Source organism: Stegostoma tigrinum, chromosome 42, assembly GCF_030684315.1.
Source record: "Stegostoma tigrinum isolate sSteTig4 chromosome 42, sSteTig4.hap1, whole genome shotgun sequence".
Lineage (NCBI taxonomy): Eukaryota > Metazoa > Chordata > Chondrichthyes > Orectolobiformes > Stegostomatidae > Stegostoma > Stegostoma tigrinum.
In genome coordinates, this window is record NC_081395.1 from 1521282 (window position 1) to 1585944 (window position 64663).

Here is a 64663-nt window from a genome sequence, read left to right on the forward strand (position 1 = left end):
CCCTCTGTTTCTCGCTCTCTGTTTCTCACCCTCTGTTTCTCGCCCTCTGTTTCAGCCCCTCTGTTTCAGCCCCTCTGTTTCAGCCCCGCTGTTTCTCGCCCTCTGTTTCTCGCCCACTGTTTCTCGCCCTCTGTTTCAGCCCCTCTGTTCAGCCCCTCTGTTTCAGCCCCTCTGTTTCAGCCCCTCTGTTTCAGCCCCTCTGTTTCTCGCCCTCTGTTTCTCGCCCTCTGTTTCTCGCTCTCTGTTTCTCGCCCACTGTTTCTCGCCCTCTGTTTCAGCCCCTCTGTTACAGCCCCTCTGTTTCAGCCCCTCTCTTCCTCGCCCTCTGTTTCTCGCCCTCTGTTTCTCGCTCTCTGTTTCTCGCACTCTGTTTCTCGCCCTCTGTTTCAGCCCCTCTGTTTCAGCCCCTCTGTTTCAGCCCCTCTGTTTCTCGCCCTCTGTTTCCCGCCACTGTTTCTCGCCCTCTCTTTCAGCCCCTCTGTTTCAGGCCATCTGTTTCAGCCCCTCTGTTTCAGCCCGTCTGTTTCTCGCACCCTGTTTCTCGCCCTCTGTTTCTCGCTCTCTGTTTCTCGCCCTCTGTTTCTCGCCCTCTGTTTCAGCCCCTCTGTTTCAGCCCCTCTGTTTCAGCCCCTCTGCTTCTCGCCCTCTGTTTCTCGCCCTCTGTTTCTCGCCCTCTGCTTCAGCCCCTCTGTTTCAGCCCCTTTGTTTCAGCCCCTCTGTTTCAGACCCTCTGTTTCTCGCCCTCAGTTTCAGCCCCTCTGTTACAGCCCCTCTGTTTCAGCCCCTCTGTTTCAGCCCCTCTGTTTCTCGCCCTCTGTTTCTCGCCCTCTGTTTCTCGCCCTCTGTTTCTCGCTCTCTGTTTCAGCCCCTCTGTTTCAGCCCCTCTGTTTCAGCCCCTCTGTTTCTCGCCCACTGTTTCTCGCCCTCTGTTTCAGCCCCTCTGTTTCAGCCCCTCTGTTTCTCGCCCTCTGTTTCAGCCCCTCTGTTTCAGCCCCTCTGTTTCTCGCCCTCTGTTTCAGCCCCTCTGTTTCAGCCCCTCTGTATCAGCCCCTCTGTTTCAGCCCCTCTGTTTTTCGCTCTCTGTTTCTCGCCCTCTGTTTCAGCCCCTCTGTTTCAGCCCCTCTGTTTCAGCCCCTCTGTTTCAGCCCCTCTGTTTCAGCCCCTCTGTTTCTCGCCCTCTGTTTCTCGCCCTCTGTTACTCGCCCTCTGTTCCTCGCTCTCTGTTTCTCGCCCTCTGTTTCAGCCCCTCTGTTTCAGCCCCTCTGTTTCTCGCCCTCTGTTTCTCGCCATCTGTTTCAGCCCCTCTGTTTCAGCCCCTCTGTTTCTCGCCCTCTGTTTCAGCCCCTCTGTTTCAGCCCCTCTGTTTCAGCCCCTCTCTTTCAGCCCCTCTGTTTCAGCACCTCTGTTTCTCGCCCTTTGTTTCCCGCCCTCTGTTTCAGCCCCTCTGTTTCAGCCCCTCTGTTTATCGCCCTCTGTTTCTCGCCCTCGGTTTCAGCCCCTCTGTTTCTCGCCCTCTGTTTCAGCCCCTCTGTTTCACGCCCACTGTTTCAGCCACTCTGTTTCAGCCCCTCTGTTTCAGCCCCTCTGTTTCAGCCCTTCTGTTTCAGCCCCTCTGTTTCAGCCCCTCTGTTTCTCGCCCTCCGTTTCAGCCCCTCTGTTTCTCGCCCTCTGTTTCAGACCCTCTGTTTCAGCCCCTCAGTATCAGCCCCTCTGTTTCATCCCCTCTGTTTCAGCCCCTCTGTTTCTCGCCCTCTGTTTCTCGCCCTATGTTTCTCTTTCTCTGTTTCTCGCCCTCTGTTTCAGCCCGTCTGTTTCTCGCCCACTGTTTCAGCCCCTCTGTTTCTCGCCATCTGTTTCAGCCCCTCTGTTTCAGCCCCTCTGTATCAGCCCCTCTGTTTCAGCCACTCTGTTTATCGCCCTCTGTTTCTCGCCCTCTGTTTCAGCCCCTCTGTTTCAGCCCCTCTGTTTCAGCCCCTCTGTTTCTCGCCCTCTGTTTCTCGCCCTCTGTTTCTCGCCCTCTGTTTCTCGCTCTCTGTTTCTCGCTCTCTGTTTCAGCCCCTCTGTTTCTCGCCCACTGTTTCAGCCCCTCTGTTTCAGCCCCTCTGTTTCAGCCCCTCTGTTTCAGCCCTTCGGTTTCAGCCCCTCTGTTTCAGCCCCTCTGTTTCAGCTCCTCTGTTTCAGCCCCTCTGTTTCAGCCCCTCTGTTTCTCGCCCTCTGTTTCTCGCCCTCTGTTTCTCGCTCTCTGTTTCTCGCCCTCTGTTTCTCGCCCTCTGTTTCAGCCCCTCTGTTTCAGCCCCTCTGTTTCAGCCCCCCTGTTTCAGCCCCTCTGTTTCTCGCCCTCTGTTTCAGCCCCTCTGTTTCTCGCCCTCTCTTTCAGCCCCTCTATTTCAGCCCCTCTGTATCAGCCCCTCTGTTTCAGCCCCTCTGTTTCTCGCCCTCTGTTTCCCGCCCTCTGTTTCTCGCTCTCTGTTTCTCGCCCTCTGTTTCTCACCCTCTGTTTCAGCCCCTCTGTTTCAGCCCCTCTGTTTCAGCCCCGCTGTTTCTCGCCCTCTGTTTTCGCCCACTGTTTCTCGCCCTCTGTTTCAGCCCCTCTGTTTCAGCCCCTCTGTTTCAGCCCCTCTGTTTCAGCCCCTCTGTTTCTCGCCCTCTGTTTCTCGCCCTGTGTTTCTCGCTCTCTGTTTCTCGCCCTCTGTTTCTCGCCCTCTGTTTCAGCCCCTCTGTTACAGCCCCTCTGTTTCAGCCCCTCTGTTTCAGCCCCTCTGTTTCAGCCCCTGTGTTTCTCGCCCTCTGTTTCAGCCCCTCTGTTTCTCGCCCTCTCTTTCAGCCCCTCTGTTTCAGCCCCTCTGTATCAGCCCCTCTGTTTCAGCCCCTCTGTTTCTCGCCCTCTGTTTCCCGCCCTCTGTTTCTCGCTCTCTGTTTCTCGCCCTCTGTTTCTCACCCTCTGTTTCAGCCCCTCTGTTTCAGCCCCTCTGTTTCAGCCCCGCTGTTTCTCGCCCTCTGTTTCTCGCCCACTGTTTCTCGCCCTCTGTTTCAGCCCCTCTGTTTCAGCCCCTCTGTTTCAGCCCCTCTGTTTCAGCCCCTCTGTTTCAGCCCCTCTGTTTCAGCCCCTCTGTTTCTCGCCCTCTGTTTCAGCCCCTCTGTTTCAGCCCCTCTGTTTCAGCTCCTCTGTTTCAGCCCCTCTGTTTCAACCCCTCTGTTTATCGCCCTCTGTTTCTCGCCCTCGGTTTCAGCCCCTCTGTTTCTCGCCCTCTGTTTCAGCACCTCTGTTTCACGCCCTCTGTTTCAGCCCCTCTGTTTCAGCCCCTCTGCTTCAGCCCCTCTGTTTCAGCCCTTCTGTTTCAGCCCCTCTGTTTCAGCCCCTCTGTTTCTCGCCCTCTGTTTCAGCCCCTCTGTTTCTCGCCCTCTGTTTCAGACCCTCTGTTACAGCCCCTCAGTATCAGCCCCTCTGTTTCAGCCCCTCTGTTTCAGCCCCTCTGTTTCAGCTCCTCTGTTTCAGCCCCTCTGTTTCAGCCCCTCAGTTTCTCGCCCTCTGTTTCAGCCCCTCTGTTTCTCGCTCTCTGTTTCTCGCCCTCTGTTTCTCGCCCTCTGTTTCAGCCCCTCTGTTTCAGCCCCTCTGTTTCAGCCCCTCTGTTTCAGCCCCTCTGTTCCTCGCCCTCTGTTTCAGCCCCTCTGTTTCTCGCCCTCTCTTTCAGCCCCTCTGTTTCAGCCCCTCTGTATCAGGCCTCTGTTTCAGCCCCTCTGTTTCTCGCCCTCTGTTTCTCGCCCTCTGTTTCTCGCCCTCTGTTTCTCGCTCTCTGTTTCAGCCCCTCTGTTTCAGCCCCTCTGTTTCAGCCCCTCTGTTTCTCGCCCACTGTTTCTCGCCCTCTGTTTCAGCCCCTCTGTTTCAGCCCCTCTGTTTCTCGCCCTCTGTTTCAGCCCCTCTGTTTCAGCCCCTCTGTTTCTCGCCCTCTGTTTCAGCCCCTCTGTTTCAGCCCCTCTGTATCAGCCCCTCTGTTTCAGCCCCTCTGTTTTTCGCTCTCTGTTTCTCGCCCTCTGTTTCAGCCCCTCTGTTTCAGCCCCTCTGTTTCAGCCCCTCTGTTTCAGCCCCTCTGTTTCAGCCCCTCTGTTTCTCGCCCTCTGTTTCTCGCCCTCTGTTACTCGCCCTCTGTTCCTCGCTCTCTGTTTCTCGCCCTCTGTTTCAGCCCCTCTGTTTCAGCCCCTCTGTTTCTCGCCCTCTGTTTCTCGCCATCTGTTTCAGCCCCTCTGTTTCAGCCCCTCTGTTTCTCGCCCTCTGTTTCAGCCCCTCTGTTTCAGCCCCTCTGTTTCAGCCCCTCTGTTTCAGCCCCTCTGTTTCAGCACCTCTGTTTCTCGCCCTTTGTTTCCCGCCCTCTGTTTCAGCCCCTCTGTTTCAGCCCCTCTGTTTATCGCCCTCTGTTTCTCGCCCACGGTTTCAGCCCCTCTGTTTCTCGCCCTCTGTTTCAGCCCCTCTGTTTCACGCCCACTGTTTCAGCCACTCTGTTTCAGCCCCTCTGTTTCAGCCCCTCTGTTTCAGCCCTTCTGTTTCAGCCCCTCTGTTTCAGCCCCTCTGTTGCTCGCCCTCCGTTTCAGCCCCTCTGTTTCTCGCCCTCTGTTTCAGACCCTCTGTTTCAGCCCCTCAGTATCAGCCCCTCTGTTTCATCCCCTCTGTTTCAGCCCCTCTGTTTCTCGCCCTCTGTTTCTCGCCCTATGTTTCTCTTTCTCTGTTTCTCGCCCTCTGTTTCAGCCCGTCTGTTTCTCGCCCACTGTTTCAGCCCCTCTGTTTCTCGCCATCTGTTTCAGCTCCTCTGTTTCAGCCCCTCTGTATCAGCCCCTCTGTTTCAGCCACTCTGTTTATCGCCCTCTGTTTCTCGCCCTCTGTTTCAGCCCCTCTGTTTCAGCCCCTCTGTTTCAGCCCCTCTGTTTCTCGCCCTCTGTTTCTCGCCCTCTGTTTCTCGCCCTCTGTTTCTCGCTCTCTGTTTCTCGCTCTCTGTTTCTGCCCCTCTGTTTCTCGCCCACTGTTTCAGCCCCTCTGTTTCAGCCCCTCTGTTTCAGCCCCTCTGTTTCAGCCCTTCGGTTTCAGCCCCTCTGTTTCAGCCCCTCTGTTTCAGCTCCTCTGTTTCAGCCCCTCTGTTTCAGCCCCTCTGTTTCTCGCCCTCTGTTTCTCGCCCTCTGTTTCTCGCTCTCTGTTTCTCGCCCTCTGTTTCTCGCCCTCTGTTTCAGCCCCTCTGTTTCAGCCCCTCTGTTTCAGCCCCCCTGTTTCAGCCCCTCTGTTTCTCGCCCTCTGTTTCAGCCCCTCTGTTTCTCGCCCTCTCTTTCAGCCCCTCTATTTCAGCCCCTCTGTATCAGCCCCTCTGTTTCAGCCCCTCTGTTTCTCGCCCTCTGTTTCCCGCCCTCTGTTTCTCGCTCTCTGTTTCTCGCCCTCTGTTTCTCACCCTCTGTTTCAGCCCCTCTGTTTCAGCCCCTCTGTTTCAGCCCCGCTGTTTCTCGCCCTCTGTTTTCGCCCACTGTTTCTCGCCCTCTGTTTCAGCCCCTCTGTTTCAGCCCCTCTGTTTCAGCCCCTCTGTTTCAGCCCCTCTGTTTCTCGCCCTCTGTTTCTCGCCCTGTGTTTCTCGCTCTCTGTTTCTCGCCCTCTGTTTCTCGCCCTCTGTTTCAGCCCCTCTGTTACAGCCCCTCTGTTTCAGCCCCTCTGTTTCAGCCCCTCTGTTTCAGCCCCTGTGTTTCTCGCCCTCTGTTTCAGCCCCTCTGTTTCTCGCCCTCTCTTTCAGCCCCTCTGTTTCAGCCCCTCTGTATCAGCCCCTCTGTTTCAGCCCCTCTGTTTCTCGCCCTCTGTTTCCCGCCCTCTGTTTCTCGCTCTCTGTTTCTCGCCCTCTGTTTCTCACCCTCTGTTTCAGCCCCTCTGTTTCAGCCCCTCTGTTTCAGCCCCGCTGTTTCTCGCCCTCTGTTTCTCGCCCACTGTTTCTCGCCCTCTGTTTCAGCCCCTCTGTTTCAGCCCCTCTGTTTCAGCCCCTCTGTTTCAGCCCCTCTGTTTCAGCCCCTCTGTTTCTCGCCCTCTGTTTCAGCCCCTCTGTTTCAGCCCCTCTGTTTCAGCTCCTCTGTTTCAGCCCCTCTGTTTCAGCCCCTCTGTTTATCGCCCTCTGTTTCTCGCCCTCGGTTTCAGCCCCTCTGTTTCTCGCCCTCTGTTTCAGCACCTCTGTTTCACGCCCTCTGTTTCAGCCCCTCTGTTTCAGCCCCTCTGCTTCAGCCCCTCTGTTTCAGCCCTTCTGTTTCAGCCCCTCTGTTTCAGCCCCTCTGTTTCTCGCCCTCTGTTTCAGCCCCTCTGTTTCTCGCCCTCTGTTTCAGACCCTCTGTTACAGCCCCTCAGTATCAGCCCCTCTGTTTCAGCCCCTCTGTTTCAGCCCCTCTGTTTCAGCTCCTCTGTTTCAGCCCCTCTGTTTCAGCCCCTCTGTTTCTCGCCCTCTGTTTCAGCCCCTCTGTTTCTCGCTCTCTGTTTCTCGCCCTCTGTTTCTCGCCCTCTGTTTCAGCCCCTCTGTTTCAGCCCCTCTGTTTCAGCCCCTCTGTTTCAGCCCCTCTGTTCCTCGCCCTCTGTTTCAGCCCCTCTGTTTCTCGCCCTCTCTTTCAGCCCCTCTGTTTCAGCCCCTCTGTATCAGGCCTCTGTTTCAGCCCCTCTGTTTTCGCCCTCTGTTTCCCGCCCTCTGTTTCTCGCTCTCTGTTTCTCGCCCTCTGTTTCTCACCCTCTGTTTCAGCCCCTCTGTTTCAGCCCCTCTGTTTCAGCCCCGCTGTTTCTCACCCTCTGTTTCTCGCCCACTGTTTCTCGCCCTCTGTTTCTGTCCCTCTGTTTCAGCCCCTCTGTTTCACCCCCTCTGTTTCAGCCCCTCTGTATCAGCCCCTCTGTTTCTCGCCCTGTGTTTCTCGCCCTCAGTTTCTCGCTCTCTGTTTCTCGCCATCTGTTTCTCGCCCTCTGTTTCAGCCCCTCTGTTACAGCCCCTCTGTTTCAGCCCCTCTGTTTCTCGCCCTCTGTTTCTCGCCCACTGTTTCTCGCCCTCTGTTTCAGCCCATCAGTTTCAGCCCCTTTGTTTCAGCCCCTCTGTTTCAGCCCCTCTGTTTCTCGCCCTCTGTTTCAGCCCCTCTGTTTCAGCCCCTCTGTTTCAGCCCCTCTGTTTCAGCCCCTCTGTTTCTCGCCCTCTGTTTCTCGCCCTCTGTTTCAGCCCCTCTGTTTCAGTCCCTCTGTTTCAGCCCCTCTGTTTCTCGCCCTCTGTTTCTCGCCCTCTGTTTCAGCCCCTCTGTTTCAGCCCCTCTGTTTCAGCCCCTCTGTTTCTCGCCCTCTGTTTCAGCACCTCTGTTTCAGCCCCTCTGTTTCTCGCCCTCTGTTTCAGCCCCTCTGTTACAGCCCCTCTCTATCAGCCCCTCTGTTTCAGCCCCTCTGTTTCTCGCCCTCTGTTTCTCTCCCTCTGTTTCAGCCCCTCTGTTTCAGCCCCTCTGTTTCAGCCCCTCTGTTTCAGCCCCTCTGTTTCAGCCCTTCTGTTTCAGCCCCTCTGTTTCAGCCCCTCTGTTTCAGCTCCTCTGTTTCTCGCCCACTGTTTCAGCCCCTCTGTTTCAGCCCCTCTGTTTCAGCCCCGCTGTTTCAGCCCTTCTGTTTCAGCCCCTCTGTTTCAGCCCCTCTGTTTCAGCTCCTCTATTTCAGCCCCTCTGTTTCAGCCCCTCTGTTTCTCGCCCTCTGTTTCTCGCCCACTGTTTCTCGCTCTCTGTTTCTCGCCCTCTGTTTCTCGCCCTCTGTTTCAGCCCATCTGTTTCAGCCCCTCTGTTTCAGACCCTCTGTTTCAGCCCCTCTGTTTCTCGCCCTCTGTTTCAGCCCCTCTGTTTCTCGCCCTCTCTTTCAGCCCCTCTGTTTCAGCCCCTCTCTATCAGCCCCTCTGTTTCAGCCCCTCTGTTTCTCGCCCTCTGTTTCTCGCCCTCTGTTTCTCGCTCTCTGTTTCTCACCCTCTGTTTCTCGCCCTCTGTTTCAGCCCCTCTGTTTCAGCCCCTCTGTTTCAGCCCCGCTGTTTCTCGCCCTCTGTTTCTCGCCCACTGTTTCTCGCCCTCTGTTTCAGCCCCTCTGTTCAGCCCCTCTGTTTCAGCCCCTCTGTTTCAGCCCCTCTGTTTCAGCCCCTCTGTTTCTCGCCCTCTGTTTCTCGCCCTCTGTTTCTCGCTCTCTGTTTCTCGCCCACTGTTTCTCGCCCTCTGTTTCAGCCCCTCTGTTACAGCCCCTCTGTTTCAGCCCCTCTCTTCCTCGCCCTCTGTTTCTCGCCCTCTGTTTCTCGCTCTCTGTTTCTCGCACTCTGTTTCTCGCCCTCTGTTTCAGCCCCTCTGTTTCAGCCCCTCTGTTTCAGCCCCTCTGTTTCTCGCCCTCTGTTTCCCGCCACTGTTTCTCGCCCTCTCTTTCAGCCCCTCTGTTTCAGGCCATCTGTTTCAGCCCCTCTGTTTCAGCCCGTCTGTTTCTCGCACCCTGTTTCTCGCCCTCTGTTTCTCGCTCTCTGTTTCTCGCCCTCTGTTTCTCGCCCTCTGTTTCAGCCCCTCTGTTTCAGCCCCTCTGTTTCAGCCCCTCTGCTTCTCGCCCTCTGTTTCTCGCCCTCTGTTTCTCGCCCTCTGCTTCAGCCCCTCTGTTTCAGCCCCTTTGTTTCAGCCCCTCTGTTTCAGACCCTCTGTTTCTCGCCCTCAGTTTCAGCCCCTCTGTTACAGCCCCTCTGTTTCAGCCCCTCTGTTTCAGCCCCTCTGTTTCTCGCCCTCTGTTTCTCGCCCTCTGTTTCTCGCCCTCTGTTTCTCGCTCTCTGTTTCAGCCCCTCTGTTTCAGCCCCTCTGTTTCAGCCCCTCTGTTTCTCGCCCACTGTTTCTCGCCCTCTGTTTCAGCCCCTCTGTTTCAGCCCCTCTGTTTCTCGCCCTCTGTTTCAGCCCCTCTGTTTCAGCCCCTCTGTTTCTCGCCCTCTGTTTCAGCCCCTCTGTTTCAGCCCCTCTGTATCAGCCCCTCTGTTTCAGCCCCTCTGTTTTTCGCTCTCTGTTTCTCGCCCTCTGTTTCAGCCCCTCTGTTTCAGCCCCTCTGTTTCAGCCCCTCTGTTTCAGCCCCTCTGTTTCAGCCCCTCTGTTTCTCGCCCTCTGTTTCTCGCCCTCTGTTACTCGCCCTCTGTTCCTCGCTCTCTGTTTCTCGCCCTCTGTTTCAGCCCCTCTGTTTCAGCCCCTCTGTTTCTCGCCCTCTGTTTCTCGCCATCTGTTTCAGCCCCTCTGTTTCAGCCCCTCTGTTTCTCGCCCTCTGTTTCAGCCCCTCTGTTTCAGCCCCTCTGTTTCAGCCCCTCTGTTTCAGCCCCTCTGTTTCAGCACCTCTGTTTCTCGCCCTTTGTTTCCCGCCCTCTGTTTCAGCCCCTCTGTTTCAGCCCCTCTGTTTATCGCCCTCTGTTTCTCGCCCTCGGTTTCAGCCCCTCTGTTTCTCGCCCTCTGTTTCAGCCCCTCTGTTTCACGCCCACTGTTTCAGCCACTCTGTTTCAGCCCCTCTGTTTCAGCCCCTCTGTTTCAGCCCTTCTGTTTCAGCCCCTCTGTTTCAGCCCCTCTGTTTCTCGCCCTCCGTTTCAGCCCCTCTGTTTCTCGCCCTCTGTTTCAGACCCTCTGTTTCAGCCCCTCAGTATCAGCCCCTCTGTTTCATCCCCTCTGTTTCAGCCCCTCTGTTTCTCGCCCTCTGTTTCTCGCCCTATGTTTCTCTTTCTCTGTTTCTCGCCCTCTGTTTCAGCCCGTCTGTTTCTCGCCCACTGTTTCAGCCCCTCTGTTTCTCGCCATCTGTTTCAGCCCCTCTGTTTCAGCCCCTCTGTATCAGCCCCTCTGTTTCAGCCACTCTGTTTATCGCCCTCTGTTTCTCGCCCTCTGTTTCAGCCCCTCTGTTTCAGCCCCTCTGTTTCAGCCCCTCTGTTTCTCGCCCTCTGTTTCTCGCCCTCTGTTTCTCGCCCTCTGTTTCTCGCTCTCTGTTTCTCGCTCTCTGTTTCAGCCCCTCTGTTTCTCGCCCACTGTTTCAGCCCCTCTGTTTCAGCCCCTCTGTTTCAGCCCCTCTGTTTCAGCCCTTCGGTTTCAGCCCCTCTGTTTCAGCCCCTCTGTTTCAGCTCCTCTGTTTCAGCCCCTCTGTTTCAGCCCCTCTGTTTCTCGCCCTCTGTTTCTCGCCCTCTGTTTCTCGCTCTCTGTTTCTCGCCCTCTGTTTCTCGCCCTCTGTTTCAGCCCCTCTGTTTCAGCCCCTCTGTTTCAGCCCCCCTGTTTCAGCCCCTCTGTTTCTCGCCCTCTGTTTCAGCCCCTCTGTTTCTCGCCCTCTCTTTCAGCCCCTCTATTTCAGCCCCTCTGTATCAGCCCCTCTGTTTCAGCCCCTCTGTTTCTCGCCCTCTGTTTCCCGCCCTCTGTTTCTCGCTCTCTGTTTCTCGCCCTCTGTTTCTCACCCTCTGTTTCAGCCCCTCTGTTTCAGCCCCTCTGTTTCAGCCCCGCTGTTTCTCGCCCTCTGTTTTCGCCCACTGTTTCTCGCCCTCTGTTTCAGCCCCTCTGTTTCAGCCCCTCTGTTTCAGCCCCTCTGTTTCAGCCCCTCTGTTTCTCGCCCTCTGTTTCTCGCCCTGTGTTTCTCGCTCTCTGTTTCTCGCCCTCTGTTTCTCGCCCTCTGTTTCAGCCCCTCTGTTACAGCCCCTCTGTTTCAGCCCCTCTGTTTCAGCCCCTCTGTTTCAGCCCCTGTGTTTCTCGCCCTCTGTTTCAGCCCCTCTGTTTCTCGCCCTCTCTTTCAGCCCCTCTGTTTCAGCCCCTCTGTATCAGCCCCTCTGTTTCAGCCCCTCTGTTTCTCGCCCTCTGTTTCCCGCCCTCTGTTTCTCGCTCTCTGTTTCTCGCCCTCTGTTTCTCACCCTCTGTTTCAGCCCCTCTGTTTCAGCCCCTCTGTTTCAGCCCCGCTGTTTCTCGCCCTCTGTTTCTCGCCCACTGTTTCTCGCCCTCTGTTTCAGCCCCTCTGTTTCAGCCCCTCTGTTTCAGCCCCTCTGTTTCAGCCCCTCTGTTTCAGCCCCTCTGTTTCAGCCCCTCTGTTTCTCGCCCTCTGTTTCAGCCCCTCTGTTTCAGCCCCTCTGTTTCAGCTCCTCTGTTTCAGCCCCTCTGTTTCAGCCCCTCTGTTTATCGCCCTCTGTTTCTCGCCCTCGGTTTCAGCCCCTCTGTTTCTCGCCCTCTGTTTCAGCACCTCTGTTTCACGCCCTCTGTTTCAGCCCCTCTGTTTCAGCCCCTCTGCTTCAGCCCCTCTGTTTCAGCCCTTCTGTTTCAGCCCCTCTGTTTCAGCCCCTCTGTTTCTCGCCCTCTGTTTCAGCCCCTCTGTTTCTCGCCCTCTGTTTCAGACCCTCTGTTACAGCCCCTCAGTATCAGCCCCTCTGTTTCAGCCCCTCTGTTTCAGCCCCTCTGTTTCAGCTCCTCTGTTTCAGCCCCTCTGTTTCAGCCCCTCAGTTTCTCGCCCTCTGTTTCAGCCCCTCTGTTTCTCGCTCTCTGTTTCTCGCCCTCTGTTTCTCGCCCTCTGTTTCAGCCCCTCTGTTTCAGCCCCTCTGTTTCAGCCCCTCTGTTTCAGCCCCTCTGTTCCTCGCCCTCTGTTTCAGCCCCTCTGTTTCTCGCCCTCTCTTTCAGCCCCTCTGTTTCAGCCCCTCTGTATCAGGCCTCTGTTTCAGCCCCTCTGTTTTCGCCCTCTGTTTCCCGCCCTCTGTTTCTCGCTCTCTGTTTCTCGCCCTCTGTTTCTCACCCTCTGTTTCAGCCCCTCTGTTTCAGCCCCTCTGTTTCAGCCCCGCTGTTTCTCGCCCTCTGTTTCTCGCCCACTGTTTCTCGCCCTCTGTTTCTGTCCCTCTGTTTCAGCCCCTCTGTTTCACCCCCTCTGTTTCAGCCCCTCTGTATCAGCCCCTCTGTTTCTCGCCCTGTGTTTCTCGCCCTCAGTTTCTCGCTCTCTGTTTCTCGCCATCTGTTTCTCGCCCTCTGTTTCAGCCCCTCTGTTACAGCCCCTCTGTTTCAGCCCCTCTGTTTCTCGCCCTCTGTTTCTCGCCCACTGTTTCTCGCCCTCTGTTTCAGCCCATCAGTTTCAGCCCCTTTGTTTCAGCCCCTCTGTTTCAGCCCCTCTGTTTCTCGCCCTCTGTTTCAGCCCCTCTGTTTCAGCCCCTCTGTTTCAGCCCCTCTGTTTCAGCCCCTCTGTTTCTCGCCCTCTGTTTCTCGCCCTCTGTTTCAGCCCCTCTGTTTCAGTCCCTCTGTTTCAGCCCCTCTGTTTCTCGCCCTCTGTTTCTCGCCCTCTGTTTCAGCCCCTCTGTTTCAGCCCCTCTGTTTCAGCCCCTCTGTTTCTCGCCCTCTGTTTCAGCACCTCTGTTTCAGCCCCTCTGTTTCTCGCCCTCTGTTTCAGCCCCTCTGTTACAGCCCCTCTCTATCAGCCCCTCTGTTTCAGCCCCTCTGTTTCTCGCCCTCTGTTTCTCTCCCTCTGTTTCAGCCCCTCTGTTTCAGCCCCTCTGTTTCAGCCCCTCTGTTTCAGCCCCTCTGTTTCAGCCCTTCTGTTTCAGCCCCTCTGTTTCAGCCCCTCTGTTTCAGCTCCTCTGTTTCTCGCCCACTGTTTCAGCCCCTCTGTTTCAGCCCCTCTGTTTCAGCCCCTCTGTTTCAGCCCCTCTGTTTCTCGCCCTCTGTTTCTCGCCCTCTGTTTCAGCCCCTCTGTTTCAGTCCCTCTGTTTCAGCCCCTCTGTTTCTCGCCCTCTGTTTCTCGCCCTCTGTTTCAGCCCCTCTGTTTCAGCCCCTCTGTTTCAGCCCCTCTGTTTCTCGCCCTCTGTTTCAGCACCTCTGTTTCAGCCCCTCTGTTTCTCGCCCTGTGTTTCAGCCCCTCTGTTACAGCCCCTCTCTATCAGCCCCTCTGTTTCAGCCCCTCTGTTTCTCGCCCTCTGTTTCTCTCCCTCTGTTTCAGCCCCTCTGTTTCAGCCCCTCTGTTTCAGCCCCTCTGTTTCAGCCCCTCTGTTTCAGCCCTTCTGTTTCAGCCCCTCTGTTTCAGCCCCTCTGTTTCAGCTCCTCTGTTTCTCGCCCACTGTTTCAGCCCCTCTGTTTCAGCCCCTCTGTTTCAGCCCCGCTGTTTCAGCCCTTCTGTTTCAGCCCCTCTGTTTCAGCCCCTCTGTTTCAGCTCCTCTATTTCAGCCCCTCTGTTTCAGCCCCTCTGTTTCTCGCCCTCTGTTTCTCGCCCACTGTTTCTCGCTCTCTGTTTCTCGCCCTCTGTTTCTCGCCCTCTGTTTCAGCCCATCTGTTTCAGCCCCTCTGTTTCAGACCCTCTGTTTCAGCCCCTCTGTTTCTCGCCCTCTGTTTCAGCCCCTCTGTTTCTCGCCCTCTCTTTCAGCCCCTCTGTTTCAGCCCCTCTCTATCAGCCCCTCTGTTTCAGCCCCTCTGTTTCTCGCCCTCTGTTTCTCGCCCTCTGTTTCTCGCTCTCTGTTTCTCACCCTCTGTTTCTCGCCCTCTGTTTCAGCCCCTCTGTTTCAGCCCCTCTGTTTCAGCCCCGCTGTTTCTCGCCCTCTGTTTCTCGCCCACTGTTTCTCGCCCTCTGTTTCAGCCCCTCTGTTCAGCCCCTCTGTTTCAGCCCCTCTGTTTCAGCCCCTCTGTTTCAGCCCCTCTGTTTCTCGCCCTCTGTTTCTCGCCCTCTGTTTCTCGCTCTCTGTTTCTCGCCCACTGTTTCTCGCCCTCTGTTTCAGCCCCTCTGTTACAGCCCCTCTGTTTCAGCCCCTCTCTTCCTCGCCCTCTGTTTCTCGCCCTCTGTTTCTCGCTCTCTGTTTCTCGCACTCTGTTTCTCGCCCTCTGTTTCAGCCCCTCTGTTTCAGCCCCTCTGTTTCAGCCCCTCTGTTTCTCGCCCTCTGTTTCCCGCCACTGTTTCTCGCCCTCTCTTTCAGCCCCTCTGTTTCAGGCCATCTGTTTCAGCCCCTCTGTTTCAGCCCGTCTGTTTCTCGCACCCTGTTTCTCGCCCTCTGTTTCTCGCTCTCTGTTTCTCGCCCTCTGTTTCTCGCCCTCTGTTTCAGCCCCTCTGTTTCAGCCCCTCTGTTTCAGCCCCTCTGTTTCAGCCCCTCTGTTTCTCGCCCTCTGTTTCAGCCCCTCTGTTTCAGCCCCTCTGTTTCAGCTCCTCTGTTTCAGCCCCTCTGTTTCAGCCCCTCTGTTTATCGCCCTCTGTTTCTCGCCCTCGGTTTCAGCCCCTCTGTTTCTCGCCCTCTGTTTCAGCACCTCTGTTTCACGCCCTCTGTTTCAGCCCCTCTGTTTCAGCCCCTCTGCTTCAGCCCCTCTGTTTCAGCCCTTCTGTTTCAGCCCCTCTGTTTCAGCCCCTCTGTTTCTCGCCCTCTGTTTCAGCCCCTCTGTTTCTCGCCCTCTGTTTCAGACCCTCTGTTACAGCCCCTCAGTATCAGCCCCTCTGTTTCAGCCCCTCTGTTTCAGCCCCTCTGTTTCAGCTCCTCTGTTTCAGCCCCTCTGTTTCAGCCCCTCAGTTTCTCGCCCTCTGTTTCAGCCCCTCTGTTTCTCGCTCTCTGTTTCTCGCCCTCTGTTTCTCGCCCTCTGTTTCAGCCCCTCTGTTTCAGCCCCTCTGTTTCAGCCCCTCTGTTTCAGCCCCTCTGTTCCTCGCCCTCTGTTTCAGCCCCTCTGTTTCTCGCCCTCTCTTTCAGCCCCTCTGTTTCAGCCCCTCTGTATCAGGCCTCTGTTTCAGCCCCTCTGTTTCTCGCCCTCTGTTTCTCGCCCTCTGTTTCTCGCCCTCTGTTTCTCGCTCTCTGTTTCAGCCCCTCTGTTTCAGCCCCTCTGTTTCAGCCCCTCTGTTTCTCGCCCACTGTTTCTCGCCCTCTGTTTCAGCCCCTCTGTTTCAGCCCCTCTGTTTCTCGCCCTCTGTTTCAGCCCCTCTGTTTCAGCCCCTCTGTTTCTCGCCCTCTGTTTCAGCCCCTCTGTTTCAGCCCCTCTGTATCAGCCCCTCTGTTTCAGCCCCTCTGTTTTTCGCTCTCTGTTTCTCGCCCTCTGTTTCAGCCCCTCTGTTTCAGCCCCTCTGTTTCAGCCCCTCTGTTTCAGCCCCTCTGTTTCAGCCCCTCTGTTTCTCGCCCTCTGTTTCTCGCCCTCTGTTACTCGCCCTCTGTTCCTCGCTCTCTGTTTCTCGCCCTCTGTTTCAGCCCCTCTGTTTCAGCCCCTCTGTTTCTCGCCCTCTGTTTCTCGCCATCTGTTTCAGCCCCTCTGTTTCAGCCCCTCTGTTTCTCGCCCTCTGTTTCAGCCCCTCTGTTTCAGCCCCTCTGTTTCAGCCCCTCTGTTTCAGCCCCTCTGTTTCAGCACCTCTGTTTCTCGCCCTTTGTTTCCCGCCCTCTGTTTCAGCCCCTCTGTTTCAGCCCCTCTGTTTATCGCCCTCTGTTTCTCGCCCTCGGTTTCAGCCCCTCTGTTTCTCGCCCTCTGTTTCAGCCCCTCTGTTTCACGCCCACTGTTTCAGCCACTCTGTTTCAGCCCCTCTGTTTCAGCCCCTCTGTTTCAGCCCTTCTGTTTCAGCCCCTCTGTTTCAGCCCCTCTGTTGCTCGCCCTCCGTTTCAGCCCCTCTGTTTCTCGCCCTCTGTTTCAGACCCTCTGTTTCAGCCCCTCAGTATCAGCCCCTCTGTTTCATCCCCTCTGTTTCAGCCCCTCTGTTTCTCGCCCTCTGTTTCTCGCCCTATGTTTCTCTTTCTCTGTTTCTCGCCCTCTGTTTCAGCCCGTCTGTTTCTCGCCCACTGTTTCAGCCCCTCTGTTTCTCGCCATCTGTTTCAGCCCCTCTGTTTCAGCCCCTCTGTATCAGCCCCTCTGTTTCAGCCACTCTGTTTATCGCCCTCTGTTTCTCGCCCTCTGTTTCAGCCCCTCTGTTTCAGCCCCTCTGTTTCAGCCCCTCTGTTTCTCGCCCTCTGTTTCTCGCCCTCTGTTTCTCGCCCTCTGTTTCTCGCTCTCTGTTTCTCGCTCTCTGTTTCAGCCCCTCTGTTTCTCGCCCACTGTTTCAGCCCCTCTGTTTCAGCCCCTCTGTTTCAGCCCCTCTGTTTCAGCCCTTCGGTTTCAGCCCCTCTGTTTCAGCCCCTCTGTTTCAGCTCCTCTGTTTCAGCCCCTCTGTTTCAGCCCCTCTGTTTCTCGCCCTCTGTTTCTCGCCCTCTGTTTCTCGCTCTCTGTTTCTCGCCCTCTGTTTCTCGCCCTCTGTTTCAGCCCCTCTGTTTCAGCCCCTCTGTTTCAGCCCCCCTGTTTCAGCCCCTCTGTTTCTCGCCCTCTGTTTCAGCCCCTCTGTTTCTCGCCCTCTCTTTCAGCCCCTCTATTTCAGCCCCTCTGTATCAGCCCCTCTGTTTCAGCCCCTCTGTTTCTCGCCCTCTGTTTCCCGCCCTCTGTTTCTCGCTCTCTGTTTCTCGCCCTCTGTTTCTCACCCTCTGTTTCAGCCCCTCTGTTTCAGCCCCTCTGTTTCAGCCCCGCTGTTTCTCGCCCTCTGTTTTCGCCCACTGTTTCTCGCCCTCTGTTTCAGCCCCTCTGTTTCAGCCCCTCTGTTTCAGCCCCTCTGTTTCAGCCCCTCTGTTTCTCGCCCTCTGTTTCTCGCCCTGTGTTTCTCGCTCTCTGTTTCTCGCCCTCTGTTTCTCGCCCTCTGTTTCAGCCCCTCTGTTACAGCCCCTCTGTTTCAGCCCCTCTGTTTCAGCCCCTCTGTTTCAGCCCCTGTGTTTCTCGCCCTCTGTTTCAGCCCCTCAGTTTCTCGCCCTCTCTTTCAGCCCCTCTGTTTCAGCCCCTCTGTATCAGCCCCTCTGTTTCAGCCCCTCTGTTTCTCGCCCTCTGTTTCCCGCCCTCTGTTTCTCGCTCTCTGTTTCTCGCCCTCTGTTTCTCACCCTCTGTTTCAGCCCCTCTGTTTCAGCCCCTCTGTTTCAGCCCCGCTGTTTCTCGCCCTCTGTTTCTCGCCCACTGTTTCTCGCCCTCTGTTTCAGCCCCTCTGTTTCAGCCCCTCTGTTTCAGCCCCTCTGTTTCAGCCCCTCTGTTTCAGCCCCTCTGTTTCTCGCCCTCTGTTTCAGCCCCTCTGTTTCAGCCCCTCTGTTTCAGCTCCTCTGTTTCAGCCCCTCTGTTTCAGCCCCTCTGTTTATCGCCCTCTGTTTCTCGCCCTCGGTTTCAGCCCCTCTGTTTCTCGCCCTCTGTTTCAGCACCTCTGTTTCACGCCCTCTGTTTCAGCCCCTATGTTTCAGCCCCTCTGCTTCAGCCCCTCTGTTTCAGCCCTTCTGTTTCAGCCCCTCTGTTTCAGCCCCTCTGTTTCTCGCCCTCTGTTTCAGCCCCTCTGTTTCTCGCCCTCTGTTTCAGACCCTCTGTTACAGCCCCTCAGTATCAGCCCCTCTGTTTCAGCCCCTCTGTTTCAGCCCCTCTGTTTCAGCTCCTCTGTTTCAGCCCCTCTGTTTCAGCCCCTCTGTTTCTCGCCCTCTGTTTCAGCCCCTCTGTTTCTCGCTCTCTGTTTCTCGCCCTCTGTTTCTCGCCCTCTGTTTCAGCCCCTCTGTTTCAGCCCCTCTGTTTCAGCCCCTCTGTTTCAGCCCCTCTGTTCCTCGCCCTCTGTTTCAGCCCCTCTGTTTCTCGCCCTCTCTTTCAGCCCCTCTGTTTCAGCCCCTCTGTATCAGGCCTCTGTTTCAGCCCCTCTGTTTTCGCCCTCTGTTTCCCGCCCTCTGTTTCTCGCTCTCTGTTTCTCGCCCTCTGTTTCTCACCCTCTGTTTCAGCCCCTCTGTTTCAGCCCCTCTGTTTCTCGCCCTCTGTTTCTCGCCCTCTGTTTCTCGCTCTCTGTTTCTCGCCCTCTGTTTCTCGCCCTCTGTTTCAGCCCCTCTGTTTCAGCCCCTCTGTTTCAGCCCCCCTGTTTCAGCCCCTCTGTTTCTCGCCCTCTGTTTCAGCCCCTCTGTTTCTCGCCCTCTCTTTCAGCCCCTCTGTTTCAGCCCCTCTCTATCAGCCCCTCTGTTTCAGCCCCTCTGTTTCTCGCCCTCTGTTTCTCGCCCTCTGTTTCTCGCTCTCTGTTTCTCACCCTCTGTTTCTCGCCCTCTGTTTCAGCCCCTCTGTTTCAGCCCCTCTGTTTCAGCCCCGCTGTTTCTCGCCCTCTGTTTCTCGCCCACTGTTTCTCGCCCTCTGTTTCAGCCCCTCTGTTCAGCCCCTCTGTTTCAGCCCCTCTGTTTCAGCCCCTCTGTTTCAGCCCCTCTGTTTCTCGCCCTCTGTTTCTCGCCCTCTGTTTCTCGCTCTCTGTTTCTCGCCCACTGTTTCTCGCCCTCTGTTTCAGCCCCTCTGTTACAGCCCCTCTGTTTCAGCCCCTCTCTTCCTCGCCCTCTGTTTCTCGCCCTCTGTTTCTCGCTCTCTGTTTCTCGCACTCTGTTTCTCGCCCTCTGTTTCAGCCCCTCTGTTTCAGCCCCTCTGTTTCAGCCCCTCTGTTTCTCGCCCTCTGTTTCCCGCCACTGTTTCTCGCCCTCTCTTTCAGCCCCTCTGTTTCAGGCCATCTGTTTCAGCCCCTCTGTTTCAGCCCGTCTGTTTCTCGCACCCTGTTTCTCGCCCTCTGTTTCTCGCTCTCTGTTTCTCGCCCTCTGTTTCTCGCCCTCTGTTTCAGCCCCTCTGTTTCAGCCCCTCTGTTTCAGCCCCTCTGTTTCAGCCCCTCTGTTTCTCGCCCTCTGTTTCAGCCCCTCTGTTTCAGCCCCTCTGTTTCAGCTCCTCTGTTTCAGCCCCTCTGTTTCAGCCCCTCTGTTTATCGCCCTCTGTTTCTCGCCCTCGGTTTCAGCCCCTCTGTTTCTCGCCCTCTGTTTCAGCACCTCTGTTTCACGCCCTCTGTTTCAGCCCCTCTGTTTCAGCCCCTCTGCTTCAGCCCCTCTGTTTCAGCCCTTCTGTTTCAGCCCCTCTGTTTCAGCCCCTCTGTTTCTCGCCCTCTGTTTCAGCCCCTCTGTTTCTCGCCCTCTGTTTCAGACCCTCTGTTACAGCCCCTCAGTATCAGCCCCTCTGTTTCAGCCCCTCTGTTTCAGCCCCTCTGTTTCAGCTCCTCTGTTTCAGCCCCTCTGTTTCAGCCCCTCAGTTTCTCGCCCTCTGTTTCAGCCCCTCTGTTTCTCGCTCTCTGTTTCTCGCCCTCTGTTTCTCGCCCTCTGTTTCAGCCCCTCTGTTTCAGCCCCTCTGTTTCAGCCCCTCTGTTTCAGCCCCTCTGTTCCTCGCCCTCTGTTTCAGCCCCTCTGTTTCTCGCCCTCTCTTTCAGCCCCTCTGTTTCAGCCCCTCTGTATCAGGCCTCTGTTTCAGCCCCTCTGTTTCTCGCCCTCTGTTTCTCGCCCTCTGTTTCTCGCCCTCTGTTTCTCGCTCTCTGTTTCAGCCCCTCTGTTTCAGCCCCTCTGTTTCAGCCCCTCTGTTTCTCGCCCACTGTTTCTCGCCCTCTGTTTCAGCCCCTCTGTTTCAGCCCCTCTGTTTCTCGCCCTCTGTTTCAGCCCCTCTGTTTCAGCCCCTCTGTTTCTCGCCCTCTGTTTCAGCCCCTCTGTTTCAGCCCCTCTGTATCAGCCCCTCTGTTTCAGCCCCTCTGTTTTTCGCTCTCTGTTTCTCGCCCTCTGTTTCAGCCCCTCTGTTTCAGCCCCTCTGTTTCAGCCCCTCTGTTTCAGCCCCTCTGTTTCAGCCCCTCTGTTTCTCGCCCTCTGTTTCTCGCCCTCTGTTACTCGCCCTCTGTTCCTCGCTCTCTGTTTCTCGCCCTCTGTTTCAGCCCCTCTGTTTCAGCCCCTCTGTTTCTCGCCCTCTGTTTCTCGCCATCTGTTTCAGCCCCTCTGTTTCAGCCCCTCTGTTTCTCGCCCTCTGTTTCAGCCCCTCTGTTTCAGCCCCTCTGTTTCAGCCCCTCTGTTTCAGCCCCTCTGTTTCAGCACCTCTGTTTCTCGCCCTTTGTTTCCCGCCCTCTGTTTCAGCCCCTCTGTTTCAGCCCCTCTGTTTATCGCCCTCTGTTTCTCGCCCTCGGTTTCAGCCCCTCTGTTTCTCGCCCTCTGTTTCAGCCCCTCTGTTTCACGCCCACTGTTTCAGCCACTCTGTTTCAGCCCCTCTGTTTCAGCCCCTCTGTTTCAGCCCTTCTGTTTCAGCCCCTCTGTTTCAGCCCCTCTGTTGCTCGCCCTCCGTTTCAGCCCCTCTGTTTCTCGCCCTCTGTTTCAGACCCTCTGTTTCAGCCCCTCAGTATCAGCCCCTCTGTTTCATCCCCTCTGTTTCAGCCCCTCTGTTTCTCGCCCTCTGTTTCTCGCCCTATGTTTCTCTTTCTCTGTTTCTCGCCCTCTGTTTCAGCCCGTCTGTTTCTCGCCCACTGTTTCAGCCCCTCTGTTTCTCGCCATCTGTTTCAGCCCCTCTGTTTCAGCCCCTCTGTATCAGCCCCTCTGTTTCAGCCACTCTGTTTATCGCCCTCTGTTTCTCGCCCTCTGTTTCAGCCCCTCTGTTTCAGCCCCTCTGTTTCAGCCCCTCTGTTTCTCGCCCTCTGTTTCTCGCCCTCTGTTTCTCGCCCTCTGTTTCTCGCTCTCTGTTTCTCGCTCTCTGTTTCAGCCCCTCTGTTTCTCGCCCACTGTTTCAGCCCCTCTGTTTCAGCCCCTCTGTTTCAGCCCCTCTGTTTCAGCCCTTCGGTTTCAGCCCCTCTGTTTCAGCCCCTCTGTTTCAGCTCCTCTGTTTCAGCCCCTCTGTTTCAGCCCCTCTGTTTCTCGCCCTCTGTTTCTCGCCCTCTGTTTCTCGCTCTCTGTTTCTCGCCCTCTGTTTCTCGCCCTCTGTTTCAGCCCCTCTGTTTCAGCCCCTCTGTTTCAGCCCCCCTGTTTCAGCCCCTCTGTTTCTCGCCCTCTGTTTCAGCCCCTCTGTTTCTCGCCCTCTCTTTCAGCCCCTCTATTTCAGCCCCTCTGTATCAGCCCCTCTGTTTCAGCCCCTCTGTTTCTCGCCCTCTGTTTCCCGCCCTCTGTTTCTCGCTCTCTGTTTCTCGCCCTCTGTTTCTCACCCTCTGTTTCAGCCCCTCTGTTTCAGCCCCTCTGTTTCAGCCCCGCTGTTTCTCGCCCTCTGTTTTCGCCCACTGTTTCTCGCCCTCTGTTTCAGCCCCTCTGTTTCAGCCCCTCTGTTTCAGCCCCTCTGTTTCAGCCCCTCTGTTTCTCGCCCTCTGTTTCTCGCCCTGTGTTTCTCGCTCTCTGTTTCTCGCCCTCTGTTTCTCGCCCTCTGTTTCAGCCCCTCTGTTACAGCCCCTCTGTTTCAGCCCCTCTGTTTCAGCCCCTCTGTTTCAGCCCCTGTGTTTCTCGCCCTCTGTTTCAGCCCCTCTGTTTCTCGCCCTCTCTTTCAGCCCCTCTGTTTCAGCCCCTCTGTATCAGCCCCTCTGTTTCAGCCCCTCTGTTTCTCGCCCTCTGTTTCCCGCCCTCTGTTTCTCGCTCTCTGTTTCTCGCCCTCTGTTTCTCACCCTCTGTTTCAGCCCCTCTGTTTCAGCCCCTCTGTTTCAGCCCCGCTGTTTCTCGCCCTCTGTTTCTCGCCCACTGTTTCTCGCCCTCTGTTTCAGCCCCTCTGTTTCAGCCCCTCTGTTTCAGCCCCTCTGTTTCAGCCCCTCTGTTTCAGCCCCTCTGTTTCTCGCCCTCTGTTTCAGCCCCTCTGTTTCAGCCCCTCTGTTTCAGCTCCTCTGTTTCAGCCCCTCTGTTTCAGCCCCTCTGTTTATCGCCCTCTGTTTCTCGCCCTCGGTTTCAGCCCCTCTGTTTCTCGCCCTCTGTTTCAGCACCTCTGTTTCACGCCCTCTGTTTCAGCCCCTCTGTTTCAGCCCCTCTGCTTCAGCCCCTCTGTTTCAGCCCTTCTGTTTCAGCCCCTCTGTTTCAGCCCCTCTGTTTCTCGCCCTCTGTTTCAGCCCCTCTGTTTCTCGCCCTCTGTTTCAGACCCTCTGTTACAGCCCCTCAGTATCAGCCCCTCTGTTTCAGCCCCTCTGTTTCAGCCCCTCTGTTTCAGCTCCTCTGTTTCAGCCCCTCTGTTTCAGCCCCTCTGTTTCTCGCCCTCTGTTTCAGCCCCTCTGTTTCTCGCTCTCTGTTTCTCGCCCTCTGTTTCTCGCCCTCTGTTTCAGCCCCTCTGTTTCAGCCCCTCTGTTTCAGCCCCTCTGTTTCAGCCCCTCTGTTCCTCGCCCTCTGTTTCAGCCCCTCTGTTTCTCGCCCTCTCTTTCAGCCCCTCTGTTTCAGCCCCTCTGTATCAGGCCTCTGTTTCAGCCCCTCTGTTTTCGCCCTCTGTTTCCCGCCCTCTGTTTCTCGCTCTCTGTTTCTCGCCCTCTGTTTCTCACCCTCTGTTTCAGCCCCTCTGTTTCAGCCCCTCTGTTTCAGCCCCGCTGTTTCTCACCCTCTGTTTCTCGCCCACTGTTTCTCGCCCTCTGTTTCTGTCCCTCTGTTTCAGCCCCTCTGTTTCACCCCCTCTGTTTCAGCCCCTCTGTATCAGCCCCTCTGTTTCTCGCCCTGTGTTTCTCGCCCTCAGTTTCTCGCTCTCTGTTTCTCGCCATCTGTTTCTCGCCCTCTGTTTCAGCCCCTCTGTTACAGCCCCTCTGTTTCAGCCCCTCTGTTTCTCGCCCTCTGTTTCTCGCCCACTGTTTCTCGCCCTCTGTTTCAGCCCATCAGTTTCAGCCCCTTTGTTTCAGCCCCTCTGTTTCAGCCCCTCTGTTTCTCGCCCTCTGTTTCAGCCCCTCTGTTTCAGCCCCTCTGTTTCAGCCCCTCTGTTTCAGCCCCTCTGTTTCTCGCCCTCTGTTTCTCGCCCTCTGTTTCAGCCCCTCTGTTTCAGTCCCTCTGTTTCAGCCCCTCTGTTTCTCGCCCTCTGTTTCTCGCCCTCTGTTTCAGCCCCTCTGTTTCAGCCCCTCTGTTTCAGCCCCTCTGTTTCTCGCCCTCTGTTTCAGCACCTCTGTTTCAGCCCCTCTGTTTCTCGCCCTCTGTTTCAGCCCCTCTGTTACAGCCCCTCTCTATCAGCCCCTCTGTTTCAGCCCCTCTGTTTCTCGCCCTCTGTTTCTCTCCCTCTGTTTCAGCCCCTCTGTTTCAGCCCCTCTGTTTCAGCCCCTCTGTTTCAGCCCCTCTGTTTCAGCCCTTCTGTTTCAGCCCCTCTGTTTCAGCCCCTCTGTTTCAGCTCCTCTGTTTCTCGCCCACTGTTTCAGCCCCTCTGTTTCAGCCCCTCTGTTTCAGCCCCGCTGTTTCAGCCCTTCTGTTTCAGCCCCTCTGTTTCAGCCCCTCTGTTTCAGCTCCTCTATTTCAGCCCCTCTGTTTCAGCCCCTCTGTTTCTCGCCCTCTGTTTCTCGCCCACTGTTTCTCGCTCTCTGTTTCTCGCCCTCTGTTTCTCGCCCTCTGTTTCAGCCCATCTGTTTCAGCCCCTCTGTTTCAGACCCTCTGTTTCAGCCCCTCTGTTTCTCGCCCTCTGTTTCAGCCCCTCTGTTTCTCGCCCTCTCTTTCAGCCCCTCTGTTTCAGCCCCTCTCTATCAGCCCCTCTGTTTCAGCCCCTCTGTTTCTCGCCCTCTGTTTCTCGCCCTCTGTTTCTCGCTCTCTGTTTCTCACCCTCTGTTTCTCGCCCTCTGTTTCAGCCCCTCTGTTTCAGCCCCTCTGTTTCAGCCCCGCTGTTTCTCGCCCTCTGTTTCTCGCCCACTGTTTCTCGCCCTCTGTTTCAGCCCCTCTGTTCAGCCCCTCTGTTTCAGCCCCTCTGTTTCAGCCCCTCTGTTTCAGCCCCTCTGTTTCTCGCCCTCTGTTTCTCGCCCTCTGTTTCTCGCTCTCTGTTTCTCGCCCACTGTTTCTCGCCCTCTGTTTCAGCCCCTCTGTTACAGCCCCTCTGTTTCAGCCCCTCTCTTCCTCGCCCTCTGTTTCTCGCCCTCTGTTTCTCGCTCTCTGTTTCTCGCACTCTGTTTCTCGCCCTCTGTTTCAGCCCCTCTGTTTCAGCCCCTCTGTTTCAGCCCCTCTGTTTCTCGCCCTCTGTTTCCCGCCACTGTTTCTCGCCCTCTCTTTCAGCCCCTCTGTTTCAGGCCATCTGTTTCAGCCCCTCTGTTTCAGCCCGTCTGTTTCTCGCACCCTGTTTCTCGCCCTCTGTTTCTCGCTCTCTGTTTCTCGCCCTCTGTTTCTCGCCCTCTGTTTCAGCCCCTCTGTTTCAGCCCCTCTGTTTCAGCCCCTCTGCTTCTCGCCCTCTGTTTCTCGCCCTCTGTTTCTCGCCCTCTGCTTCAGCCCCTCTGTTTCAGCCCCTTTGTTTCAGCCCCTCTGTTTCAGACCCTCTGTTTCTCGCCCTCAGTTTCAGCCCCTCTGTTACAGCCCCTCTGTTTCAGCCCCTCTGTTTCAGCCCCTCTGTTTCTCGCCCTCTGTTTCTCGCCCTCTGTTTCTCGCCCTCTGTTTCTCGCTCTCTGTTTCAGCCCCTCTGTTTCAGCCCCTCTGTTTCAGCCCCTCTGTTTCTCGCCCACTGTTTCTCGCCCTCTGTTTCAGCCCCTCTGTTTCAGCCCCTCTGTTTCTCGCCCTCTGTTTCAGCCCCTCTGTTTCAGCCCCTCTGTTTCTCGCCCTCTGTTTCAGCCCCTCTGTTTCAGCCCCTCTGTATCAGCCCCTCTGTTTCAGCCCCTCTGTTTTTCGCTCTCTGTTTCTCGCCCTCTGTTTCAGCCCCTCTGTTTCAGCCCCTCTGTTTCAGCCCCTCTGTTTCAGCCCCTCTGTTTCAGCCCCTCTGTTTCTCGCCCTCTGTTTCTCGCCCTCTGTTACTCGCCCTCTGTTCCTCGCTCTCTGTTTCTCGCCCTCTGTTTCAGCCCCTCTGTTTCAGCCCCTCTGTTTCTCGCCCTCTGTTTCTCGCCATCTGTTTCAGCCCCTCTGTTTCAGCCCCTCTGTTTCTCGCCCTCTGTTTCAGCCCCTCTGTTTCAGCCCCTCTGTTTCAGCCCCTCTGTTTCAGCCCCTCTGTTTCAGCACCTCTGTTTCTCGCCCTTTGTTTCCCGCCCTCTGTTTCAGCCCCTCTGTTTCAGCCCCTCTGTTTATCGCCCTCTGTTTCTCGCCCTCGGTTTCAGCCCCTCTGTTTCTCGCCCTCTGTTTCAGCCCCTCTGTTTCACGCCCACTGTTTCAGCCACTCTGTTTCAGCCCCTCTGTTTCAGCCCCTCTGTTTCAGCCCTTCTGTTTCAGCCCCTCTGTTTCAGCCCCTCTGTTTCTCGCCCTCCGTTTCAGCCCCTCTGTTTCTCGCCCTCTGTTTCAGACCCTCTGTTTCAGCCCCTCAGTATCAGCCCCTCTGTTTCATCCCCTCTGTTTCAGCCCCTCTGTTTCTCGCCCTCTGTTTCTCGCCCTATGTTTCTCTTTCTCTGTTTCTCGCCCTCTGTTTCAGCCCGTCTGTTTCTCGCCCACTGTTTCAGCCCCTCTGTTTCTCGCCATCTGTTTCAGCCCCTCTGTTTCAGCCCCTCTGTATCAGCCCCTCTGTTTCAGCCACTCTGTTTATCGCCCTCTGTTTCTCGCCCTCTGTTTCAGCCCCTCTGTTTCAGCCCCTCTGTTTCAGCCCCTCTGTTTCTCGCCCTCTGTTTCTCGCCCTCTGTTTCTCGCCCTCTGTTTCTCGCTCTCTGTTTCTCGCTCTCTGTTTCAGCCCCTCTGTTTCTCGCCCACTGTTTCAGCCCCTCTGTTTCAGCCCCTCTGTTTCAGCCCCTCTGTTTCAGCCCTTCGGTTTCAGCCCCTCTGTTTCAGCCCCTCTGTTTCAGCTCCTCTGTTTCAGCCCCTCTGTTTCAGCCCCTCTGTTTCTCGCCCTCTGTTTCTCGCCCTCTGTTTCTCGCTCTCTGTTTCTCGCCCTCTGTTTCTCGCCCTCTGTTTCAGCCCCTCTGTTTCAGCCCCTCTGTTTCAGCCCCCCTGTTTCAGCCCCTCTGTTTCTCGCCCTCTGTTTCAGCCCCTCTGTTTCTCGCCCTCTCTTTCAGCCCCTCTATTTCAGCCCCTCTGTATCAGCCCCTCTGTTTCAGCCCCTCTGTTTCTCGCCCTCTGTTTCCCGCCCTCTGTTTCTCGCTCTCTGTTTCTCGCCCTCTGTTTCTCACCCTCTGTTTCAGCCCCTCTGTTTCAGCCCCTCTGTTTCAGCCCCGCTGTTTCTCGCCCTCTGTTTTCGCCCACTGTTTCTCGCCCTCTGTTTCAGCCCCTCTGTTTCAGCCCCTCTGTTTCAGCCCCTCTGTTTCAGCCCCTCTGTTTCTCGCCCTCTGTTTCTCGCCCTGTGTTTCTCGCTCTCTGTTTCTCGCCCTCTGTTTCTCGCCCTCTGTTTCAGCCCCTCTGTTACAGCCCCTCTGTTTCAGCCCCTCTGTTTCAGCCCCTCTGTTTCAGCCCCTGTGTTTCTCGCCCTCTGTTTCAGCCCCTCTGTTTCTCGCCCTCTCTTTCAGCCCCTCTGTTTCAGCCCCTCTGTATCAGCCCCTCTGTTTCAGCCCCTCTGTTTCTCGCCCTCTGTTTCCCGCCCTCTGTTTCTCGCTCTCTGTTTCTCGCCCTCTGTTTCTCACCCTCTGTTTCAGCCCCTCTGTTTCAGCCCCTCTGTTTCAGCCCCGCTGTTTCTCGCCCTCTGTTTCTCGCCCACTGTTTCTCGCCCTCTGTTTCAGCCCCTCTGTTTCAGCCCCTCTGTTTCAGCCCCTCTGTTTCAGCCCCTCTGTTTCAGCCCCTCTGTTTCAGCCCCTCTGTTTCTCGCCCTCTGTTTCAGCCCCTCTGTTTCAGCCCCTCTGTTTCAGCTCCTCTGTTTCAGCCCCTCTGTTTCAGCCCCTCTGTTTATCGCCCTCTGTTTCTCGCCCTCGGTTTCAGCCCCTCTGTTTCTCGCCCTCTGTTTCAGCACCTCTGTTTCACGCCCTCTGTTTCAGCCCCTCTGTTTCAGCCCCTCTGCTTCAGCCCCTCTGTTTCAGCCCTTCTGTTTCAGCCCCTCTGTTTCAGCCCCTCTGTTTCTCGCCCTCTGTTTCAGCCCCTCTGTTTCTCGCCCTCTGTTTCAGACCCTCTGTTACAGCCCCTCAGTATCAGCCCCTCTGTTTCAGCCCCTCTGTTTCAGCCCCTCTGTTTCAGCTCCTCTGTTTCAGCCCCTCTGTTTCAGCCCCTCAGTTTCTCGCCCTCTGTTTCAGCCCCTCTGTTTCTCGCTCTCTGTTTCTCGCCCTCTGTTTCTCGCCCTCTGTTTCAGCCCCTCTGTTTCAGCCCCTCTGTTTCAGCCCCTCTGTTTCAGCCCCTCTGTTCCTCGCCCTCTGTTTCAGCCCCTCTGTTTCTCGCCCTCTCTTTCAGCCCCTCTGTTTCAGCCCCTCTGTATCAGGCCTCTGTTTCAGCCCCTCTGTTTTCGCCCTCTGTTTCCCGCCCTCTGTTTCTCGCTCTCTGTTTCTCGCCCTCTGTTTCTCACCCTCTGTTTCAGCCCCTCTGTTTCAGCCCCTCTGTTTCAGCCCCGCTGTTTCTCGCCCTCTGTTTCTCGCCCACTGTTTCTCGCCCTCTGTTTCTGTCCCTCTGTTTCAGCCCCTCTGTTTCACCCCCTCTGTTTCAGCCCCTCTGTATCAGCCCCTCTGTTTCTCGCCCTGTGTTTCTCGCCCTCAGTTTCTCGCTCTCTGTTTCTCGCCATCTGTTTCTCGCCCTCTGTTTCAGCCCCTCTGTTACAGCCCCTCTGTTTCAGCCCCTCTGTTTCTCGCCCTCTGTTTCTCGCCCACTGTTTCTCGCCCTCTGTTTCAGCCCATCAGTTTCAGCCCCTTTGTTTCAGCCCCTCTGTTTCAGCCCCTCTGTTTCTCGCCCTCTGTTTCAGCCCCTCTGTTTCAGCCCCTCTGTTTCAGCCCCTCTGTTTCAGCCCCTCTGTTTCTCGCCCTCTGTTTCTCGCCCTCTGTTTCAGCCCCTCTGTTTCAGTCCCTCTGTTTCAGCCCCTCTGTTTCTCGCCCTCTGTTTCTCGCCCTCTGTTTCAGCCCCTCTGTTTCAGCCCCTCTGTTTCAGCCCCTCTGTTTCTCGCCCTCTGTTTCAGCACCTCTGTTTCAGCCCCTCTGTTTCTCCCCTCTGTTTCAGCCCCTCTGTTACAGCCCCTCTCTATCAGCCCCTCTGTTTCAGCCCCTCTGTTTCTCGCCCTCTGTTTCTCTCCCTCTGTTTCAGCCCCTCTGTTTCAGCCCCTCTGTTTCAGCCCCTCTGTTTCAGCCCCTCTGTTTCAGCCCTTCTGTTTCAGCCCCTCTGTTTCAGCCCCTCTGTTTCAGCTCCTCTGTTTCTCGCCCACTGTTTCAGCCCCTCTGTTTCAGCCCCTCTGTTTCAGCCCCTCTGTTTCAGCCCCTCTGTTTCTCGCCCTCTGTTTCTCGCCCTCTGTTTCAGCCCCTCTGTTTCAGTCCCTCTGTTTCAGCCCCTCTGTTTCTCGCCCTCTGTTTCTCGCCCTCTGTTTCAGCCCCTCTGTTTCAGCCCCTCTGTTTCAGCCCCTCTGTTTCTCGCCCTCTGTTTCAGCACCTCTGTTTCAGCCCCTCTGTTTCTCGCCCTCTGTTTCAGCCCCTCTGTTACAGCCCCTCTCTATCAGCCCCTCTGTTTCAGCCCCTCTGTTTCTCGCCCTCTGTTTCTCTCCCTCTGTTTCAGCCCCTCTGTTTCAGCCCCTCTGTTTCAGCCCCTCTGTTTCAGCCCCTCTGTTTCAGCCCTTCTGTTTCAGCCCCTCTGTTTCAGCCCCTCTGTTTCAGCTCCTCTGTTTCTCGCCCACTGTTTCAGCCCCTCTGTTTCAGCCCCTCTGTTTCAGCCCCGCTGTTTCAGCCCTTCTGTTTCAGCCCCTCTGTTTCAGCCCCTCTGTTTCAGCTCCTCTATTTCACCCCCTCTGTTTCAGCCCCTCTGTTTCTCGCCCTCTGTTTCTCGCCCACTGTTTCTCGCTCTCTGTTTCTCGCCCTCTGTTTCTCGCCCTCTGTTTCAGCCCATCTGTTTCAGCCCCTCTGTTTCAGACCCTCTGTTTCAGCCCCTCTGTTTCTCGCCCTCTGTTTCAGCCCCTCTGTTTCTCGCCCTCTCTTTCAGCCCCTCTGTTTCAGCCCCTCTCTATCAGCCCCTCTGTTTCAGCCCCTCTGTTTCTCGCCCTCTGTTTCTCGCCCTCTGTTTCTCGCTCTCTGTTTCTCACCCTCTGTTTCTCGCCCTCTGTTTCAGCCCCTCTGTTTCAGCCCCTCTGTTTCAGCCCCGCTGTTTCTCGCCCTCTGTTTCTCGCCCACTGTTTCTCGCCCTCTGTTTCAGCCCCTCTGTTCAGCCCCTCTGTTTCAGCCCCTCTGTTTCAGCCCCTCTGTTTCAGCCCCTCTGTTTCTCGCCCTCTGTTTCTCGCCCTCTGTTTCTCGCTCTCTGTTTCTCGCCCACTGTTTCTCGCCCTCTGTTTCAGCCCCTCTGTTACAGCCCCTCTGTTTCAGCCCCTCTCTTCCTCGCCCTCTGTTTCTCGCCCTCTGTTTCTCGCTCTCTGTTTCTCGCACTCTGTTTCTCGCCCTCTGTTTCAGCCCCTCTGTTTCAGCCCCTCTGTTTCAGCCCCTCTGTTTCTCGCCCTCTGTTTCCCGCCACTGTTTCTCGCCCTCTCTTTCAGCCCCTCTGTTTCAGGCCATCTGTTTCAGCCCCTCTGTTTCAGCCCGTCTGTTTCTCGCACCCTGTTTCTCGCCCTCTGTTTCTCGCTCTCTGTTTCTCGCCCTCTGTTTCTCGCCCTCTGTTTCAGCCCCTCTGTTTCAGCCCCTCTGTTTCAGCCCCTCTGCTTCTCGCCCTCTGTTTCTCGCCCTCTGTTTCTCGCCCTCTGCTTCAGCCCCTCTGTTTCAGCCCCTTTGTTTCAGCCCCTCTGTTTCAGACCCTCTGTTTCTCGCCCTCAGTTTCAGCCCCTCTGTTACAGCCCCTCTGTTTCAGCCCCTCTGTTTCAGCCCCTCTGTTTCTCGCCCTCTGTTTCTCGCCCTCTGTTTCTCGCCCTCTGTTTCTCGCTCTCTGTTTCAGCCCCTCTGTTTCAGCCCCTCTGTTTCAGCCCCTCTGTTTCTCGCCCACTGTTTCTCGCCCTCTGTTTCAGCCCCTCTGTTTCAGCCCCTCTGTTTCTCGCCCTCTGTTTCAGCCCCTCTGTTTCAGCCCCTCTGTTTCTCGCCCTCTGTTTCAGCCCCTCTGTTTCAGCCCCTCTGTATCAGCCCCTCTGTTTCAGCCCCTCTGTTTTTCGCTCTCTGTTTCTCGCCCTCTGTTTCAGCCCCTCTGTTTCAGCCCCTCTGTTTCAGCCCCTCTGTTTCAGCCCCTCTGTTTCAGCCCCTCTGTTTCTCGCCCTCTGTTTCTCGCCCTCTGTTACTCGCCCTCTGTTCCTCGCTCTCTGTTTCTCGCCCTCTGTTTCAGCCCCTCTGTTTCAGCCCCTCTGTTTCTCGCCCTCTGTTTCTCGCCATCTGTTTCAGCCCCTCTGTTTCAGCCCCTCTGTTTCTCGCCCTCTGTTTCAGCCCCTCTGTTTCAGCCCCTCTGTTTCAGCCCCTCTGTTTCAGCCCCTCTGTTTCAGCACCTCTGTTTCTCGCCCTTTGTTTCCCGCCCTCTGTTTCAGCCCCTCTGTTTCAGCCCCTCTGTTTATCGCCCTCTGTTTCTCGCCCTCGGTTTCAGCCCCTCTGTTTCTCGCCCTCTGTTTCAGCCCCTCTGTTTCACGCCCACTGTTTCAGCCACTCTGTTTCAGCCCCTCTGTTTCAGCCCCTCTGTTTCAGCCCTTCTGTTTCAGCCCCTCTGTTTCAGCCCCTCTGTTTCTCGCCCTCCGTTTCAGCCCCTCTGTTTCTCGCCCTCTGTTTCAGACCCTCTGTTTCAGCCCCTCAGTATCAGCCCCTCTGTTTCATCCCCTCTGTTTCAGCCCCTCTGTTTCTCGCCCTCTGTTTCTCGCCCTATGTTTCTCTTTCTCTGTTTCTCGCCCTCTGTTTCAGCCCGTCTGTTTCTCGCCCACTGTTTCAGCCCCTCTGTTTCTCGCCATCTGTTTCAGCCCCTCTGTTTCAGCCCCTCTGTATCAGCCCCTCTGTTTCAGCCACTCTGTTTATCGCCCTCTGTTTCTCGCCCTCTGTTTCAGCCCCTCTGTTTCAGCCCCTCTGTTTCAGCCCCTCTGTTTCTCGCCCTCTGTTTCTCGCCCTCTGTTTCTCGCCCTCTGTTTCTCGCTCTCTGTTTCTCGCTCTCTGTTTCAGCCCCTCTGTTTCTCGCCCACTGTTTCAGCCCCTCTGTTTCAGCCCCTCTGTTTCAGCCCCTCTGTTTCAGCCCTTCGGTTTCAGCCCCTCTGTTTCAGCCCCTCTGTTTCAGCTCCTCTGTTTCAGCCCCTCTGTTTCAGCCCCTCTGTTTCTCGCCCTCTGTTTCTCGCCCTCTGTTTCTCGCTCTCTGTTTCTCGCCCTCTGTTTCTCGCCCTCTGTTTCAGCCCCTCTGTTTCAGCCCCTCTGTTTCAGCCCCCCTGTTTCAGCCCCTCTGTTTCTCGCCCCCTGTTTCAGCCCCTCTGTTTCTCGCCCTCTCTTTCAGCCCCTCTATTTCAGCCCCTCTGTATCAGCCCCTCTGTTTCAGCCCCTCTGTTTCTCGCCCTCTGTTTCCCGCCCTCTGTTTCTCGCTCTCTGTTTCTCGCCCTCTGTTTCTCGCCCTCTGTTTCAGCCCCTCTGTTTCAGCCCCTCTGTTTCAGCCCCGCTGTTTCTCGCCCTCTGTTTTCGCCCACTGTTTCTCGCCCACTGTTTCAGCCCCTCTGTTTCAGCCCCTCTGTTTCAGCCCCTCTGTTTCAGCCCCTCTGTTTCTCGCCCTCTGTTTCTCGCCCTGTGTTTCTCGCTCTCTGTTTCTCGCCCTCTGTTTCTCGCCCTCTGTTTCAGCCCCTCTGTTACAGCCCCTCTGTTTCAGCCCCTCTGTTTCAGCCCCTCTGTTTCAGCCCCTGTGTTTCTCGCCCTCTGTTTCAGCCCCTCTGTTTCTCGCCCTCTCTTTCAGCCCCTCTGTTTCAGCCCCTCTGTATCAGCCCCTCTGTTTCAGCCCCTCTGTTTCTCGCCCTCTGTTTCCCGCCCTCTGTTTCTCGCTCTCTGTTTCTCGCCCTCTGTTTCTCACCCTCTGTTTCAGCCCCTCTGTTTCAGCCCCTCTGTTTCAGCCCCGCTGTTTCTCGCCCTCTGTTTCTCGCCCACTGTTTCTCGCCCTCTGTTTCAGCCCCTCTGTTTCAGCCCCTCTGTTTCAGCCCCTCTGTTTCAGCCCCTCTGTTTCAGCCCCTCTGTTTCAGCCCCTCTGTTTCTCGCCCTCTGTTTCAGCCCCTCTGTTTCAGCCCCTCTGTTTCAGCTCCTCTGTTTCAGCCCCTCTGTTTCAGCCCCTCTGTTTATCGCCCTCTGTTTCTCGCCCTCGGTTTCAGCCCCTCTGTTTCTCGCCCTCTGTTTCAGCACCTCTGTTTCACGCCCTCTGTTTCAGCCCCTCTGTTTCAGCCCCTCTGCTTCAGCCCCTCTGTTTCAGCCCTTCTGTTTCAGCCCCTCTGTTTCAGCCCCTCTGTTTCTCGCCCTCTGTTTCAGCCCCTCTGTTTCTCGCCCTCTGTTTCAGACCCTCTGTTACAGCCCCTCAGTATCAGCCCCTCTGTTTCAGCCCCTCTGTTTCAGCCCCTCTGTTTCAGCTCCTCTGTTTCAGCCCCTCTGTTTCAGCCCCTCAGTTTCTCGCCCTCTGTTTCAGCCCCTCTGTTTCTCGCTCTCTGTTTCTCGCCCTCTGTTTCTCGCCCTCTGTTTCAGCCCCTCTGTTTCAGCCCCTCTGTTTCAGCCCCTCTGTTTCAGCCCCTCTGTTCCTCGCCCTCTGTTTCAGCCCCTCTGTTTCTCGCCCTCTCTTTCAGCCCCTCTGTTTCAGCCCCTCTGTATCAGGCCTCTGTTTCAGCCCCTCTGTTTTCGCCCTCTGTTTCCCGCCCTCTGTTTCTCGCTCTCTGTTTCTCGCCCTCTGTTTCTCACCCTCTGTTTCAGCCCCTCTGTTTCAGCCCCTCTGTTTCAGCCCCGCTGTTTCTCGCCCTCTGTTTCTCGCCCACTGTTTCTCGCCCTCTGTTTCTGTCCCTCTGTTTCAGCCCCTCTGTTTCACCCCCTCTGTTTCAGCCCCTCTGTATCAGCCCCTCTATTTCTCGCCCTGTGTTTCTCGCCCTCAGTTTCTCGCTCTCTGTTTCTCGCCATCTGTTTCTCGCCCTCTGTTTCAGCCCCTCTGTTACAGCCCCTCTGTTTCAGCCCCTCTGTTTCTCGCCCTCTGTTTCTCGCCCACTGTTTCTCGCCCTCTGTTTCAGCCCATCAGTTTCAGCCCCTTTGTTTCAGCCCCTCTGTTTCAGCCCCTCTGTTTCTCGCCCTCTGTTTCAGCCCCTCTGTTTCAGCCCCTCTGTTTCAGCCCCTCTGTTTCAGCCCCTCTGTTTCTCGCCCTCTGTTTCTCGCCCTCTGTTTCAGCCCCTCTGTTTCAGTCCCTCTGTTTCAGCCCCTCTGTTTCTCGCCCTCTGTTTCTCGCCCTCTGTTTCAGCCCCTCTGTTTCAGCCCCTCTGTTTCAGCCCCTCTGTTTCTCGCCCTCTGTTTCAGCACCTCTGTTTCAGCCCCTCTGTTTCTCGCCCTCTGTTTCAGCCCCTCTGTTACAGCCCCTCTCTATCAGCCCCTCTGTTTCAGCCCCTCTGTTTCTCGCCCTCTGTTTCTCTCCCTCTGTTTCAGCCCCTCTGTTTCAGCCCCTCTGTTTCAGCCCCTCTGTTTCAGCCCCTCTGTTTCAGCCCTTCTGTTTCAGCCCCTCTGTTTCAGCCCCTCTGTTTCAGCTCCTCTGTTTCTCGCCCACTGTTTCAGCCCCTCTGTTTCAGCCCCTCTGTTTCAGCCCCTCTGTTTCAGCCCTTCTGTTTCAGCCCCTCTGTTTCAGCCCCTCTGTTTCAGCTCCTCTATTTCAGCCCCTCTGTTTCAGCCCCTCTGTTTCTCGCCCTCTGTTTCTCGCCCACTGTTTCTCGCTCTCTGTTTCTCGCCCTCTGTTTCTCGCCCTCTGTTTCAGCCCATCTGTTTCAGCCCCTCTGTTTCAGACCCTCTGTTTCAGCCCCTCTGTTTCTCGCCCTCTGTTTCAGCCCCTCTGTTTCTCGCCCTCTCTTTCAGCCCAACTGTTTCAGCCCCTCTCTATCAGCCCCTCTGTTTCAGCCCCTCTGTTTCTCGCCCTCTGTTTCTCGCCCTCTGTTTCTCGCTCTCTGTTTCTCACCCTCTGTTTCTCGCCCTCTGTTTCAGCCCCTCTGTTTCAGCCCCTCTGTTTCAGCCCCGCTGTTTCTCGCCCTCTGTTTCTCGCCCACTGTTTCTCGCCCTCTGTTTCAGCCCCTCTGTTTCAGCCCCTCTGTTTCAGCCCCTCTGTTTCAGCCCCTCTGTTTCAGCCCCTCTGTTTCTCGCCCTCTGTTTCTCGCCCTCTGTTTCTCGCTCTCTGTTTCTCGCCCACTGTTTCTCGCCCTCTGTTTCAGCCCCTCTGTTACAGCCCCTCTGTTTCAGCCCCTCTCTTCCTCGCCTTCTGTTTCTCGCCCTGTTTCTCGCCCTCTGTTTCAGCCCATCAGTTTCAGCCCCTTTGTTTCAGCCCCTCTTTTTCAGCCCCTCTGTTTCTCGCCCTCTGTTTCAGCCCCTCTGTTTCAGCCCCTCTGTTTCAGCCCCTCTGTTTCAGCCCCTCTGTTTCTCGCCCTCTGTTTCTCGCCCTCTGTTTCTCGCCCTCTGTTTCTCGCCCTCTGTTTCAGCCCCTCTGTTTCAGTCCCTCTGTTTCAGCCCCTCTGTTTCTCGCCCTCTGTTTCTCGCCCTCTGTTTCAGCCCCTCTGTTTCAGTCCCTCTGTTTCAGCCCCTCTGTTTCTCGCCCTCTGTTTCAGCACCTCTGTTTCAGCCCCTCTGTTTGTCGCCCTGTGTTTCAGCCCCACTGTTTCACCCCCTCTCTATCAGCCCCTCTGTTTCAGCCCCTCCGTTTCTCGCCCTCTGTTTCACGCCCACTGTTTCAGCCCCTCTGTTTCAGCCCCTCTGTTTCAGCCCCTCTGTTTCAGCCCCTCTGTTTCAGCCCCTCTGTTTCAGCTCCTCTGTTTCTCGCCCACTGTTTCAGCCCCTCTGTTTCAGCCCCTCTGTTTCAGCCCCTCTGTTTCAGCCCTTCTGTTTCAGCCCCTCTGTTTCAGCCCCTCTGTTTCAGCCCCTCTGTTTCAGCCCCTCTGTTTCTCGCCCTCTGTTTCTCGCCCTCTGTTTCTCGCTCTCTGTTTCTCGCCCTCTGTTTCTCACCCTCTGTTTCAGCCCATCTGTTTCAGCCCCTCTGTTTCAGCCCCTCTGTTTCAGCCCCTCTGTTTCTCGCCCTCTGTTTCAGCATCTCTGTTTCTCGTCATCTGTTACAGCCCCTCTGTTTCAGCCCCTCTGTTTCTCGCCCTATGTTTCAGCCCCTCTGTTTCAGCCCCTCTGTTTCAGCCCCTCTTTTTCAGCCCCTCTGTTTCTCGCCCTCTGTTTCTCGCCCTCTGTTTCTCGCTCTCTGTTTCTCGCACTCTGTTTCTCGCCCTCTGTTTCAGCCCCTCTGTTTCAGCCCCTCTGTTTCAGCCCCTCTGTTTCTCGCCCTCTGTTTCTCGCCCACTGTTTCTCGCCCTCTCTTTCAGCCCCTCTGTTTCAGGCCATCTGTTTCAGCCCCTCTGTTTCAGCCCGTCTGTTTCTCGCACCCTGTTTCTCGCCCTCTGTTTCTCGCTCTCTGTTTCTCGCCCTCTGTTTCTCGCCCTCTGTTTCAGCCCCTCTGTTTCAGCCCCTCTGTTTCAGCCCCTCTGCTTCTCGCCCTCTGTTTCTCGCCCTCTGTTTCTCGCCCTCTGCTTCAGCCCCTCTGTTTCAGCCCCTTTGTTTCAGCCCCTCTGTTTCAGACCCTCTGTTTCTCGCCCTCAGTTTCAGCCCCTCTGTTACAGCCCCTCTGTTTCAGCCCCTCTGTTTCAGCCCCTCTGTTTCTCGCCCTCTGTTTCTCGCCCTCTGTTTCTCGCCCTCTGTTTCTCGCTCTCTGTTTCAGCCCCTCTGTTTCAGCCCCTCTGTTTCAGCCCCTCTGTTTCTCGCCCACTGTTTCTCGCCCTCTGTTTCAGCCCCTCTGTTTCAGCCCCTCTGTTTCTCGCCCTCTGTTTCAGCCCCTCTGTTTCAGCCCCTCTGTTTCTCGCCCTCTGTTTCAGCCCCTCTGTTTCAGCCCCTCTGTATCAGCCCATCTGTTTCAGCCCCTCTGTTTTTCGCTCTCTGTTTCTCGCCCTTTGTTTCAGCCCCTCTGTTTCAGCCCCTCTGTTTCAGCCCCTCTGTTTCAGCCCCTCTGTTTCTCGCCCTCTGTTTCTCGCCCTCTGTTACTCGCCCTCTGTTCCTCGCTCTCTGTTTCTCGCCCTCTGTTTCAGCCCCTCTGTTTCAGCCCCTCTGTTTCTCGCCCTCTGTTTCTCGCCATCTGTTTCAGCCCCTCTGTTTCAGCCCCTCTGTTTCTCGCCCTCTGTTTCAGCCCCTCTGTTTCAGCCCCTCTGTTTCAGCCCCTCTGTTTCAGCCCCTCTGTTTCAGCACCTCTGTTTCTCGCCCTTTGTTTCCCGCCCTCTGTTTCAGCCCCTCTGTTTCAGCCCCTCTGTTTATCGCCCTCTGTTTCTCGCCCTCGGTTTCAGCCCCTCTGTTTCTCGCCCTCTGTTTCAGCCCCTCTGTTTCACGCCCACTGTTTCAGCCACTCTGTTTCAGCCCCTCTGTTTCAGCCCCTCTGTTTCAGCCCTTCTGTTTCAGCCCCTCTGTTTCAGCCCCTCTGTTTCTCGCCCTCCGTTTCAGCCCCTCTGTTTCTCGCCCTCTGTTTCAGCCCCTCTGTTTCAGCCCCTCTGTTTCTCGCACCCTGTTTCTCGCCCTCTGTTTCTCGCTCTCTGTTTCTCGCCCTCTGTTTCTCGCCCTCTGTTTCAGCCCCTCTGTTTCAGCCCCTCTGTTTCAGCCCCTCTGTTTCTCGCCCTCTGTTTCAGCCCCTCTGTTTCTCGTCATCTGTTACAGCCCCTCTGTTTCAGCCCCTCTGTTTCTCGCCCTATGTTTCAGCCCCTCTCTATCAGCCCCTCTGTTTCAGCCCCTCTGTTTCAGCCCCTCTGTTTCTCGCCCTCTGTTTCAGCCCCTCTGTTTCAGCCCCTCTGTTTCCGCCCCTCTGTTTCAGCCCCTCTGTTTCAGCCCTTCTGTTTCAGCCCCTCTGTTTCAGCCCCTCTGTTTCAGCTCCTCTGTTTCTCGCCCACTGTTTCAGCCCCTCTGTTTCAGCCCCTCTGTTTCAGCCCCTCTGTTTCAGCCCTTCTGTTTCAGCCCCTCTGTTTCAGCCCCTCTGTTTCAGCCCCTCTGTTTCAGCCCCTCTGTTTCTCGCCCTCTGTTTCTCGCCCTCTGTTTCTCGCTCTCTGTTTCTCGCCCTCTGTTTCTCGCCCTCTGTTTCAGCCCATCTGTTTCAGCCCCTCTGTTTCAGCCCCTCTGTTTCAGCCCCTCTGTTTCTCGCCCTCTGTTTCAGCCCCTCTGTTTCTCGTCATCTGTTACAGCCCCTCTGTTTCAGCCCCTCTGTTTCTCGCCCTATGTTTCAGCCCCTCTGTTTCAGCCCCTCTGTTTCAGCCCCTCTTTTTCAGCCCCTCTGTTTCTCGCCCTCTGTTTCTCGCCCTCTGTTTCTCGCTCTCTGTTTCTCGCACTCTGTTTCTCGCCCTCTGTTTCAGCCCCTCTGTTTCAGCCCCTCTGTTTCAGCCCCTCTGTTTCTCGCCCTCTGTTTCCCGCCACTGTTTCTCGCCCTCTCTTTCAGCCCCTCTGTTTCAGGCCATCTGTTTCAGCCCCTCTGTTTCAGCCCGTCTGTTTCTCGCACCCTGTTTCTCGCCCTCTGTTTCTCGCTCTCTGTTTCTCGCCCTCTGTTTCTCGCCCTCTGTTTCAGCCCCTCTGTTTCAGCCCCTCTGTTTCAGCCCCTCTGCTTCTCGCCCTCTGTTTCTCGCCCTCTGTTTCTCGCCCTCTGCTTCAGCCCCTCTGTTTCAGCCCCTTTGTTTCAGCCCCTCTGTTTCAGACCCTCTGTTTCTCGCCCTCAGTTTCAGCCCCTCTGTTACAGCCCCTCTGTTTCAGCCCCTCTGTTTCAGCCCCTCTGTTTCTCGCCCTCTGTTTCTCGCCCTCTGTTTCTCGCCCTCTGTTTCTCGCTCTCTGTTTCAGCCCCTCTGTTTCAGCCCCTCTGTTTCAGCCCCTCTGTTTCTCGCCCACTGTTTCTCGCCCTCTGTTTCAGCCCCTCTGTTTCAGCCCCTCTGTTTCTCGCCCTCTGTTTCAGCCCCTCTGTTTCAGCCCCTCTGTTTCTCGCCCTCTGTTTCAGCCCCTCTGTTTCAGCCCCTCTGTATCAGCCCCTCTGTTTCAGCCCCTCTGTTTTTCGCTCTCTGTTTCTCGCCCTCTGTTTCAGCCCCTCTGTTTCAGCCCCTCTGTTTCAGCCCCTCTGTTTCAGCCCCTCTGTTTCAGCCCCGCTGTTTCTCGCCCTCTGTTTCTCGCCCACTGTTTCTCGCCCTCTGTTTCAGCCCCTCTGTTTCAGCCCCTCTGTTTCAGCCCCTCTGTTTCAGCCCCTCTGTTTCAGCCCCTCTGTTTCAGCCCCTCTGTTTCTCGCCCTCTGTTTCAGCCCCTCTGTTTCAGCCCCTCTGTTTCAGCTCCTCTGTTTCAGCCCCTCTGTTTCAGCCCCTCTGTTTATCGCCCTCTGTTTCTCGCCCTCGGTTTCAGCCCCTCTGTTTCTCGCCCTCTGTTTCAGCACCTCTGTTTCACGCCCTCTGTTTCAGCCCCTCTGTTTCAGCCCCTCTGCTTCAGCCCCTCTGTTTCAGCCCTTCTGTTTCAGCCCCTCTGTTTCAGCCCCTCTGTTTCTCGCCCTCTGTTTCAGCCCCTCTGTTTCTCGCCCTCTGTTTCAGACCCTCTGTTACAGCCCCTCAGTATCAGCCCCTCTGTTTCAGCCCCTCTGTTTCAGCCCCTCTGTTTCAGCTCCTCTGTTTCAGCCCCTCTGTTTCAGCCCCTCAGTTTCTCGCCCTCTGTTTCAGCCCCTCTGTTTCTCGCTCTCTGTTTCTCGCCCTCTGTTTCTCGCCCTCTGTTTCAGCCCCTCTGTTTCAGCCCCTCTGTTTCAGCCCCTCTGTTTCAGCCCCTCTGTTCCTCGCCCTCTGTTTCAGCCCCTCTGTTTCTCGCCCTCTCTTTCAGCCCCTCTGTTTCAGCCCCTCTGTATCAGGCCTCTGTTTCAGCCCCTCTGTTTTCGCCCTCTGTTTCCCGCCCTCTGTTTCTCGCTCTCTGTTTCTCGCCCTCTGTTTCTCACCCTCTGTTTCAGCCCCTCTGTTTCAGCCCCTCTGTTTCAGCCCCGCTGTTTCTCGCCCTCTGTTTCTCGCCCACTGTTTCTCGCCCTCTGTTTCTGTCCCTCTGTTTCAGCCCCTCTGTTTCACCCCCTCTGTTTCAGCCCCTCTGTATCAGCCCCTCTGTTTCTCGCCCTGTGTTTCTCGCCCTCAGTTTCTCGCTCTCTGTTTCTCGCCATCTGTTTCTCGCCCTCTGTTTCAGCCCCTCTGTTACAGCCCCTCTGTTTCAGCCCCTCTGTTTCTCGCCCTCTGTTTCTCGCCCACTGTTTCTCGCCCTCTGTTTCCGCCCATCAGTTTCAGCCCCTTTGTTTCAGCCCCTCTGTTTCAGCCCCTCTGTTTCTCGCCCTCTGTTTCAGCCCCTCTGTTTCAGCCCCTCTGTTTCAGCCCCTCTGTTTCAGCCCCTCTGTTTCTCGCCCTCTGTTTCTCGCCCTCTGTTTCAGCCCCTCTGTTTCAGTCCCTCTGTTTCAGCCCCTCTGTTTCTCGCCCTCTGTTTCTCGCCCTCTGTTTCAGCCCCTCTGTTTCAGCCCCTCTGTTTCAGCCCCTCTGTTTCTCGCCCTCTGTTTCAGCACCTCTGTTTCAGCCCCTCTGTTTCTCGCCCTCTGTTTCAGCCCCTCTGTTACAGCCCCTCTCTATCAGCCCCTCTGTTTCAGCCCCTCTGTTTCTCGCCCTCTGTTTCTCTCCCTCTGTTTCAGCCCCTCTGTTTCAGCCCCTCTGTTTCAGCCCCTCTGTTTCAGCCCTTCTGTTTCAGCCCCTCTGTTTCAGCCCCTCTGTTTCAGCTCCTCTGTTTCTCGCCCACTGTTTCAGCCCCTCTGTTTCAGCCCCTCTGTTTCAGCCCCTCTGTTTCAGCCCTTCTGTTTCAGCCCCTCTGTTTCAGCCCCTCTGTTTCAGCTCCTCTATTTCAGCCCCTCTGTTTCAGCCCCTCTGTTTCTCGCCCTCTGTTTCTCGCCCACTGTTTCTCGCTCTCTGTTTCTCGCCCTCTGTTTCTCGCCCTCTGTTTCAGCCCATCTGTTTCAGCCCCTCTGTTTCAGACCCTCTGTTTCAGCCCCTCTGTTTCTCGCCCTCTGTTTCAGCCCCTCTGTTTCTCGCCCTCTCTTTCAGCCCCTCTGTTTCAGCCCCTCTCTATCAGCCCCTCTGTTTCAGCCCCTCTGTTTCTCGCCCTCTGTTTCTCGCCCTCTGTTTCTCGCTCTCTGTTTCTCACCCTCTGTTTCTCGCCCTCTGTTTCAGCCCCTCTGTTTCAGCCCCTCTGTTTCAGCCCCGCTGTTTCTCGCCCTCTGTTTCTCGCCCACTGTTTCTCGCCCTCTGTTTCAGCCCCTCTGTTTCAGCCCCTCTGTTTCAGCCCCTCTGTTTCAGCCCCTCTGTTTCAGCCCCTCTGTTTCTCGCCCTCTGTTTCTCGCCCTCTGTTTCTCGCTCTCTGTTTCTCGCCCACTGTTTCTCGCCCTCTGTTTCAGCCCCTCTGTTACAGCCGCTCTGTTTCAGCCCCTCTCTTCCTCGCCTTCTGTTTCTCGCCCTGTTTCTCGCCCTCTGTTTCAGCCCATCAGTTTCAGCCCCTTTGTTTCAGCCCCTCTTTTTCAGCCCCTCTGTTTCTCGCCCTCTGTTTCAGCCCCTCTGTTTCAGCCCCTCTGTTTCAGCCCCTCTGTTTCAGCCCCTCTGTTTCTCGCCCTCTGTTTCTCGCCCTCTGTTTCTCGCCCTCTGTTTCTCGCCCTCTGTTTCAGCCCCTCTGTTTCAGTCCCTCTGTTTCAGCCCCTCTGTTTCTCGCCCTCTGTTTCTCGCCCTCTGTTTCAGCCCCTCTGTTTCAGCCCCTCTGTTTCAGCCCCTCTGTTTCTCGCCCTCTGTTTCAGCACCTCTGTTTCAGCCCCTCTGTTTGTCGCCCTGTGTTTCAGCCCCACTGTTTCACCCCCTCTCTATCAGCCCCTCTGTTTCAGCCCCTCTGTTTCTCGCCCTCTGTTTCACGCCCACTGTTTCAGCCCCTCTGTTTCAGCCCCTCTGTTTCAGCCCCTCTGTTTCAGCCCCTCTGTTTCAGCTCCTCTGTTTCTCGCCCACTGTTTCAGCCCCTCTGTTTCAGCCCCTCTGTTTCAGCCCCTCTGTTTCAGCCCTTCTGTTTCAGCCCCTCTGTTTCAGCCCCTCTGTTTCAGCCCCTCTGTTTCAGCCCCTCTGTTTCTCGCCCTCTGTTTCTCGCCCTCTGTTTCTCGCTCTCTGTTTCTCGCCCTCTGTTTCTCGCCCTCTGTTTCAGCCCATCTGTTTCAGCCCCTCTGTTTCAGCCCCTCTGTTTCAGCCCCTCTGTTTCTCGCCCTCTGTTTCAGCCCCTCTGTTTCTCGTCATCTGTTACAGCCCCTCTGTTTCAGCCCCTCTGTTTCTCGCCCTATGTTTCAGCCCCTCTGTTTCAGCCCCTCTGTTTCAGCCCCTCATTTTCAGCCCCTCTGTTTCTCGCCCTCTGTTTCTCGCCCTCTGTTTCTCGCTCTCTGTTTCTCGCACTCTGTTTCTCGCCCTCTGTTTCAGCCCCTCTGTTTCAGCCCCTCTGTTTCAGCCCCTCTGTTTCTCGCCCTCTGTTTCTCGCCCACTGTTTCTCGCCCTCTCTTTCAGCCCCTCTGTTTCAGGCCATCTGTTTCAGCCCCTCTGTTTCAGCCCGTCTGTTTCTCGCACCCTGTTTCTCGCCCTCTGTTTCTCGCTCTCTGTTTCTCGCCCTCTGTTTCTCGCCCTCTGTTTCAGCCCCTCTGTTTCAGCCCCTCTGTTTCAGCCCCTCTGCTTCTCGCCCTCTGTTTCTCGCCCTCTGTTTCTCGCCCTCTGCTTCAGCCCCTCTGTTTCAGCCCCTTTGTTTCAGCCCCTCTGTTTCAGACCCTCTGTTTCTCGCCCTCAGTTTCAGCCCCTCTGTTACAGCCCCTCTGTTTCAGCCCCTCTGTTTCTCGCCCTCTGTTTCTCGCCATCTGTTTCAGCCCCTCTGTTTCAGCCCCTCTGTTTCTCGCCCTCTGTTTCTCGCCCTCTGTTTCTCGCTCTCTGTTTCTCGCCCACTGTTTCTCGCCCTCTGTTTCAGCCCCTCTGTTTCAGCCCCTCTGTTTCTCGCCCTCTGTTTCAGCCCCTCTGTTTCAGCCCCTCTGTTTCTCGCCCTCTGTTTCAGCCCCTCTGTTTCAGCCCCTCTGTATCAGCCCCTCTGTTTCAGCCCCTCTGTTTTTCGCTCTCTGTTTCTCGCCCTCTGTTTCAGCCCCTCTGTTTCAGCCCCTCTGTTTCAGCCCCTCTGTTTCAGCCCCTCTGTTTCAGCCCCGCTGTTTCTCGCCCTCTGTTTCTCGCCCACTGTTTCTCGCCCTCTGTTTCAGCCCCTCTGTTTCAGCCCCTCTGTTTCAGCCCCTCTGTTTCAGCCCCTCTGTTTCAGCCCCTCTGTTTCAGCCCCTCTGTTTCTCGCCCTCTGTTTCAGCCCCTCTGTTTCAGCCCCTCTGTTTCAGCTCCTCTGTTTCAGCCCCTCTGTTTCAGCCCCTCTGTTTATCGCCCTCTGTTTCTCGCCCTCGGTTTCAGCCCCTCTGTTTCTCGCCCTCTGTTTCAGCACCTCTGTTTCACGCCCTCTGTTTCAGCCCCTCTGTTTCAGCCCCTCTGCTTCAGCCCCTCTGTTTCAGCCCTTCTGTTTCAGCCCCTCTGTTTCAGCCCCTCTGTTTCTCGCCCTCTGTTTCAGCCCCTCTGTTTCTCGCCCTCTGTTTCAGACCCTCTGTTACAGCCCCTCAGTATCAGCCCCTCTGTTTCAGCCCCTCTGTTTCAGCCCCTCTGTTTCAGCTCCTCTGTTTCAGCCCCTCTGTTTCAGCCCCTCAGTTTCTCGCCCTCTGTTTCAGCCCCTCTGTTTCTCGCTCTCTGTTTCTCGCCCTCTGTTTCTCGCCCTCTGTTTCAGCCCCTCTGTTTCAGCCCCTCTGTTTCAGCCCCTCTGTTTCAGCCCCTCTGTTCCTCGCCCTCTGTTTCAGCCCCTCTGTTTCTCGCCCTCTCTTTCAGCCCCTCTGTTTCAGCCCCTCTGTATCAGGCCTCTGTTTCAGCCCCTCTGTTTTCGCCCTCTGTTTCCCGCCCTCTGTTTCTCGCTCTCTGTTTCTCGCCCTCTGTTTCTCACCCTCTGTTTCAGCCCCTCTGTTTCAGCCCCTCTGTTTCAGCCCCGCTGTTTCTCGCCCTCTGTTTCTCGCCCACTGTTTCTCGCCCTCTGTTTCTGTCCCTCTGTTTCAGCCCCTCTGTTTCACCCCCTCTGTTTCAGCCCCTCTGTATCAGCCCCTCTGTTTCTCGCCCTGTGTTTCTCGCCCTCAGTTTCTCGCTCTCTGTTTCTCGCCATCTGTTTCTCGCCCTCTGTTTCAGCCCCTCTGTTACAGCCCCTCTGTTTCAGCCCCTCTGTTTCTCGCCCTCTGTTTCTCGCCCACTGTTTCTCGCCCTCTGTTTCCGCCCATCAGTTTCAGCCCCTTTGTTTCAGCCCCTCTGTTTCAGCCCCTCTGTTTCTCGCCCTCTGTTTCAGCCCCTCTGTTTCAGCCCCTCTGTTTCAGCCCCTCTGTTTCAGCCCCTCTGTTTCTCGCCCTCTGTTTCTCGCCCTCTGTTTCAGCCCCTCTGTTTCAGTCCCTCTGTTTCAGCCCCTCTGTTTCTCGCCCTCTGTTTCTCGCCCTCTGTTTCAGCCCCTCTGTTTCAGCCCCTCTGTTTCAGCCCCTCTGTTTCTCGCCCTCTGTTTCAGCACCTCTGTTTCAGCCCCTCTGTTTCTCGCCCTCTGTTTCAGCCCCTCTGTTACAGCCCCTCTCTATCAGCCCCTCTGTTTCAGCCCCTCTGTTTCTCGCCCTCTGTTTCTCTCCCTCTGTTTCAGCCCCTCTGTTTCAGCCCCTCTGTTTCAGCCCCTCTGTTTCAGCCCTTCTGTTTCAGCCCCTCTGTTTCAGCCCCTCTGTTTCAGCTCCTCTGTTTCTCGCCCACTGTTTCAGCCCCTCTGTTTCAGCCCCTCTGTTTCAGCCCCTCTGTTTCAGCCCTTCTGTTTCAGCCCCTCTGTTTCAGCCCCTCTGTTTCAGCTCCTCTATTTCAGCCCCTCTGTTTCAGCCCCTCTGTTTCTCGCCCTCTGTTTCTCGCCCACTGTTTCTCGCTCTCTGTTTCTCGCCCTCTGTTTCTCGCCCTCTGTTTCAGCCCATCTGTTTCAGCCCCTCTGTTTCAGACCCTCTGTTTCAGCCCCTCTGTTTCTCGCCCTCTGTTTCAGCCCCTCTGTTTCTCGCCCTCTCTTTCAGCCCCTCTGTTTCAGCCCCTCTCTATCAGCCCCTCTGTTTCAGCCCCTCTGTTTCTCGCCCTCTGTTTCTCGCCCTCTGTTTCTCGCTCTCTGTTTCTCACCCTCTGTTTCACGCCCTCTGTTTCAGCCCCTCTGTTTCAGCCCCTCTGTTTCAGCCCCGCTGTTTCTCGCCCTCTGTTTCTCGCCCACTGTTTCTCGCCCTCTGTTTCAGCCCCTCTGTTTCAGCCCCTCTGTTTCAGCCCCTCTGTTTCAGCCCCTCTGTTTCAGCCCCTCTGTTTCTCGCCCTCTGTTTCTCGCCCTCTGTTTCTCGCTCTCTGTTTCTCGCCCACTGTTTCTCGCCCTCTGTTTCAGCCCCTCTGTTACAGCCGCTCTGTTTCAGCCCCTCTCTTCCTCGCCTTCTGTTTCTCGCCCTGTTTCTCGCCCTCTGTTTCAGCCCATCAGTTTCAGCCCCTTTGTTTCAGCCCCTCTTTTTCAGCCCCTCTGTTTCTCGCCCTCTGTTTCAGCCCCTCTGTTTCAGCCCCTCTGTTTCAGCCCCTCTGTTTCAGCCCCTCTGTTTCTCGCCCTCTGTTTCTCGCCCTCTGTTTCTCGCCCTCTGTTTCTCGCCCTCTGTTTCAGCCCCTCTGTTTCAGTCCCTCTGTTTCAGCCCCTCTGTTTCTCGCCCTCTGTTTCTCGCCCTCTGTTTCAGCCCCTCTGTTTCAGCCCCTCTGTTTCAGCCCCTCTGTTTCTCGCCCTCTGTTTCAGCACCTCTGTTTCAGCCCCTCTGTTTGTCGCCCTGTGTTTCAGCCCCACTGTTTCACCCCCTCTCTATCAGCCCCTCTGTTTCAGCCCCTCTGTTTCTCGCCCTCTGTTTCACGCCCACTGTTTCAGCCCCTCTGTTTCAGCCCCTCTGTTTCAGCCCCTCTGTTTCAGCCCCTCTGTTTCAGCTCCTCTGTTTCTCGCCCACTGTTTCAGCCCCTCTGTTTCAGCCCCTCTGTTTCAGCCCCTCTGTTTCAGCCCTTCTGTTTCAGCCCCTCTGTTTCAGCCCCTCTGTTTCAGCCCCTCTGTTTCAGCCCCTCTGTTTCTCGCCCTCTGTTTCTCGCCCTCTGTTTCTCGCTCTCTGTTTCTCGCCCTCTGTTTCTCGCCCTCTGTTTCAGCCCATCTGTTTCAGCCCCTCTGTTTCAGCCCCTCTGTTTCAGCCCCTCTGTTTCTCGCCCTCTGTTTCAGCCCCTCTGTTTCTCGTCATCTGTTACAGCCCCTCTGTTTCAGCCCCTCTGTTTCTCGCCCTATGTTTCAGCCCCTCTGTTTCAGCCCCTCTGTTTCAGCCCCTCTTTTTCAGCCCCTCTGTTTCTCGCCCTCTGTTTCTCGCCCTCTGTTTCTCGCTCTCTGTTTCTCGCACTCTGTTTCTCGCCCTCTGTTTCAGCCCCTCTGTTTCAGCCCCTCTGTTTCAGCCCCTCTGTTTCTCGCCCTCTGTTTCTCGCCCACTGTTTCTCGCCCTCTCTTTCAGCCCCTCTGTTTCAGGCCATCTGTTTCAGCCCCTCTGTTTCAGCCCGTCTGTTTCTCGCACCCTGTTTCTCGCCCTCTGTTTCTCGCTCTCTGTTTCTCGCCCTCTGTTTCTCGCCCTCTGTTTCAGCCCCTCTGTTTCAGCCCCTCTGTTTCAGCCCCTCTGCTTCTCGCCCTCTGTTTCTCGCCCTCTGTTTCTCGCCCTCTGCTTCAGCCCCTCTGTTTCAGCCCCTTTGTTTCAGCCCCTCTGTTTCAGACCCTCTGTTTCTCGCCCTCAGTTTCAGCCCCTCTGTTACAGCCCCTCTGTTTCAGCCCCTCTGTTTCTCGCCCTCTGTTTCTCGCCATCTGTTTCAGCCCCTCTGTTTCAGCCCCTCTGTTTCTCGCCCTCTGTTTCAGCCCCTCTGTTTCAGCCCCTCTGTTTCAGCCCCTCTGTTTCAGCCCCTCTGTTTCAGCACCTCTGTTTCTCGCCCTTTGTTTCCCGCCCTCTGTTTCAGCCCCTCTGTTTCAGCCCCTCTGTTTATCGCCCTCTGTTTCTCGCCCTCGGTTTCAGCCCCTCTTTTTCTCGCCCTCTGTTTCAGCCCCTCTGTTTCACGCCCACTGTTTCAGCCACTCTGTTTCAGCCCCTCTGTTTCAGCCCCTCTGTTTCAGCCCTTCTGTTTCAGCCCCTCTGTTTCAGCCCCTCTGTTTCTCGCCCTCCGTTTCAGCCCCTCTGTTTCTCGCCCTCTGTTTCAGCCCCTCTGTTTCAGCCCCTCTGTTTCTCGCACCCTGTTTCTCGCCCTCTGTTTCTCGCTCTCTGTTTCTCGCCCTCTGTTTCTCGCCCTCTGTTTCAGCCCCTCTGTTTCAGCCCCTCTGTTTCAGCCCCTCTGTTTCTCGCCCTCTGTTTCAGCCCCTCTGTTTCTCGTCATCTGTTACAGCCCCTCTGTTTCAGCCCCTCTGTTTCTCGCCCTATGTTTCAGCCCCTCTGTTTCAGCCCCTCTGTTTCAGCCCCTCTCTTTCAGCCCCTCTGTTTCAGCCCCTCTGTTTCAGCCCCTCTGTTTCTCGCCCTCTGTTTCTCGCCCTCTGTTACTCGCCCTCTGTTCCTCCCTCTCTGTTTCTCGCCCTCTGTTTCAGCCCCTCTGTTTCAGCCCCTCTGTTTCTCGCCCTCTGTTTCTCGCCATCTGTTTCAGCCCCTCTGTTTCAGCCCCTCTGTTTCTCGCCCTCTGTTTCAGCCCCTCTGTTTCAGCCCCTCTGTTTCAGCCCCTCTGTTTCAGCCCCTCTGTTTCAGCACCTCTGTTTCTCGCCCTTTGTTTCCCGCCCTCTGTTTCAGCCCCTCTGTTTCAGCCCCTCTGTTTATCGCCCTCTGTTTCTCGCCCTCGGTTTCAGCCCCTCTGTTTCTCGCCCTCTGTTTCAGCCCCTCTGTTTCACGCCCACTGTTTCAGCCACTCTGTTTCAGCCCCTCTGTTTCAGCCCCTCTGTTTCAGCCCTTCTGTTTCAGCCCCTCTGTTTCAGCCCCTCTGTTTCTCGCCCTCCGTTTCAGCCCCTCTGTTTCTCGCCCTCTGTTTCAGCCCCTCTGTTTCAGCCCCTCTGTTTCTCGCACCCTGTTTCTCGCCCTCTGTTTCTCGCTCTCTGTTTCTCGCCCTCTGTTTCTCGCCCTCTGTTTCAGCCCCTCTGTTTCAGCCCCTCTGTTTCAGCCCCTCTGTTTCTCGCCCTCTGTTTCAGCCCCTCTGTTTCTCGTCATCTGTTACAGCCCCTCTGTTTCAGCCCCTCTGTTTCTCGCCCTATGTTTCAGCCCCTCTGTTTCAGCCCCTCTGTTTCAGCCCCTCTTTTTCAGCCCCTCTGTTTCTCGCCCTCTGTTTCTCGCCCTCTGTTTCTCGCTCTCTGTTTCTCGCACTCTGTTTCTCGCCCTCTGTTTCAGCCCCTCTGTTTCAGCCCCTCTGTTTCAGCCCCTCTGTTTCTCGCCCTCTGTTTCTCGCCCACTGTTTCTCGCCCTCTGTTTCAGCCCCTCTGTTTCAGGCCCTCTGTTTCAGCCCCTCTGTTTCAGCCCGTCTGTTTCTCTCACCCTGTTTCTCGCCCTCTGTTTCTCGCTCTCTGTTTCTCGCCCTCTGTTTCTCGCCCTCTGTTTCAGCCCCTCTGTTTCAGCCCCTCTGTTTCAGCCCCTCTGTTTCTCGCCCTCTGTTTCTCGCCCTCTGTTTCTCGCCCTCTGCTTCAGCCCCTCTGTTTCAGACCCTTTGTTTCAGCCCCTCTGTTTCAGACCCTCTGTTTCTCGCCCTCAGTTTCAGCCCCTCTGTTACAGCCCCTCTGTTTCAGCCCCTGTGTTTCAGCCCCTCTGTTTCTCGCCCTCTGTTTCTCGCCCTCTGTTTCTCGCCCTCTGTTTCTCGCTCTCTGTTTCAGCCCCTCTGTTTCAGCCCCTCTGTTTCAGCCCCTCTGTTTCTCGCCCTCTGTTTCTCGCCCTCTGTTTCAGCCCCTCTGTTTCAGCCCCTCTGTTTCTCGCCCTCTGTTTCAGCCCCTCTGTTTCAGCCCCTCTGTTTCTCGCCCTCTGTTTCAGCCCCTCTGTTTCAGCCCCTCTGTTTCAGCCCCTCTGTTTCTCGCCCTCTGTTTCAGCCCCTCTGTTTCAGCCCCTCTGTTTCAGCCCCTCTGTTTCAGCCCCTCTGTTTCAGCCCCTCTGTTTCTCGCCCTCTGTTTCTCGCCCGCTGTTACTCGCCCTCTGTTCCTCGCTCTCTGTTTCTCGCCCTCTGTTTCAGCCCCTCTGTTTCAGCCCCTCTGTTTCTCGCCCTCTGTTTCTCGCCATCTGTTTCAGCCCCTCTGTTTCAGCCCCTCTGTTTCAGCCCCTCTGTTTCAGCTCGTCTGTTTCAGCTCCTCTGTTTCTCGCCCTCTGTTTCAGCCCCTCTGTTTCTCGCCCTCTCTTTCAGCCCCTCTGTTTCAGCCCCTCTGTATCAGCCCCTCTGTTTCAGCCCCTCTGTTTCTCGCCCTCTGTTTCCCGCCCTCTGTTTCCTGCTCTCTGTTTCTCGCCCTCTGTTTCTCACCCTCTGTTTCAGCCCCTCTGTTTCAGCCCCTCTGTTTCAGCCCCGCTGTTTCTCGCCCTCTGTTTCTCGCCCACTGTTTCTCGCCCTCTGTTTCAGCCCCTCTGTTTCAGCCCCTCTGTTTCAGCCCCTCTGTTTCTCGCCCTCTGTTTCTCGACCTCTGTTTCTCGCTCTCTGTTTCTCGCCCTCTGTTTCTCGCCCTCTGTTTCAGCCCCTCTGTTACAGCCCCTCTGTTTCAGCCCCTCTGTTTCTCGCCCTCTGTTTCTCGCCCTCTGTTTCTCGCCCTCTGTATCAGCCCATCAGTTTCAGCCCCTTTGTTTCGGCCCCTCTGTTTCAGCCCCTCTGTTTCTCGCCCTCTCTTTCAGCCCCTCTGTTTCAGCCCCTCTGTTTCAGCCCCTCTGTTTCAGCCCCTCTGTTTCTCGCCCTCTGTTTCTCGCCCTCTGTTTCTCGCCCTCTGTTTCAGCCCCTCTGTTTCAGTCCCTCTGTTTCAGCCCCTCTGTTTCTCGCCCTCTGTTTCTCGCCCTCTGTTTCAGCCCCTCTGTTTCAGCCCCTCTGTTTCAGCCCCTCTGTTTCTCGCCCTCTGTTTAAGCACCTCTGTTTCAGCCCCTCTGTTTCTCGCCCTCTGTTTCAGCCCCTCTGTTTCAGCCCCTCTCTATCAGCCCCTCTGTTTCAGCCCCTCTGTTTCAGCCCCTCTGTTTCTCGCCCTCTGTTTCAGCCCCTCTGTTTCAGCCCCTCTGTTTCCGCCCCTCTGTTTCAGCCCCTCTGTTTCAGCCCTTCTGTTTCAGCCCCTCTGTTTCAGCCCCTCTGTTTCAGCTCCTCTGTTTCTCGCCCACTGTTTCAGCCCCTCTGTTTCAGCCCCTCTGTTTCAGCCCCTCTGTTTCAGCCCTTCTGTTTCAGCCCCTCTGTTTCAGCCCCTCTGTTTCAGCCCCTCTGTTTCAGCCCCTCTGTTTCTCGCCCTCTGTTTCTCGCCCTCTGTTTCTCGCTCTCTGTTTCTCGCCCTCTGTTTCTCGCCCTCTGTTTCAGCCCATCTGTTTCAGCCCCTCTGTTTCAGCCCCTCTGTTTCAGCCCCTCTGTTTCTCGCCCTCTGTTTCAGCCCCTCTGTTTCTCATCATCTGTTACAGCCCCTCTGTTTCAGCCCCTCTGTTTCTCGCCCTATGTTTCAGCCCCTCTGTTTCAGCCCCTCTGTTTCAGCCCCTCTTTTTCAGCCCCTCTGTTTCTCGCCCTCTGTTTCTCGCCCTCTGTTTCTCGCTCTCTGTTTCTCGCACTCTGTTTCTCGCCCTCTGTTTCAGCCCCTCTGTTTCAGCCCCTCTGTTTCAGCCCCTCTGTTTCTCGCCCTCTGTTTCCCGCCACTGTTTCTCGCCCTCTCTTTCAGCCCCTCTGTTTCAGGCCATCTGTTTCAGCCCCTCTGTTTCAGCCCGTCTGTTTCTCGCACCCTGTTTCTCGCCCTCTGTTTCTCGCTCTCTGTTTCTCGCCCTCTGTTTCTCGCCCTCTGTTTCAGCCCCTCTGTTTCAGCCCCTCTGTTTCAGCCCCTCTGCTTCTCGCCCTCTGTTTCTCGCCCTCTGTTTCTCGCCCTCTGCTTCAGCCCCTCTGTTTCAGCCCCTTTGTTTCAGCCCCTCTGTTTCAGACCCTCTGTTTCTCGCCCTCAGTTTCAGCCCCTCTGTTACAGCCCCTCTGTTTCAGCCCCTCTGTTTCAGCCCCTCTGTTTCTCGCCCTCTGTTTCTCGCCCTCTGTTTCTCGCCCTCTGTTTCTCGCTCTCTGTTTCAGCCCCTCTGTTTCAGCCCCTCTGTTTCAGCCCCTCTGTTTCTCGCCCACTGTTTCTCGCCCTCTGTTTCAGCCCCTCTGTTTCAGCCCCTCTGTTTCTCGCCCTCTGTTTCAGCCCCTCTGTTTCAGCCCCTCTGTTTCTCGCCCTCTGTTTCAGCCCCTCTGTTTCAGCCCCGCTGTATCAGCCCCTCTGTTTCAGCCCCTCTGTTTTTCGCTCTCTGTTTCTCGCCCTCTGTTTCAGCCCCTCTGTTTCAGCCCCTCTGTTTCAGCCCCTCTGTTTCAGCCCCTCTGTTTCTCGCCCTCTGTTTCTCGCCCTCTGTTACTCGCCCTCTGTTCCTCGCTCTCTGTTTCTCGCCCTCTGTTTCAGCCCCTCTGTTTCAGCCCCTCTGTTTCTCGCCCTCTGTTTCTCGCCATCTGTTTCAGCCCCTCTGTTTCAGCCCCTCTGTTTCTCGCCCTCTGTTTCAGCCCCTCTGTTTCAGCCCCTCTGTTTCAGCCCCTCTGTTTCAGCCCCTCTGTTTCAGCACCTCTGTTTCTCGCCCTTTGTTTCCCGCCCTCTGTTTCAGCCCCTCTGTTTCAGCCCCTCTGTTTATCGCCCTCTGTTTCTCGCCCTCGGTTTCAGCCCCTCTGTTTCTCGCCCTCTGTTTCAGCCCCTCTGTTTCACGCCCACTGTTTCAGCCACTCTGTTTCAGCCCCTCTGTTTCAGCCCCTCTGTTTCAGCCCTTCTGTTTCAGCCCCTCTGTTTCAGCCCCTCTGTTTCTCGCCCTCCGTTTCAGCCCCTCTGTTTCTCGCCCTCTGTTTCAGACCCTCTGTTTCAGCCCCTCAGTATCAGCCCCTCTGTTTCATCCCCTCTGTTTCAGCCCCTCTGTTTCTCGCCCTCTGTTTCTCGCCCTATGTTTCTCTTTCTCTGTTTCTCGCCCTCTGTTTCAGCCCGTCTGTTTCTCGCCCACTGTTTCAGCCCCTCTGTTTCTCGCCATCTGTTTCAGCCCCTCTGTTTCAGCCCCTCTGTATCAGCCCCTCTGTTTCAGCCACTCTGTTTATCGCCCTCTGTTTCTCGCCCTCTGTTTCAGCCCCTCTGTTTCAGCCCCTCTGTTTCAGCCCCTCTGTTTCTCGCCCTCTGTTTCTCGCCCTCTGTTTCTCGCCCTCTGTTTCTCGCTCTCTGTTTCTCGCTCTCTGTTTCAGCCCCTCTGTTTCTCGCCCACTGTTTCAGCCCCTCTGTTTCAGCCCCTCTGTTTCAGCCCCTCTGTTTCAGCCCTTCGGTTTCAGCCCCTCTGTTTCAGCCCCTCTGTTTCAGCTCCTCTGTTTCAGCCCCTCTGTTTCAGCCCCTCTGTTTCTCGCCCTCTGTTTCTCGCCCTCTGTTTCTCGCTCTCTGTTTCTCGCCCTCTGTTTCTCGCCCTCTGTTTCAGCCCCTCTGTTTCAGCCCCTCTGTTTCAGCCCCCCTGTTTCAGCCCCTCTGTTTCTCGCCCTCTGTTTCAGCCCCTCTGTTTCTCGCCCTCTCTTTCAGCCCCTCTATTTCAGCCCCTCTGTATCAGCCCCTCTGTTTCAGCCCCTCTGTTTCTCGCCCTCTGTTTCCCGCCCTCTGTTTCTCGCTCTCTGTTTCTCGCCCTCTGTTTCTCACCCTCTGTTTCAGCCCCTCTGTTTCAGCCCCTCTGTTTCAGCCCCGCTGTTTCTCGCCCTCTGTTTTCGCCCACTGTTTCTCGCCCTCTGTTTCAGCCCCTCTGTTTCAGCCCCTCTGTTTCAGCCCCTCTGTTTCAGCCCCTCTGTTTCTCGCCCTCTGTTTCTCGCCCTGTGTTTCTCGCTCTCTGTTTCTCGCCCTCTGTTTCTCGCCCTCTGTTTCGGCCCCTCTGTTACAGCCCCTCTGTTTCAGCCCCTCTGTTTCAGCCCCTCTGTTTCAGCCCCTGTGTTTCTCGCCCTCTGTTTCAGCCCCTCTGTTTCTCGCCCTCTCTTTCAGCCCCTCTGTTTCAGCCCCTCTGTATCAGCCCCTCTGTTTCAGCCCCTCTGTTTCTCGCCCTCTGTTTCCCGCCCTCTGTTTCTCGCTCTCTGTTTCTCGCCCTCTGTTTCTCACCCTCTGTTTCAGCCCCTCTGTTTCAGCCCCTCTGTTTCAGCCCCGCTGTTTCTCGCCCTCTGTTTCTCGCCCACTGTTTCTCGCCCTCTGTTTCAGCCCCTCTGTTTCAGCCCCTCTGTTTCAGCCCCTCTGTTTCAGCCCCTCTGTTTCAGCCCCTCTGTTTCTCGCCCTCTGTTTCAGCCCCTCTGTTTCAGCCCCTCTGTTTCAGCTCCTCTGTTTCAGCCCCTCTGTTTCAGCCCCTCTGTTTATCGCCCTCTGTTTCTCGCCCTCGGTTTCAGCCCCTCTGTTTCTCGCCCTCTGTTTCAGCACCTCTGTTTCACGCCCTCTGTTTCAGCCCCTCTGTTTCAGCCCCTCTGCTTCAGCCCCTCTGTTTCAGCCCTTCTGTTTCAGCCCCTCTGTTTCAGCCCCTCTGTTTCTCGCCCTCTGTTTCAGCCCCTCTGTTTCTCGCCCTCTGTTTCAGACCCTCTGTTACAGCCCCTCAGTATCAGCCCCTCTGTTTCAGCCCCTCTGTTTCAGCCCCTCTGTTTCAGCTCCTCTGTTTCAGCCCCTCTGTTTCAGCCCCTCTGTTTCTCGCCCTCTGTTTCAGCCCCTCTGTTTCTCGCTCTCTGTTTCTCGCCCTCTGTTTCTCGCCCTCTGTTTCAGCCCCTCTGTTTCAGCCCCTCTGTTTCAGCCCCTCTGTTTCAGCCCCTCTGTTCCTCGCCCTCTGTTTCAGCCCCTCTGTTTCTCGCCCTCTCTTTCAGCCCCTCTGTTTCAGCCCCTCTGTATCAGGCCTCTGTTTCAGCCCCTCTGTTTTCGCCCTCTGTTTCCCGCCCTCTGTTTCTCGCTCTCTGTTTCTCGCCCTCTGTTTCTCACCCTCTGTTTCAGCCCCTCTGTTTCAGCCCCTCTGTTTCAGCCCCGCTGTTTCTCACCCTCTGTTTCTCGCCCACTGTTTCTCGCCCTCTGTTTCTGTCCCTCTGTTTCAGCCCCTCTGTTTCACCCCCTCTGTTTCAGCCCCTCTGTATCAGCCCCTCTGTTTCTCGCCCTGTGTTTCTCGCCCTCAGTTTCTCGCTCTCTGTTTCTCGCCATCTGTTTCTCGCCCTCTGTTTCAGCCCCTCTGTTACAGCCCCTCTGTTTCAGCCCCTCTGTTTCTCGCCCTCTGTTTCTCGCCCACTGTTTCTCGCCCTCTGTTTCAGCCCATCAGTTTCAGCCCCTTTGTTTCAGCCCCTCTGTTTCAGCCCCTCTGTTTCTCGCCCTCTGTTTCAGCCCCTCTGTTTCAGCCCCTCTGTTTCAGCCCCTCTGTTTCAGCCCCTCTGTTTCTCGCCCTCTGTTTCTCGCTCTCTGTTTCAGCCCCTCTGTTTCAGTCCCTCTGTTTCAGCCCCTCTGTTTCTCGCCCTCTGTTTCTCGCCCTCTGTTTCAGCCCCTCTGTTTCAGCCCCTCTGTTTCAGCCCCTCTGTTTCTCGCCCTCTGTTTCAGCACCTCTGTTTCAGCCCCTCTGTTTCTCGCCCTCTGTTTCAGCCCCTCTGTTACAGCCCCTCTCTATCAGCCCCTCTGTTTCAGCCCCTCTGTTTCTCGCCCTCTGTTTCTCTCCCTCTGTTTCAGCCCCTCTGTTTCAGACCCTCTGTTTCAGCCCCTCTGTTTCAGCCCCTCTGTTTCAGCCCTTCTGTTTCAGCCCCTCTGTTTCAGCCCCTCTGTTTCAGCTCCTCTGTTTCTCGCCCACTGTTTCAGCCCCTCTGTTTCAGCCCCTCTGTTTCAGCCCCGCTGTTTCAGCCCTTCTGTTTCAGCCCCTCTGTTTCAGCCCCTCTGTTTCAGCTCCTCTATTTCAGCCCCTCTGTTTCAGCCCCTCTGTTTCTCGCCCTCTGTTTCTCGCCCACTGTTTCTCGCTCTCTGTTTCTCGCCCTCTGTTTCTCGCCCTCTGTTTCAGCCCATCTGTTTCAGCCCCTCTGTTTCAGACCCTCTGTTTCAGCCCCTCTGTTTCTCGCCCTCTGTTTCAGCCCCTCTGTTTCTCGCCCTCTCTTTCAGCCCCTCTGTTTCAGCCCCTCTCTATCAGCCCCTCTGTTTCAGCCCCTCTGTTTCTCGCCCTCTGTTTCTCGCCCTCTGTTTCTCGCTCTCTGTTTCTCGCCCACTGTTTCTCGCCCTCTGTTTCAGCCCCTCTGTTACAGCCCCTCTGTTTCAGCCCCTCTCTTCCTCGCCCTCTGTTTCTCGCCCTCTGTTTCTCGCTCTCTGTTTCTCGCACTCTGTTTCTCGCCCTCTGTTTCAGCCCCTCTGTTTCAGCCCCTCTGTTTCAGCCCCTCTGTTTCTCGCCCTCTGTTTCCCGCCACTGTTTCTCGCCCTCTCTTTCAGCCCCTCTGTTTCAGGCCATCTGTTTCAGCCCCTCTGTTTCAGCCCGTCTGTTTCTCGCACCCTGTTTCTCGCCCTCTGTTTCTCGCTCTCTGTTTCTCGCCCTCTGTTTCTCGCCCTCTGTTTCAGCCCCTCTGTTTCAGCCCCTCTGTTTCAGCCCCTCTGCTTCTCGCCCTCTGTTTCTCGCCCTCTGTTTCTCGCCCTCTGCTTCAGCCCCTCTGTTTCAGCCCCTTTGTTTCAGCCCCTCTGTTTCAGACCCTCTGTTTCTCGCCCTCAGTTTCAGCCCCTCTGTTACAGCCCCTCTGTTTCAGCCCCTCTGTTTCAGCCCCTCTGTTTCTCGCCCTCTGTTTCTCGCCCTCTGTTTCTCGCCCTCTGTTTCTCGCTCTCTGTTTCAGCCCCTCTGTTTCAGCCCCTCTGTTTCAGCCCCTCTGTTTCTCGCCCACTGTTTCTCGCCCTCTGTTTCAGCCCCTCTGTTTCAGCCCCTCTGTTTCTCGCCCTCTGTTTCAGCCCCTCTGTTTCAGCCCCTCTGTTTCTCGCCCTCTGTTTCAGCCCCTCTGTTTCAGCCCCTCTGTATCAGCCCCTCTGTTTCAGCCCCTCTGTTTTTCGCTCTCTGTTTCTCGCCCTCTGTTTCAGCCCCTCTGTTTCAGCCCCTCTGTTTCAGCCCCTCTGTTTCAGCCCCTCTGTTTCAGCCCCTCTGTTTCTCACCCTCTGTTTCTCGCCCTCTGTTACTCGCCCTCTGTTCCTCGCTCTCTGTTTCTCGCCCTCTGTTTCAGCCCCTCTGTTTCAGCCCCTCTGTTTCTCGCCCTCTGTTTCTCGCCATCTGTTTCAGCCCCTCTGTTTCAGCCCCTCTGTTTCTCGCCCTCTGTTTCAGCCCCTCTGTTTCAGCCCCTCTGTTTCAGCCCCTCTGTTTCAGCCCCTCTGTTTCAGCACCTCTGTTTCTCGCCCTTTGTTTCCCGCCCTCTGTTTCAGCCCCTCTGTTTCAGCCCCTCTGTTTATCGCCCTCTGTTTCTCGCCCTCGGTTTCAGCCCCTCTGTTTCTCGCCCTCTGTTTCAGCCCCTCTGTTTCACGCCCACTGTTTCAGCCACTCTGTTTCAGCCCCTCTGTTTCAGCCCCTCTGTTTCAGCCCTTCTGTTTCAGCCCCTCTGTTTCAGCCCCTCTGTTTCTCGCCCTCCGTTTCAGCCCCTCTGTTTCTCGCCCTCTGTTTCAGACCCTCTGTTTCAGCCCCTCAGTATCAGCCCCTCTGTTTCATCCCCTCTGTTTCAGCCCCTCTGTTTCTCGCCCTCTGTTTCTCGCCCTATGTTTCTCTTTCTCTGTTTCTCGCCCTCTGTTTCAGCCCGTCTGTTTCTCGCCCACTGTTTCAGCCCCTCTGTTTCTCGCCATCTGTTTCAGCCCCTCTGTTTCAGCCCCTCTGTATCAGCCCCTCTGTTTCAGCCACTCTGTTTATCGCCCTCTGTTTCTCGCCCTCTGTTTCAGCCCCTCTGTTTCAGCCCCTCTGTTTCAGCCCCTCTGTTTCTCGCCCTCTGTTTCTCGCCCTCTGTTTCTCGCCCTCTGTTTCTCGCTCTCTGTTTCTCGCTCTCTGTTTCAGCCCCTCTGTTTCTCGCCCACTGTTTCAGCCCCTCTGTTTCAGCCCCTCTGTTTCAGCCCCTCTGTTTCAGCCCTTCGGTTTCAGCCCCTCTGTTTCAGCCCCTCTGTTTCAGCTCCTCTGTTTCAGCCCCTCTGTTTCAGCCCCTCTGTTTCTCGCCCTCTGTTTCTCGCCCTCTGTTTCTCGCTCTCTGTTTCTCGCCCTCTGTTTCTCGCCCTCTGTTTCAGCCCCTCTGTTTCAGCCCCTCTGTTTCAGCCCCCCTGTTTCAGCCCCTCTGTTTCTCGCCCTCTGTTTCAGCCCCTCTGTTTCTCGCCCTCTCTTTCAGCCCCTCTATTTCAGCCCCTCTGTATCAGCCCCTCTGTTTCAGCCCCTCTGTTTCTCGCCCTCTGTTTCCCGCCCTCTGTTTCTCGCTCTCTGTTTCTCGCCCTCTGTTTCTCACCCTCTGTTTCAGCCCCTCTGTTTCAGCCCCTCTGTTTCAGCCCCGCTGTTTCTCGCCCTCTGTTTTCGCCCACTGTTTCTCGCCCTCTGTTTCAGCCCCTCTGTTTCAGCCCCTCTGTTTCAGCCCCTCTGTTTCAGCCCCTCTGTTTCTCGCCCTCTGTTTCTCGCCCTGTGTTTCTCGCTCTCTGTTTCTCGCCCTCTGTTTCTCGCCCTCTGTTTCAGCCCCTCTGTTACAGCCCCTCTGTTTCAGCCCCTCTGTTTCAGCCCCTCTGTTTCAGCCCCTGTGTTTCTCGCCCTCTGTTTCAGCCCCTCTGTTTCTCGCCCTCTCTTTCAGCCCCTCTGTTTCAGCCCCTCTGTATCAGCCCCTCTGTTTCAGCCCCTCTGTTTCTCGCCCTCTGTTTCCCGCCCTCTGTTTCTCGCTCTCTGTTTCTCGCCCTCTGTTTCTCACCCTCTGTTTCAGCCCCTCTGTTTCAGCCCCTCTGTTTCAGCCCCGCTGTTTCTCGCCCTCTGTTTCTCGCCCACTGTTTCTCGCCCTCTGTTTCAGCCCCTCTGTTTCAGCCCCTCTGTTTCAGCCCCTCTGTTTCAGCCCCTCTGTTTCAGCCCCTCTGTTTCAGCCCCTCTGTTTCTCGCCCTCTGTTTCAGCCCCTCTGTTTCAGCCCCTCTGTTTCAGCTCCTCTGTTTCAGCCCCTCTGTTTCAGCCCCTCTGTTTATCGCCCTCTGTTTCTCGCCCTCGGTTTCAGCCCCTCTGTTTCTCGCCCTCTGTTTCAGCACCTCTGTTTCACGCCCTCTGTTTCAGCCCCTCTGTTTCAGCCCCTCTGCTTCAGCCCCTCTGTTTCAGCCCTTCTGTTTCAGCCCCTCTGTTTCAGCCCCTCTGTTTCTCGCCCTCTGTTTCAGCCCCTCTGTTTCTCGCCCTCTGTTTCAGACCCTCTGTTACAGCCCCTCAGTATCAGCCCCTCTGTTTCAGCCCCTCTGTTTCAGCCCCTCTGTTTCAGCTCCTCTGTTTCAGCCCCTCTGTTTCAGCCCCTCAGTTTCTCGCCCTCTGTTTCAGCCCCTCTGTTTCTCGCTCTCTGTTTCTCGCCCTCTGTTTCTCGCCCTCTGTTTCAGCCCCTCTGTTTCAGCCCCTCTGTTTCAGCCCCTCTGTTTCAGCCCCTCTGTTCCTCGCCCGCTGTTTCAGCCCCTCTGTTTCTCGCCCTCTCTTTCAGCCCCTCTGTTTCAGCCCCTCTGTATCAGGCCTCTGTTTCAGCCCCTCTGTTTTCGCCCTCTGTTTCCCGCCCTCTGTTTCTCGCTCTCTGTTTCTCGCCCTCTGTTTCTCACCCTCTGTTTCAGCCCCTCTGTTTCAGCCCCGCTGTTTCTCGCCCTCTGTTTCTCGCCCACTGTTTCTCGCCCTCTGTTTCTGTCCCTCTGTTTCAGCCCCTCTGTTTCACCCCCTCTGTTTCAGCCCCTCTGTATCAGCCCCTCTGTTTCTCGCCCTGTGTTTCTCGCCCTCAGTTTCTCGCTCTCTGTTTCTCGCCATCTGTTTCTCGCCCTCTGTTTCAGCCCCTCTGTTACAGCCCCTCTGTTTCAGCCCCTCTGTTTCTCGCCCTCTGTTTCTCGCCCACTGTTTCTCGCCCTCTGTTTCAGCCCATCAGTTTCAGCCCCTTTGTTTCAGCCCCTCTGTTTCAGCCCCTCTGTTTCTCGCCCACTGTTTCAGCCCCTCTGTTTCAGCCCCTCTGTTTCAGCCCCTCTGTTTCAGCCCCTCTGTTTCTCGCCCTCTGTTTCTCGCCCTCTGTTTCAGCCCCTCTGTTTCAGTCCCTCTGTTTCAGCCCCTCTGTTTCTCGCCCTCTGTTTCTCGCCCTCTGTTTCAGCCCCTCTGTTTCAGCCCCTCTGTTTCAGCCCCTCTGTTTCTCGCCCTCTGTTTCAGCACCTCTGTTTCAGCCCCTCTGTTTCTCGCCCTCTGTTTCAGCCCCTCTGTTACAGCCCCTCTCTATCAGCCCCTCTGTTTCAGCCCCTCTGTTTCTCGCCCTCTGTTTCTCTCCCTCTGTTTCAGCCCCTCTGTTTCAGCCCCTCTGTTTCAGCCCCTCTGTTTCAGCCCCTCTGTTTCAGCCCTTCTGTTTCAGCCCCTCTGTTTCAGCCCCTCTGTTTCAGCTCCTCTGTTTCTCGCCCACTGTTTCAGCCCCTCTGTTTCAGCCCCTCTGTTTCAGCCCCTCTGTTTCAGCCCCTCTGTTTCTCGCCCTCTGTTTCTCGCCCTCTGTTTCAGCCCCTCTGTTTCAGTCCCTCTGTTTCAGCCCCTCTGTTTCTCGCCCTCTGTTTCTCGCCCTCTGTTTCAGCCCCTCTGTTTCAGCCCCTCTGTTTCAGCCCCTCTGTTTCTCGCCCTCTGTTTCAGCACCTCTGTTTCAGCCCCTCTGTTTCTCGCCCTCTGTTTCAGCCCCTCTGTTACAGCCCCTCTCTATCAGCCCCTCTGTTTCAGCCCCTCTGTTTCTCGCCCTCTGTTTCTCTCCCTCTGTTTCAGCCCCTCTGTTTCAGCCCCTCTGTTTCAGCCCCTCTGTTTCAGCCCCTCTGTTTCAGCCCTTCTGTTTCAGCCCCTCTGTTTCAGCCCCTCTGTTTCAGCTCCTCTGTTTCTCGCCCACTGTTTCAGCCCCTCTGTTTCAGCCCCTCTGTTTCAGCCCCTCTGTTTCAGCCCCTCTGTTTCAGCTCCTCTATTTCAGCCCCTCTGTTTCAGCCCCTCTGTTTCTCGCCCTCTGTTTCTCGCCCACTGTTTCTCGCTCTCTGTTTCTCGCCCTCTGTTTCTCGCCCTCTGTTTCAGCCCATCTGTTTCAGCCCCTCTGTTTCAGACCCTCTGTTTCAGCCCCTCTGTTTCTCGCCCTCTGTTTCAGCCCCTCTGTTTCTCGCCCTCTCTTTCAGCCCCTCTGTTTCAGCCCCTCTCTATCAGCCCCTCTGTTTCAGCCCCTCTGTTTCTCGCCCTCTGTTTCTCGCCCTCTGTTTCTCGCTCTCTGTTTCTCACCCTCTGTTTCTCGCCCTCTGTTTCAGCCCCTCTGTTTCAGCCCCTCTGTTTCAGCCCCGCTGTTTCTCGCCCTCTGTTTCTCGCCCACTGTTTCTCGCCCTCTGTTTCAGCCCCTCTGTTCAGCCCCTCTGTTTCAGCCCCTCTGTTTCAGCCCCTCTGTTTCAGCCCCTCTGTTTCTCGCCCTCTGTTTCTCGCCCTCTGTTTCTCGCTCTCTGTTTCTCGCCCACTGTTTCTCGCCCTCTGTTTCAGCCCCTCTGTTACAGCCCCTCTGTTTCAGCCCCTCTCTTCCTCGCCCTCTGTTTCTCGCCCTCTGTTTCTCGCTCTCTGTTTCTCGCACTCTGTTTCTCGCCCTCTGTTTCAGCCCCTCTGTTTCAGCCCCTCTGTTTCAGCCCCTCTGTTTCTCGCCCTCTGTTTCCCGCCACTGTTTCTCGCCCTCTCTTTCAGCCCCTCTGTTTCAGGCCATCTGTTTCAGCCCCTCTGTTTCAGCCCGTCTGTTTCTCGCACCCTGTTTCTCGCCCTCTGTTTCTCGCTCTCTGTTTCTCGCCCTCTGTTTCTCGCCCTCTGTTTCAGCCCCTCTGTTTCAGCCCCTCTGTTTCAGCCCCTCTGCTTCTCGCCCTCTGTTTCTCGCCCTCTGTTTCTCGCCCTCTGCTTCAGCCCCTCTGTTTCAGCCCCTTTGTTTCAGCCCCTCTGTTTCAGACCCTCTGTTTCTCGCCCTCAGTTTCAGCCCCTCTGTTACAGCCCCTCTGTTTCAGCCCCTCTGTTTCAGCCCCTCTGTTTCTCGCCCTCTGTTTCTCGCCCTCTGTTTCTCGCCCTCTGTTTCTCGCTCTCTGTTTCAGCCCCTCTGTTTCAGCCCCTCTGTTTCAGCCCCTCTGTTTCTCGCCCACTGTTTCTCGCCCTCTGTTTCAGCCCCTCTGTTTCAGCCCCTCTGTTTCAGCCCCTCTGTTTCAGCCCCTCTGTTTCAGCCCCTCTGTTTCTCGCCCTCTGTTTCTCGCCCTCTGTTACTCGCCCTCTGTTCCTCGCTCTCTGTTTCTCGCCCTCTGTTTCAGCCCCTCTGTTTCAGCCCCTCTGTTTCTCGCCCTCTGTTTCTCGCCATCTGTTTCAGCCCCTCTGTTTCAGCCCCTCTGTTTCTCGCCCTCTGTTTCAGCCCCTCTGTTTCAGCCCCTCTGTTTCAGCCCCTCTGTTTCAGCCCCTCTGTTTCAGCACCTCTGTTTCTCGCCCTTTGTTTCCCGCCCTCTGTTTCAGCCCCTCTGTTTCAGCCCCTCTGTTTATCGCCCTCTGTTTCTCGCCCTCGGTTTCAGCCCCTCTGTTTCTCGCCCTCTGTTTCAGCCCCTCTGTTTCACGCCCACTGTTTCAGCCACTCTGTTTCAGCCCCTCTGTTTCAGCCCCTCTGTTTCAGCCCTTCTGTTTCAGCCCCTCTGTTTCAGCCCCTCTGTTTCTCGCCCTCCGTTTCAGCCCCTCTGTTTCTCGCCCTCTGTTTCAGACCCTCTGTTTCAGCCCCTCAGTATCAGCCCCTCTGTTTCATCCCCTCTGTTTCAGCCCCTCTGTTTCTCGCCCTCTGTTTCTCGCCCTATGTTTCTCTTTCTCTGTTTCTCGCCCTCTGTTTCAGCCCGTCTGTTTCTCGCCCACTGTTTCAGCCCCTCTGTTTCTCGCCATCTGTTTCAGCCCCTCTGTTTCAGCCCCTCTGTGTCAGCCCCTCTGTTTCAGCCACTCTGTTTATCGCCCTCTGTTTCTCGCCCTCTGTTTCAGCCCCTCTGTTTCAGCCCCTCTGTTTCAGCCCCTCTGTTTCTCGCCCTCTGTTTCTCGCCCTCTGTTTCTCGCCCTCTGTTTCTCGCTCTCTGTTTCTCGCTCTCTGTTTCAGCCCCTCTGTTTCTCGCCCACTGTTTCAGCCCCTCTGTTTCAGCCCCTCTGTTTCAGCCCCTCTGTTTCAGCCCTTCGGTTTCAGCCCCTCTGTTTCAGCCCCTCTGTTTCAGCTCCTCTGTTTCAGCCCCTCTGTTTCAGCCCCTCTGTTTCTCGCCCTCTGTTTCTCGCCCTCTGTTTCTCGCTCTCTGTTTCTCGCCCTCTGTTTCTCGCCCTCTGTTTCAGCCCCTCTGTTTCAGCCCCTCTGTTTCAGCCCCCCTGTTTCAGCCCCTCTGTTTCTCGCCCTCTGTTTCAGCCCCTCTGTTTCTCGCCCTCTCTTTCAGCCCCTCTATTTCAGCCCCTCTGTATCAGCCCCTCTGTTTCAGCCCCTCTGTTTCTCGCCCTCTGTTTCCCGCCCTCTGTTTCTCGCTCTCTGTTTCTCGCCCTCTGTTTCTCACCCTCTGTTTCAGCCCCTCTGTTTCAGCCCCTCTGTTTCAGCCCCGCTGTTTCTCGCCCTCTGTTTTCGCCCACTGTTTCTCGCCCTCTGTTTCAGCCCCTCTGTTTCAGCCCCTCTGTTTCAGCCCCTCTGTTTCAGCCCCTCTGTTTCTCGCCCTCTGTTTCTCGCCCTGTGTTTCTCGCTCTCTGTTTCTCGCCCTCTGTTTCTCGCCCTCTGTTTCAGCCCCTCTGTTACAGCCCCTCTGTTTCAGCCCCTCTGTTTCAGCCCCTCTGTTTCAGCCCCTGTGTTTCTCGCCCTCTGTTTCAGCCCCTCTGTTTCTCGCCCTCTCTTTCAGCCCCTCTGTTTCAGCCCCTCTGTATCAGCCCCTCTGTTTCAGCCCCTCTGTTTCTCGCCCTCTGTTTCCCGCCCTCTGTTTCTCGCTCTCTGTTTCTCGCCCTCTGTTTCTCACCCTCTGTTTCAGCCCCTCTGTTTCAGCCCCTCTGTTTCAGCCCCGCTGTTTCTCGCCCTCTGTTTCTCGCCCACTGTTTCTCGCCCTCTGTTTCAGCCCCTCTGTTTCAGCCCCTCTGTTTCAGCCCCTCTGTTTCAGCCCCTCTGTTTCAGCCCCTCTGTTTCAGCCCCTCTGTTTCTCGCCCTCTGTTTCAGCCCCTCTGTTTCAGCCCCTCTGTTTCAGCTCCTCTGTTTCAGCCCCTCTGTTTCAGCCCCTCTGTTTATCGCCCTCTGTTTCTCGCCCTCGGTTTCAGCCCCTCTGTTTCTCGCCCTCTGTTTCAGCACCTCTGTTTCACGCCCTCTGTTTCAGCCCCTCTGTTTCAGCCCCTCTGCTTCAGCCCCTCTGTTTCAGCCCTTCTGTTTCAGCCCCTCTGTTTCAGCCCCTCTGTTTCTCGCCCTCTGTTTCAGCCCCTCTGTTTCTCGCCCTCTGTTTCAGACCCTCTGTTACAGCCCCTCAGTATCAGCCCCTCTGTTTCAGCCCCTCTGTTTCAGCCCCTCTGTTTCAGCTCCTCTGTTTCAGCCCCTCTGTTTCAGCCCCTCAGTTTCTCGCCCTCTGTTTCAGCCCCTCTGTTTCTCGCTCTCTGTTTCTCGCCCTCTGTTTCTCGCCCTCTGTTTCAGCCCCTCTGTTTCAGCCCCTCTGTTTCAGCCCCTCTGTTTCAGCCCCTCTGTTCCTCGCCCTCTGTTTCAGCCCCTCTGTTTCTCGCCCTCTCTTTCAGCCCCTCTGTTTCAGCCCCTCTGTATCAGGCCTCTGTTTCAGCCCCTCTGTTTTCGCCCTCTGTTTCCCGCCCTCTGTTTCTCGCTCTCTGTTTCTCGCCCTCTGTTTCTCACCCTCTGTTTCAGCCCCTCTGTTTCAGCCCCTCTGTTTCAGCCCCGCTGTTTCTCGCCCTCTGTTTCTCGCCCACTGTTTCTCGCCCTCTGTTTCTGTCCCTCTGTTTCAGCCCCTCTGTTTCACCCCCTCTGTTTCAGCCCCTCTGTATCAGCCCCTCTGTTTCTCGCCCTGTGTTTCTCGCCCTCAGTTTCTCGCTCTCTGTTTCTCGCCATCTGTTTCTCGCCCTCTGTTTCAGCCCCTCTGTTACAGCCCCTCTGTTTCAGCCCCTCTGTTTCTCGCCCTCTGTTTCTCGCCCACTGTTTCTCGCCCTCTGTTTCAGCCCATCAGTTTCAGCCCCTTTGTTTCAGCCCCTCTGTTTCAGCCCCTCTGTTTCTCGCCCTCTGTTTCAGCCCCTCTGTTTCAGCCCCTCTGTTTCAGCCCCTCTGTTTCAGCCCCTCTGTTTCTCGCCCTCTGTTTCTCGCCCTCTGTTTCAGCCCCTCTGTTTCAGCCCCTCTGTTTCAGCCCCTCTGTTTCTCGCCCTCTGTTTCAGCACCTCTGTTTCAGCCCCTCTGTTTCTCGCCCTCTGTTTCAGCCCCTCTGTTACAGCCCCTCTCTATCAGCCCCTCTGTTTCAGCCCCTCTGTTTCTCGCCCTCTGTTTCTCTCCCTCTGTTTCAGCCCCTCTGTTTCAGCCCCTCTGTTTCAGCCCCTCTGTTTCAGCCCCTCTGTTTCAGCCCTTCTGTTTCAGCCCCTCTGTTTCAGCCCCTCTGTTTCAGCTCCTCTGTTTCTCGCCCACTGTTTCAGCCCCTCTGTTTCAGCCCCTCTGTTTCAGCCCCTCTGTTTCAGCCCTTCTGTTTCAGCCCCTCTGTTTCAGCCCCTCTGTTTCAGCTCCTCTATTTCAGCCCCTCTGTTTCAGCCCCTCTGTTTCTCGCCCTCTGTTTCTCGCCCACTGTTTCTCGCTCTCTGTTTCTCGCCCTCTGTTTCTCGCCCTCTGTTTCAGCCCATCTGTTTCAGCCCCTCTGTTTCAGACCCTCTGTTTCAGCCCCTCTGTTTCTCGCCCTCTGTTTCAGCCCCTCTGTTTCTCGCCCTCTCTTTCAGCCCCTCTGTTTCAGCCCCTCTCTATCAGCCCCTCTGTTTCAGCCCCTCTGTTTCTCGCCCTCTGTTTCTCGCCCTCTGTTTCTCG